This window comes from Lycium ferocissimum, chromosome 5 (assembly GCF_029784015.1).
Source record: "Lycium ferocissimum isolate CSIRO_LF1 chromosome 5, AGI_CSIRO_Lferr_CH_V1, whole genome shotgun sequence".
NCBI lineage: Eukaryota > Viridiplantae > Streptophyta > Magnoliopsida > Solanales > Solanaceae > Lycium > Lycium ferocissimum.
This window is the reverse complement of record NC_081346.1, coordinates 42,412,369-42,484,457: the sequence shown is the minus strand read 5'-3', so window position 1 is coordinate 42,484,457 and position 72,089 is coordinate 42,412,369. Positions and strand designations below refer to the sequence as shown.

Below are 72,089 nucleotides of genomic sequence, written 5' to 3'. Positions count from 1 at the left end.
CGACTTCGCATCCCGGAATGGTCCTGACCCTAACTTATCATAGTTAACCCGAATCGTCCCAACGTTCCCAAATACGGGATATAACAACACTAACTGGTTATCCCGATTTCCTTATAGTTATAATATCCATACTGATCATTCCTTCGTTCCTCAACGACATAGCTATACGTTCTTCGGTCTTTTCGGCTTTCTGTTTATTTATTAGCGGACTATGAACTCTGCAATATTTCTTCTTGTGATCCATCAAGGTCATGATACATTTTTATTACCTCTGAATAGATCATCTACCTTTGCTACATTTGATATAGGATCGACCTTGATATCTTAGGAATCCACCTTACTGAGATACTCTTTCCTGACTACCCTTTCAAGCTTTGGTTTTTAGAGATATGCCATATCTAGAATACTACATCTTTACTCAAGTTTTTTGACTTATATCATATTATTTTCCCATTGCTATCCTCGACTATGCTACGCTTCACCAGTTGAAGCCCTATAATAATCTTGACAAGCTTCTCATATACTTGTATCTTCTTTAGGATACATAATTCTATACCGTTCTGTTACCTCCCAAAATGAATGTATCCATCTTGGTGCTAGATTTATCCTTATTCTTATTAGTACATACTCTCAGCGAATCCGTAACTAATCTTAGTTGTGACTATTCATCGTCTGAATTTATCTAGTCAGTTGCACATATTTGTAACGAGTCACATATTCTTGTAGACGTACTGATCCTGGATGGGCCTAAGCTTTCATCAAAAGGATCTTCATAGTTTCTTTACTATTCTTCCAAGATTACCTTTCTCCTATTATTCTCTTTCCCCATTTTATCACCGTGATCGTATCTAGCGCCAATTTTATTCTCAAAATCTGCCCTGATTGTTAATGTTCCTTCTTCTTTCTGCCACATAAACACTCGGTCTTTAGACAACCCTATTTTAAAATACAAATTCGTCTCCTTAATTAAGGGTAAATCTTACATCAACTCGCGACTTTCAACTCATTCATCTACCATCACATAACTAATTCCTTCAAAGCATCGTTCACATCCTTTATTAGCTATTCAGCCTTATATTACTAACTCAATAATCTTGTGTCAAGAGGATTTTTGAAAAATAATCTTTCTGTACCTTAGTCCTAACTTTGTCTTATATCCAGATATCCTTATACTCATACCTCCATACTTTATACGATAAAAAGCTCTTGTCGATATCTAGCTCTTCTAGTAACGTACATCGTTCTCTTACCTCTTCTACCTCTTTATACTCATAAATCATTAGCATAGTTATACTCAAGGGCCATATTTATACATATACATATCCCTTCCACTTCTTACTTCGAGAAGAAGTTACAACCCCCATCTGGTCATACTGACACCTTATTAATGAAACACTTTGAAAGGTTTAATCGACTCAAGTTTCGCCCAATCCGACCAGCAATATAAGGAGTAACATATAGCAACGTGGAACTCGGATCAATCAATATATACACATCATAAGGAAATACTGGCAATATACCTGTAACAACATCGGGGGAGGACTCAAGATCCTGTCGTCCAGCTAGTGCATAGGTACGGTTCTGAGGACTGCTCAGGCTGGATGCTCCCTCTTTTTTTGACTAGCTAGTCAAACTCATACCTCACGATCATTTAAAATTTCAATCGTAAGGCTCATATGCTCCTAATTTCCCTCGGCTATTCTGGTTTCTCATATTTTCGTACGTCTGAATCTGTAGGACCTCTTAACATACTTTCTAAGTCCTAATTATAAGACTCTGGCAATATAGACTTAACGAATGATCTCCTCTCGAACACCTACTCTTCTTTCCTTTTTATTCATAAGCCGACATCGCTCTCATTTTTCTGTTGTCAGGTGACCTTCACCACATCTGTATGGAAAAAAAATCAAGGTAAGCCTTCTTATAAGGATCACAACCATCTTTTTTACGGCTGCATGGTCTTTCGTCACACATCTTTTAAAAATCAATTTGAAATTCTAATAGAAACCCAAATAAAATTCTGTAATGCATTTCCCTTATGGTTGGAAAAGTCCTTTACTCTCCTGGTTGGATAAATGCTATCGTAACCTTTGGAACTCCCAATATCTATAAAATTATCATAACCACAAGTCAACACACGTGACTGCCTTTCATTCCTAGTCCCGAGGTTCCTAGTGGTAGCAGAAATGTCTTAGTCACAATTACCCATAGATACTTCAATTATTGATTTCCTTAAAATCCCCATTCTTCAACCATTAGAGGATATCCCATAGTAATCGCACATAACATAAAGAGTTCCAGTAAGATGATCCGCACCCGTGACCGGCTTTGTCGATCCACGGTCTTGGAGACTGTAAAGTGAAATATCCCTCTCATCAACCTCCCACCATCTACTCTTCTGACCCTCCTTATCTCCCCCATTATAGTTTAAAGGATATGAATACTCTGGCAACTCCTGATTAACTGAAGGCCAAGACTAAGGGCTATAATACTCCGTAACACTTACACTTGTGGCTGCTCTGACGTAATTCTCAATCATAGGAGAAACTGGAGGGGCCAAATCTGGTGTAGCCTCAGGAGCCTCCTGCTCCACTGGTGTCTCATACGAACCCTTAGATGGGTCTGTCTTATAGCTATCCTCTGACGGATCTTCCTCCATAGAAGTCACAGGCTCTGGGAGAATCGTCTCAATATCCGCAGAAGGATCTGTCTCAATGGAGTAACTAAGACTCCTCCTAATCTGTCCTGGTTCCCGTGATCCAGAGTCCACCCTGGGGGCCTTTCTTGCACCCGCACTATCAGAAGCTTACCTCTTTATCTACATCGATGCACTAACCTACAGGAAAAGAGGGTCAGGAACAATCTTTCCTAGACTCTGGCTTTATTGAATGATCTAAGATAGAAAGGAAAGTCAATGATTCCTAAATGCCTTGTAGCCTCCTGTTTATAAGTATGGCGCGCTTCACACCCATAAACAAGACTCTACTGGACACGATCTGTAGACAACCCTAGGAGAGAACTACTCTGATACAACTTCTCTCACGACCCAAGCCGATGAGTCGTGACGAGTGCCCGACCATTACTGACCAAGCACCCCTAATCTCGCACTTGCATCTCATCGAGTAACCTAGTGGCCCATAAATAACTCATAACTGAGCTATACCATCTCTTGTAAGATTAATACCATAGACTCTGCATCAAAAACTCACAACCATCGCATATATATAAACATAAGTGCTAACGATAACAGTGCAAGTTGACTAGGCCACTATGTATGATGCACAACAAAAATAAAAGCTGACAAGGCTACATAACATCCCAACTACATACAACTGTCTACAGACCTCTATGGAGTACAAGCTGTAGAAAGGATAGGACAAGGCCCTGTCATACCCATATATACATGTCAAAATGGCAAACCAAAAAGGGACTGCAACTCCGAGCCAAGTGTAGCGCACCGTCTATAGCTGAGCGGAAGGCCTACTGAGGTGGATCGTCTGTCTGCTACCTGAACCTGTGGGCATTAACGCAGCGCCCCCGGCAAAAGGGACGTCAGTACGAAATAATGTACTGAGTATGTAAGGCAAAGGATAACTGAAATTGAACTGAAAACAATACAATCTGGAGGCCAAAGAATGCCCTGAATATCTCACCTGACCTGTCTCATATGAAATGCAATATAATGCTATAATATGTCTCACTGACCAAGTGGCCAAGCAACTGAAAAATCTCACTGACCCTTCGGCCAGGCAATCTGTCTCGCTGACCCGTCGGCCACGCAATCTGATTAGGCTAAAGAAAAATATATATGTATATCATGCAAATGCTGAAAAACACTGATACTGTAACATGCCTCTTATGTCTCACATAGGGAGGGGATATGTCCCCTCAGAAAGAATAATATAACACTCGGAAACTATGCCACAATATGACAAGCTCTACTTTGACAAATCTCTAGTCATAAGGTTCTTTACGCTCCTACCATATATGGAATCATGCCAAGAAAAGAATACCTGAAAGTTCACTTCTCGACTTCCCAACCTACTTCCGGTCTCGCAATGTACATATAAAACCATTCATACTATTGTTAGGCTTATCGTCGTATGCTTATCTTAAGCCTTTAAATTAAACCCTTTTTAGAATCTGCCGAAATTCGGGCAGAATCTCCCCTATATCTTATAATCCCTCCAATCTTCAAAACAGCTCCCAAAGCACAATAAAACATCAACAATTCCATAATCAAAATATTACATTCAAACTTTACTCATTTTAATCCTAAAACTTCTTTTCATAATCAATCCATAACAACAACTTCATACAACCCCTTATACACTCATATACGACAATTCCTTAACATCATTATTATCCCTCGTAACAAGATTATGCTCAAAACATACTAATAATTATAACTCAAGTTAATTCACAACTCAAAATATCATCAAATGCATATTTGAACTTTTCCTCCAATTTTCTTCTCCTCAAGTCTTAACATAATTACCAAACAAACTCATAAACATGAAATTAAGATGAAATATTACCTCAAAATTCAAGAACACTTCAATTTCATGGTTACTCCACCTTAAAAATACTCACCCAAACATCTTCAAGAAGAGGAGACAAGTGTAGACCTCACTTGGAACTCGTAACCACTTTAATCTTCACTTTGATCCTTGGTTTAGGCTTGAAAATATGTTGGAATATGTTTGGAGAGATTTCTAGGACTTGGGGATATGTTAAAAATGAAATAAAAATGACCAAAATTGTCATATAGACTTGTAGAAATATGTGTGCACGTTGTGGAAGTTGGAGGAATGTTCTAGAGGATTTGGGATATGTTTAGGGGGGTTTGGATATTGGATGAATATTGTGGGAGGTTCTAGAGATGTGTGGAGATGAGAAATGGTGAAAAATTAAGTGCTTTAGGTGACTTAAGGGAGTATATATAGTAGTCCAAATTGGGTTGGGCTGATGGGCCGAAATTGGTGGGCCTTTTAAGTAGTTTCTAGAATTTCTGCATAGGTTCGCAGGCTTCTGACAGTTCGTTTTAAAATATCCATAACTCCCTACTCCGATGTCGTATTGATGAATAGTTTGTTGCATTGGAAACTACACTCGACGAACTGTATTTTAGGCTCTTGAAATACCTCAAAACTCCTGATATCCTAGGAGATATACCTCTCTGAAGTTGACCCAAAATTCTGCCAAATTTTTCCCAAGTTTTTGACAAACTTATTTTCTTTGATTTGCTCGATCCCAGAACCTTTAGACACTTGCTTAACACTTGTTAAGAGTATTCCTTAACCTTATAAGGGTTCCATGACCTCTCTGAGCTTATGTTAGCTTACTTACGATGCAAACGATGCAAAAAAATTTGAGGTGTAACATGTTCTTAATCTTCTTATGATGTTATTGATCTTATCTTGCGATTATTGATCTTGTCTCAAGATCATTGGTCTTGTCTCATGATTATTGATTTGGTCTCATGATTATTGATCTTGTTTATGATTGTTGATCTCTTCTTGTGGTCATTGATTCCTTCAACGTGAGATGTGTCGACGATGATAGTTCCATAATGGTAATCGGAGGTATAACGACCTTACGTCACTCCGATAGAGATGTAGCACTTCTTTGTACTCTCATGTATGCTTCATATATATATATATATATATATATATATATATATATATATATTTATATATATATATATATATCGAGCCGCGCTATAGTTGGCTGGGTACGGCATCTATTGTGCGCACCACTGTAGTTGGATATGGCAACACAGAGCCTATTATGGCCAGGTATGATGACACCGAGCCTTATCATGGCCGGGTACAGTATGATGATGGTGTGACTTATATAAATGTATGAAAATGTTTTTTTATTAAAGGAAAACATGCACGTCATCCACCTTTAGAGGCACTCAGATGTACAGGTTGTTTCTCTTTATCTGATGTTACCTTCATGTCTTTATTATTTTGTTCTTCATGCCTTACATACTCGGTACATTATTCGTACTGACGTCCTTTTGTTTGTGGACGCTGTGTTCATGCCCGCAAGTAGACAGGGAGACGGTTCAGACCCTTAGGCTGCCTTCTCAGCGCTTGTATTTGTCACACTCCAATCTTGGTAAGGCGTGACTGGCACTCGGCACCCTACGAAAACTGAGCGAACCAACTGTAACTCACGTTTTTTGTATCTCAAAAGGCAACATAAGACCAAGGTACTATAAGCCATAGGGGCACAAGCCCAAAAGATAACATACTTACATCTTCAAACTAATCTCGAGTGCATGTACCGGTAAGGCTATCCTTAATAATGATACAACACAGTACAAGTCGAGTTAATTATCACATATCTAATTGTACATATCTGTCTCCGAGCCTCTATAAGAGTACATGACATAAAGTGGCCGGAACAGGGCCCCGCCATAACCATGCAATGCATATGCAGCCATGCTGACTCACAGGGCAACTCCGAAGCAAATGGAGCGCCATGACTCTGCCTGCTGAGCTGGTATCCTTACTGAAAGATCCGTCAAGCTGTATCTCAAGACCTGCGGGCATGAAACGCAGCGCTCCCAGCAAAGGGACGTCAGTACGAGCAATGTACTGAGTATGCAAGGTGGAAAGTGCAACAAAATAGCCATATACTAAAGATGTGAAGAATAAGAATCAACTTAGCATTTCTGAACTACCAATGGAAATCTAGCATATGTATACATACCTCTTCATCTTCTTGTAATCTTTACTAGGTCTGTATACCCTACCATAGTCCTGGTTACCTTATCATCAAACGTTATCTAAACATGCGTTGCGGTGTGCAAACTGATCCATATATGATACCTGTCTCTATATACTCTCGCATGCTTAACCATATCTATGTACAGTACTGTGCCTTTATCTTACTAATCATCCTATACTAACTGCTCAACTGATCAGTGGTAACTGCCCGACCGATCGGTCCGGTGGTAATAATCGCCCATCCGATTATCGCCTGACGGTAGAGCGCAACTGCCCAACTGATCAGCAGTAACTGCCCGACCGGCCGTAGCACGGTGGTAATTGCCCGACTAGCTGCAGTCCAGTGGTAAATATATACATCTGCCTAACTGGTCGTAGACCAGTGGTAATTATAATCAACATCATAACTAAGCTTCTACAAGTAATCTCTATGCACTTCTCATGGTCTTCTCTTAACCCATAGTGTCTACATAATCATATAAGCCTTATAAGCACATCTCTGGCCATTAGTACTTCTTCCCACTTGACTAGGCTATAACCAAATACTAAGATACAACATAAACCTCTCTTCGAACATTTAATACCTCATTAGAGATCCTCTGCTAGCACTCTACTCATGTCCTATAAGGCATTTCTTAAGAACCTGTTCCGAAACTCATTGGATTATTATTATGGAACCGTCATCATGAACAGGTCTCACCTTGAAGGAACAAAGTTATAAGATGAGATCAACATGAATGAATAACACCAATAGCCATGAAATAAGCTCAAGGATATCACAAGAACATCGGGAACCGTAAGCTTTGGTACTTTTAGAAATGAGTTTATTGAAGATGTCATATATAGGTTCACAACAAAGGAATCATGCCTTAAGAAAGAAAGGTTTAGCCTTAACATACCTGGAATCTTACTCCTTGACCTTCCCACTTATCTCCAGACTTGTAATCTACATATAAAATTGTTCATACTATTATTAGGCTCACTATCATACACTTGTCTTAAGCCTTTAATTAAAATCCCTTTAGAATCTGCCGAAATTCGGGTAGCATCTCCCCTGTTTATATGCCTAATCCGAAATCTCAATTCAGCAACCAACAACAACAACAATACCAACATCAACAATAATATTATCAACACCAAAATATTCCATAAACATCTAACACGATTTTTTATCCAATTTCTCGACCCATAAATTCATTATACGCTCATTTACTAACTTTTCCTCCGTAGATAAGCTTAAATCAATACTAATAAGGAAAGATTCATACCTTTCACCCGCTAGAATTGCAATATCTTCGATTATCACCTTGAATCCAAGCCAAGTTTCGCCGCAATTCGATATTATAATCGCAGCTATGTGTTGTCCAAACTTAAATTCGGGGATTTCACTTAATTCACGTTAAAATCTAGTGGACGGAAGTTGGGAGAGTTTTCTAGAGAATTTGGGAAATATTTGGAGTGTTCTAGGCTGAAAAAATAGGGTTTAGGATCAGATTTGATCCTTAAATAGTGGGTCAAATTCGGGTCGGGGTCACTGTAGCAAGTCGGTACTATAGCAGTACTGTAGTAGCACTATAGCAGTCCGGTTACTGCAGCAGCGTTTCTGCTCTGTCAGCCTAACTTGTAACGTTCATAATTTTCCACTTCAATGCCATATGACTAGCGGTTTGTTGCGCTGGAAACTAGACATGACGAACTTTATTTTAGGCTTTTACTTTGCTTTAAAACACCTCATCTACTAAAAAATATTCTTTCTCCAAGTTAGGCCAAAATTACCCCTTATATTCTCTTCCAAGTTCCAACAAATTTAATTTCCTTAATTCACTTACCCTTCAATCCTTCCATAGCTTACTATATGCACTTAAACCCTTATCATCATAAGTTAAACACATATAAGCTCACATACCTCCTGAAAGGTAGCTCGAATCCCAACATACGAAACTACGGGGCGTAACAGTATTGGAGCATTTCACTTGTTCCGGAGTTACAGTTTAGCTTGGTATGATTCTTTTGTGTACATATGGGTGTGGTGGGGTTCTTTCCCTTCCTTATTATGTTATGCACTTCGGTAGAAGCTCGTAGACAGATATGCACAGTTAGCTGTTCTATGGCCATCTCGGTCTTCATTTTGTTGTATCATCAGATAGCCTTATCGGCTTGTATACTTGATCTTAGTTTGATTACGTATGTGTATATATATTGGGCCTGTGTCCCTCTCAGTTTATGATATCGATCAGCTAGCATCATGGCCCACACTCGGGTATGATTATGTAATGCATGTATGTTCTGTGGTGCTCGATAAGATGGATTCGGGTGCCCGTCATAGCCCTCCGGTTGGGTCGTGACACTTACATCAACTTCGTTTACTCCATCTCCACTTTGCTCCTCATCACTAAGTACCACAAAAGCATTTTGTGTCTCAACTTTGTCTCCTTCTTCTTGACTGGCAATGTCTCCCACCTCCCCTAATATTATTCCACTTTTATCCCTGATATACTTATTTCTCCTTGTTTGCATCCATTCCTGCTTGGCTTGATTATTTCCCCGCATTCTTGCATTATTCCCATTCCTTCTCTGATTTGCAACATTGTTTGTTTCCATGGATTTTTTTTCTTATTGTTTTTGTTGGCATAAAGCCGTGTATATAGTTGTGATGATTGACAAACCAGAGACTTGGAACAAGCAATTCAGCATAAAAGACATTAAGATAGCTGGTTGAAGCGAAGAACAGGTCCATAGACATGTTCCATTATACAACAGCAGAGATAGATGCAGGCACATGAACACAGACAGTACAAATATCTGAAATAAAGAAAACAGATCAGAGATGCTGAGAAAAAGAGATAGAATGATGAGTGCACAGGTGAATGGAACTGGTCAAAATACATCTACCAGATACAGACAAGCACAGTCCAAGAGGAGAGAAGAAGTGACCCAGCCTACAGAGATGTTCAGTGTATAATATAAATGATATTTGAATAGAGAAATTGAACAAGGCAGCAAAGAGAGAGTAGATGACTCAGTGAAAGAAGCAGTTCATTGAAAAAATAGATGAAGTATGCAAAACAAGTTCTATACCAAAGAGTCACCAGATGCAAAAGAGGAATGATCACAGGTCATTAGGTGTAGTGGATGAATGACCAAGGAGCGAAGACATTGTATGAAGAAAAGCTTAAAGTGATCAGAGGTGAAGTTGACCAGTTGCAGACACAGAGCTTACAGTTATATAAAATAGGTCAGTCAACATGTTCCAACCAAGATCTCAGTAGCAGCTCAACAACAGATGAAGAATAAAAGAGATTGGTGGAATAGGTACAAGAACATGTTCTATCTCAGACAGTGCACAGATTCAGAGGCAGAAGAACTAGATGGATGAAACAGGTTCGTGAACATGTTCCAGGGCAAGTCCTACAACAATTAGGATTTGCAGAATTATGGAAAGAACTTGGTGTTCAAGTATGAAATATTCCTTGCCATAACTGTAGGGATTAGTAAGCCTTCTACACGTATTAGAAGCAGACTCAACAAGGCAAGAATCCAAGTACTACACAAACCCTACGTGCATGTCATTGACCGACTAGGAAAGGGTTTTTCGTTAACCGACTTATGGAGCTTCAATGTTATAAATACCAAGGTCTTTCTAAGAAGAAGTTTGCGCACCCACAAAGAGAGAGTTCAGAATATTGTGCTGTCGAAAGATATATCCAAAAGATATTCAAGAATCCGGGGTTGTATCCCTATTACACAGAGAAGGATAGATGGAGTTGTTTTACTAAATAATGTTTCCCAGTTCTGAAGTCTAGATTTGTGTATTAGGTTGGTTTATCAAAGTATATCTTTATTAGCTTATTTAGAAGCATTAAAGTAGATACAAACAATTGTAACTCCAAGTATGAAGTTTACTACTTAGAGACAGCTTGCTAGGCAGAGTTTGGGTACCAAATCTATTGTAGGGATTAGGTTGCATAGTGTGTAACTTAATCTGCAATTGGCTCAATTGTAGTGAAGTTGTTGGGGAAATCCTACAGGTATGTGTGTCGTGGTTTTTATCACCTTTGAGCTAGGTGGTTTCCACGTAAAAATCCTGTGCCCTTTACCTTACTGTTTGTTTTTATTCTGCAAACACGCTTATAGAACAGGTTAGGTAACGTGTTCTGTTCATAGGCAAAAAATAAGTATAAATTGGGACAGTCACTTAGGTCGTGCAAAGCTAACAGTTTTCTCTTCTCTATACTGTTTCTTTAACTTTGGGTGCAAAGCTTTGCATTCATTCTCTCCATGCCCCTGTAGTTTTCAGTGATTGCAATATTTGAGAAGAAAATCATAGTTTATTGCTATCCACTTGGATTGAATTCTGCCTGTTTCATCATCCTCTTCTGTAATATGAATCCTCTTTGGATGTTCTGCTAACAAATCTATCTCTACTTTGACTTTGGCACACCTAGGTCTAGTCCTATTTGCAGTGGCTAAATCAATTACCAATGGCTTACCAACTGCTGATGTCAAGGAAAATATTGCATCACTTGCAAAGAAGTAAGGGGGCAACTCAGAAAAACTTATCCAGGTAACTGCTATTGAATTCTCTTCATTTGACTTAAACTAAGGATTCCATATTAATGGTTTCATGTGGCAATATCTAGAGTGCACCTTGATGTAAAATGCTGAAGTGGAGAGCATTTTAACATAATCTTCCAAAGAAATTCAGTCTTATCATGATGTGCATGTCTTCAATCAATCCAATTGTAACTGGACCTTTTATGGAACATTGATCAGGAATCCCCGTCCTTAATTCTTTAATGTCAATTATGTCATAAGAGAACTTACACAACACTGCATATTGTAAATTCTCTCGTATGATAAACTTTTTTAAATTTAGAATATTTCCATGTCATATGTGGTTCACCATCAATATCCACTACTTGCTTAGGATGCACCAATTGTATCTCCTTTTTCTTATTATGCTTCAACAAATTTGCATATTACACAGTTTGTGACATCGGAGGTGTCACGACCCAACTAGGGGCCATGACGGTTACACGGGGCTAACCACCGAGCACCGCTCATACTACTATTCATCATACTCATCCTGCGCTCATTCATTAATCTCATGCTTCTAATCATAGGGAACCATTTTCACTTTGAAATACAATTACCTTTATATACATAAACCCCTTGGGCTATCAAAAGAATATACATATACAAATGGGAAATTGTAAGACCATACTACCCACACATACGTATCTACGAGCCTCTACTAGAGTACTAGACATATGGACGGAACAGGACCCCGTCGTGCCCAAAACTTATATGCACACAAAATAGTAAATCAGTAGCACCTCCAGAATAATAGAGTGCTCTCAAAATCTGCTGATAGCTCCTACGAGTCTGGATCACCTCCCCGTCTACCCGTGGATACGAACACGCGTCCAAAGAAAAGGACGTCGACAGCATTGTACTGAGTATGTAAGGCTTAAATAAAATGAGCATAATAAAGAAATCATGAAACATAAGGTGAAAACATAACCTGCTTATCCTTTAAGAGTAAATGCATTTTAAACATATCACATACATTGGCCTATCACATATATAATCCTCATTACCCGCGTCCGGGTACCGTCATACACGGCCCACTAGTGGTGTCATGTCCGGCCCTCTAGGCACGGTGTAATCATAAGCAGCGTGCATTAGCGGTGACATGTCCGGCCATCTAGGCGCGGTGGAATCATATGCAGCCCGTCGCGGTGACTTGTCTGGCCATTTAGGCACGGTGGAATCGTATCATCGCATACATCTCATAAACTCATCATAAAATATATATTAGAGTCCCAAGATAATCTATAACCATATCGGGGTGATGTAAGGTCGAGAAACCTCGATTCTATTATGGGAAAATCATAATCATCGTACCTCACCTTGAAGGAACTAGTATCATAAGGTGGGTCTAGAAATAATAATTAATGTCATACCATAGGTTTTAGAATCTCCAGACTTAGGCTCCTCATTACCATTATAGAAGTTTCAAAGGGAGACTTCTCTTTCTCATGAAATGTATCTTTATAATGGCTCAACTGAGGATCCTCGTATTGACGTTCTCTCACCTCTATGTCTAAGAATGAAATAGTTGAGTTGTGAACACCAATTCCCGCATTGCCTGAATCAATTAGGCGAACTCCAAGGCTGGCTAGTTGGTGAAGCTCACGCGTTAATTCTTTCTTCTTCGGAGGAATCTCACATAGACTCCCCATTGATTTACGGCTAAGTGCACATTCGCCTTTCCGGGGTGGTATAAAATACTTACATCATAATCTTTTAGAAGTTCTAACCATCGTCTCTGCCGTAGATTTAACTCCTTCTGCTTGAAAATATATTGGAGACTCTTGTGATCTGTATAGATATCGACATGTACACCATACAAGTAATGCCTCCACATTTTTAATGCATGAATAACCGCGACCAATTCGAGATCATGAGTTGGGTAGTTCTTTTCATGCTTCCGCAACTGTCTTGAAGCATAAGCAATGACTTTTCCGTGCTGCTTTAATACACATCCTATCCCCACCCCAGAGGCATCACAATATACAACATAACCATCTGGCCCTTCTGGAAGTGTCAAGACTGGAGCTGAAGTTAGCCTATCTTTCAATTCTTGAAAACTGCGTTCACAAGCATCATTCCATTAAAATTTTGCTGATTTCTGAGTTAGCTTTGTCAATGGTGCTGAAATAGAGGAAAACCCCTCCACAAACCTCTCTCGTAGTAACCTGCGCAATCCTAGAAAACTACGGACTTCTGTAGGCGTTGTAGGCCTTGTCCAAGTCTTCACGCCTCAATTTTCTCGAGTATCCACTCGTATGCCATCATCCGAAATAACATGACCCAAAACTCGTCCCGCAATTGTTTCAAAACTCGCACTTTGAAAATTTTGCATACAGTTCTCCAGTTCGAAGAGTTCTAAGAACAATACGTAAATGGTCTGCATGCTCTGACTCTGTGCGAGAGTACACTAGAATATCATCAATGAACACTATTACGAATAGATCCAAGAGAGGCCTAAATACATTATTCATCAAATTCATAAATACTGTACGGAGCATTAGTTAACCCAAAATGACATCACCCGGAATTCATAATGGCCATATCTCGTTCGAAAGCTGTTTTGGGATGTCTTCTTCTTTAACTCTCACTTGATGATAACCTCCGACCTTAGATCTATCTTGAAAACCACTTGGCACCCCGTAATTGAACGAACAAATCATCAATTCTTGGAAGAGGATACCTATTCTTTATCATCACCCTATTCAACCGCTCGTAATCGATGCACATCCGTAGGATCCATCTTTCTTTTTCGCACAAATAGGACTGGCGCTCCCCACGGTGATGAACTAGGCCTAATGAATCCTTTTTCAAGTAAATCCTTCAATTGTGCCTTTAGCTCTTTCAACTCTGCAGGAGCCATTCGGTAAGGAGGAATAGAAATAGGCTTGGTGTCCGGCAACACATCAATAGCGAAATCAACCTCTCTTTCCGGAGGAAGGCCTCAAAGTTCATCTGGAAATACATCTGGAAACTCATTCACCACCGGAACGGATTGGAGAGTTGGCGACTTTGCTTCGGTGTCATGAACTCGTACTAGATGATAAATATAGCCTTTAGCTATCATCTTTCTTGCCTTGAGGTAGGAAATAAACCTACCCCTTGGGAATGCTGTATTACCCTTCCATTCAAGCACGGGCTCTCCCGAAAATTGAAATCGAACCACTTTCATTCGGCAATCAACATTAGCATAACATGAGGCCAACCAATCCATACCCATAATCACATCGAAGTCTAATATTTCTAGCTCAACTAAATCAACTTTAGTCTGGCAATCACATATCACAATCACACAATTTTTGTAGACTTGTCTAGCTATCACGGGATCACCAACCCGAGTAGATACCTCGAAAGGTTTAATTGGCTCAGGTTTCACCCCAATACGACTGGCAATATACGGAGTGATATAGGACAACGTAGAACCCGGATCAATCAACGCATAAACATCATGAGAGAAAATAGTCAATATACCTGTAACCACATCTGGAGAAGACTCGAGATCCTGACGTCCGGCTAAAGCATAGATACGGGGCTGGGTACCACCTGAACTGGACGCTCCCCCTCTGCCTCTACCTCGACCTGCTAGAATTTGGGGAGTCTGCCCTATCGGGCGCACAGAAGAAGAACCAGCAGCTGATGCTGTGGGCTGAACTCGACCTCTACCGTACCTCGTAGGACAATCACGCATGACGTGCCCCGTCTGTCCGTCGTACATAACAAGCATCCGTACCTGGAGACATGGCCCCGAATGTAACTTTCGCACCGACTACATCGTGGAACTAGTGGTCTCCTCTCGGCTATAATCACCCCCAAACTAGGAACTCGAAGCTCGAGCTCCGACCCTCGCCCGACGAACGAGCGGTCAAATCTCCTACCTGCAAATCGTGGAGGTGCACTAGTCGCCGACTGGCCTGAATATCCAAAATATGACTGCCTCGATCCCCCTCTATAGTCGCTACCGACACCCATAGATCTGGCCCTTTTACTCTGCCCTCGATCAATACCACGTTCACCCCTTTGCAGATGTTGTTGTTCTTCTAAATTCTAGGCATGGGCCCGAATGCGGAAATATCCATCCCATCTTGCAAAGGAAGCCGCTCAAGGCCCTGAACAAACGTGGCCCTAAGCCACTCATAACCGTGCACTCTATCCCCCATGTCGGCCACCATGGTCGAAGCATACCTAGCCAATGAATTAAACTGAAGGCTATACTCCCGGGCACTCATATTTTCTTGCTTCAAATTTAAGAATCTATCCGCTCTAGCTTGACGAACTTCGGGTGGTAAATAGTGACAGATGAAGGCATCTATAAATTCTTGCCAAACCGGAGGTGGTGCATTCTCTTTTCTTGAAGATATCCAATTATTATACCATAAGACCGCCACATCCCGGAGTATATAAGATGCTAACTCCACAGATTCGCCGAGGCGTGAATAATCTTCAATGTTCTCAACATTTCATCAATAAAACCTTGCGAGTCTTCATCCGGCTTTGACCCGAAAAACTCCGGAGGATTCAAACTCATAAAATCACGGGCTCTAGTACTAACTGCCCTATCACTCGAGCCCGAACTCTGCCATTATGCCTGGGCGGCAACTAACTGTGTCAATAGATGGATAGCTTCGGTCCTTTGTTGACCCGAAGTAGGCGGTAGAGGAACTGGAGGCATGGGGGCTGGAGCTGAAGCCTCCTCTTGTTCTTCTGTAATAGGCGGAATATGAGAGGTATTAGATGAAGCCTCACTATGTGATCCACCTTCTTCTACATTAGTTGGCGGCTCCCTTTCTATTCGCCTTTCTGTCGTAGCCCTACCCGTCTGGGCGGCGGTAACTTTTCACTTTACCGGCATAGCTGAAATCATAACACACTATTAGGGAGGAGAAAATCTTATAGCATGGCTCTGTCGCACGATTTCATAAGAAGAAGAATGGTTATTTTTCCTAAATGCCCTGTAGCCTTCTATTTATAAGTGTGACGCACAACACACCATAAACAAAACTCTACTAGACACAGCACGTAGACATTTCCTAGGACTGAACTTCTCTGATACCACTTTTGTCACGACCTGACTAGGGGCCATGACGGGTACACTGGGCTAACCACCGAGCACCGCTCGTACTACTATTCATCATACTTATCCTGCGCTCATTCATTAATCTCATGCTTCTAATCATAGGGAAACCATTTTCACTTTGAAACATAATTACCTTTATATACATAAACCCCTTGGGCTATCAAAAGAATATACATATACAAATGGGAAATCGTGAGACCATACTACCCACACATACGTATCTACGAGCCTCTACTAGAGTAATAGACATATGGACGGGACAGGACCCTGTCGTGCCCAAAACATATATACACACAAAATAGTAAATCAGTAGCACCTCCGGAATAATGGAGTGCTCTCAAAATCTGCTGATAGCTCCTACGAGTCTGGATCACCTCCCTGTCTACCTGTGGGCATGAACACAGCGTCCAAAGAAAAGGACGTCAGTACGAGCATTGTACTGAGTATGTAAGGCTTAAATAAAATGAGCATAATAAAGAAATCATGAAACATAAGGTGAAAACATAACCTGCTTAGCCTTTAAGAGTAAATGCATTTTAAGCATATCACATACATTGGCCTATCACATATATAATCCTCATTACTCGCGTCCGGGTACCATCATACGCCGCCCACTAGTGGTGTCATGTCCGGCCCTCTAGGTACGGTGTAATCATAAGCAGCCCGCAATAGCGGTGACATGTCCAGCCATCTAGGAGCGGTGGAATCATATGCAGCCCGCCTTCGCGGTGACATGTCCGGCCATTTAGGCACGGTGAAATCGTATCATCGCATACATCTCATAAACTCATCATAAAACATACATTAGAGTCCCAAGATAATCTATAACCATATCGGGGTGACGTAAGGTCGAGAACCCTCGATTCTATTATGGGAAAAATCATAATCATCGTACCTCACCTTGAAGGAACTAGTATCATAAGGTGCGTCTAGCAATAATAATTAACGTCATACCATAGGTTTTAGAATCTCTAGAATTAGGCTCCTCATTACCATTATCGAATTCAAAACGCATCTCTTATTCTTTGTCTCAGAAGGAACTCTATATAATGTTGACTCATATTTTCCGGAATGTAAGAAAGTCATGGAAAGAAAAGGGAATTCATTTCATGAGGATTATGCCTTAGAAGGAAGGGACTAGCCTTACATACCTTTTCGTTTGGCTACTCTATCACTTGAACGTTCTCTTCCAATGCTCACGTATCTACCTTTAAGAGAGTCCATATTAACATTAGCTAATCGATCATATGAACATGCTTAACTAAGGCTAGAGAAAATTGGGCAAAGATTTCCTTTGTTTATACAACTTTATCCATATCATATATCAACTCCCAAACGTCTATGATAACATTCACAATATCCTAAGCAATAATCTCCATTCACTTACATTATCCACATTTCTCAATTTCATTTCAAGTCATCCATAATCATGGTCATAGTGCACTACTACATTTACTCACATATAATGTTTATCCCATGTTCTCAATGTCATTTGTAATGAGATTCTATTCATAATACATCAAGAGTCATGATTCATGTCAACTATTATTCAAGAATACCATTGATTCTACATTTAAGCTCCATATTCTATGTTCTTCCATAATCCAAGTCTTTCAACCCCTCAATACCCTCAATAATAAGAAATAAACATAAAACTCACCTTAATCACTTGGGAACAAGCCTTGAGTCACTCTACTCCATTAGAATGGAACCCTTCACTTGCATGCCAAAGAAATTCTCACTCTCCACAAACCCTAATAGGTTTCTTAGTATATGAATCTCTTAGATCTTGGCTTTTGCTCTTGATTTCTTGGTATAGATTGTTGCAAAAATAGAGAGAGATTTTTAGAGGGTTCTAGAGAGATATAGGGTCTTTTCTTGGGAGAAATAATGAAATAAAACATGGGAGCTTATATTTATAATCAGGGCTGGAAGCTTCCAGATCTGCGGGTCGACGAGCAGGGTCGACGGCTCGTCGATGTGTTGACGGCTCATCGACGTGTGCCGTCGATTCTCCGCCCGAGAGGTCTGATCGCAGAACCTCGTCAACGGTGCCAGGCGACGGCTCGTCAACGTGTCGACAGTTCATCCCTTGGGCCGTCGACGCTGACTGGTGTCAGCAGTTTTCCTGAACTGCTTCGCTTTGCTCCGATTCGATTTATTTCACTTCTAATTTCCTCGAAATGTCAAGAATACATACTTATAAACCTGTACACATACCAAGCAGAATATCTCATGAACAAAACTCTGGTGCGGACTACCGTACCGAAGGTATACACCACCAATAAGCCGAATTCTCTTCGAAATAAAATGGGAGGTGTAACAGGAGGACTTTTGGATATTGACGGATATCGCTAGGCAAAACTGTAGGCTCGGAGGTATTGATGATTTTTTTTATTAGTATTTGGTATGGTGGTAGATGGTATGATGGTGGGACATGCGCTTGTGAGAGATTAGAGTTTGAGAGGGCCAAAATAGCCACGATGGTGGTTGTCCACCGGTTGGATTGGCCATATAGGCCGCAGTAGGTGGTGTTTAACGGTGGCTAGGTTTTTTCTTTCTAGAGAGCTTTTTCTATCACATTTGAGGATACATACATGATGTCCCGACTCTTTGTGGTAGGTTACGCTAAAACACATAAAATCGATGAAATGGATGTTGTTATAATTGGGAAAATGCATAAAAGTAGTCTGATTTTTCCTGTTACGACCTTCAAACATGTGAAGGTCCTGTTACCTCTAAACTAATTTAAAATGATAATTTTTTTAATTCTTCATACACAATATGTACCCACATATGTGATATATAACGAGATCTTATTTGTGCAGTGCCGGGACATGTAATCTCTTCAGAATAATTTCAATTATTTTTTTAATTGTATTCTTTCATCCAAGAAGTTTGGCCCCCCTCTAGTTTTTTTCACCTCCTTTTCAACTCACTTGACAATTGTTGTGTCTACACACTCCATACGACGAGTGGGATAGGGAAAAGTTACCAAAAAAAATGTTTTATAGCATTTTTTACCATATGCATAATATATTTTATTTAATTACTAATTTTTAAATTTTTTTTATTTTCTTCCTTTTATTTATTTAATTTGATTTTTGCTTTCTCCACCAGGATCGCCTTCATCTTCACATTAAATAGATTTGATGATAGAGGCGTAACTTTTTTTTTTTAACCCCTCCCCACCAGGAGCTCCTTCCTTTGCTCCCTTGGTCACTCAAACTCGCAACCTTCGGGTTGAAAGTGGAGGACACTTACCATATGAGCAACCCCCTCTTGTCTATGTGAGGATATAATTTAAATAGGTGAAGGGTTAAATACTGCAACTAAAATTTTAAGTTGAAACTGAAAGAGACGTGACTTTTGGTAATTTTATTTATTTAGAGTACTTAGATAATAGAAAATGGCTAAACTCCAAGAAAATATATAAACAGAATTGGTGGCTTATGAAATATGTCAAAAGTCACTTCTTCTAAGCCTAAATTTATTTATATAGATATATAGATATTGCTTCAATATGGTCCCGATTTCTCTAATGTATTCATCTAAATGATAACTTGTGTATTTTTCTTGTTACTTCCTATAGAGTAATTAAAATGAACAAGTACAAGTTATGACCACAAAAAGAGAACCAAAAGCAGAACTATTCCCAATAGAAAATAGTTGAATCTCCTTGAGATCTTGACTAGTAAGAACGTCAAACTAGAATTAAGTGATAACTACTAATGTCTTGTATTCTACAAGCACAACGATTATTCTATATTGGTTCTCTCCGTTCTCTTCTTTTTACCAGCTGTCCTCTCGAAACGAGAAAAGAAAAAGCAATAACTTCAAAGAAACTACCATACAAATGGGGGTCCATAATTCATCTTAAACAACAAATTATTTCTCCAAATTATTGAAAGCATTGATGTGTTTTACCTGATTTGTTCGTATCACTTAAGAGATGTAATATCAATTTCCATATTTATACTCGGGGCGTGGACCAACATGGATTGAGGGGACGGCGGCTAAAGCCCGGGCTTTTGTCTCGCTCGTGGAACGTCATCTCTTTGATTGTGGTAGGCAGCGCCTTGAATCCAATTCTTTTTCCTTATCCCACAACATTTATATATATATTTCCCTTTGAACTCTTTTCAGAGAGTATTGGAATATTGGGTTTTGCATTTGTTGTCCAAATGCAGCCACAAGGCCTAGACAAAAAAGGGGCAATTTGCACGATTGCCTTATTCGGGGGTGGTATTTAATTTTTGCCCCTCAAATTGCTAGCCTTTAATTTGTGTCTTTCGCCTAAAAATTTATGGGTTCCGGGCACGAAACCCCGCTCAGTTAAAAAAAATTTAAAAAAAAATCGCAAGGCAGAATTTGCCTGTAAAACTCTATCTTAAGGCAGGCAAAACTCTACCTTAAGGCAAAATTTGTTAGCTTATAACGCAGAGTTTGCCTTCAGGCAGGTAGAGTTTGAATTCAAAACTCTGCCTTGTAATTTTCTTTTTATTATTTTTGACTGAGTAGGAGTTTGAACCCCGGAACTCATAAGCTTTTAGGCGAAAGCCAAAAATTAAAGACCAATACATTTGAAGGGAAATCCTCGCAAAAAAGGGATAACTGATGGCCCATTAAAATTAAATGTTATATAAGTATATATTCACAAAATTGGAAGAGTTATTGCATTTATGAAGACCATGTGAAGAAATTGGTAACACCAAAGAGCTGTGTAGTCAGTAAAGTGACACAATAGCGGAAGCTTCAACATCGTATGACGTATCATGTATCCCATTAGCCGCACGTATTACATCGCTATAATCGAAACCACTGTTACCGGCACGAATTCATTAATATGAAACATTTTCATTAATTATAATGTCCTAGTCTAGGAAAGGATAGAAAAGTGATTTCATCGTAAGGTGTATTTGTATTTAAACACATATATTTGTTTTCCCAGTTACATGAGCGGAAGTCCCTTTTTGAAATGTCGTTGCTCTCATATGATGACAGAAGGTCCGAAACAAAAATGATCTAATTTGACCAGTGTACATTAGTCATATATATGTTTCAATTTATATAAACTTATTTCCTTATTAGTCCATGCCAAAAAGAATGACTCTTTTCTATATTTGAAAATAATTTACCTTTATGCAATGATTTATAGCCACACAAAATATATGTGACTCATTTAACATCGCAAGTTTAAAAGTCTTTTCTTCTTTCTTAAACTCCGTGCCCAGTCAAATGGGTTCACATAAATTGAAACAGAGGGAGTATATGTCTAAGACCTTATCGAAACCCTAATGCTCAAAGAATAAAAAGAAAGACAGGATGCCATGCACTTGTTCCATTGCAAACTAGATAAAACTGATCAATTACGGGAAAAGAATTCCCTACAGATTCTTGTCCCCCATTACGATTTCCATTTCTCGTCCACAGAATTTTCTTTTCCGGAAATTGAAAGCCACTTTAATTTCCTTTTATGTAAGAATTTATTACCATATGCTAGTAGGCTACTGTCTTCCAAAGCTGAATCTTTCGAATTGGTGCAGCACTAAGGGAATAATTTTAATTTCCACATGCTCTTTTCCATTATAAAACACACCCATTTCTTTTCATGCCAAGCATCAAAATTGTCAATTGTTCACTTCATTTACTTACTATTAAAAGGAATGGCTCAAATTCACAGAATTGAGCTGCAAGCTGAAATCAAATCTTCTCCGGAAAAACTCTTTAATGTTTACAAGAACAAAACCTTCCTCCTTCCCAAAATAAGCCCACACAAATTACAAAGCATTAAAGTGCTTGAGGGAGATGGAAAGAGTGTTGGCTCTATTAGGCTATGGACATACAATATGGGTAAGTTTGAATACGAAGGAAAAGGAAAAGCGGGGATATAATTCATGCATCTTTTCAACAAAGAGAAATATGATCGACTATGGGTTATAAATTGCTAAATTAGGTTGAAACTAATCCTCTAATTATAAGCATAGTTTACTTCTATGAAACACAAAGTTGTATCATAGCAAATTAATATAGTTAGGTGTTGACATAAAATATGGATAAGATTTTGCCGTACATGAAATGATTATTGCCGTAGTGGATATTCAATCTTTAACGACTTTAATCCATGCTTTCAGGTGCTCCGGTAATCGCAAAGGACAGGATTGACGCTATTGACGAGAAAAACAATTCAATGACATTTGAACTTATTGGAGGTGAAGTCACCAAATACTTCATGAATTTTAAGGCTACTATTAAAGTGACTAATGAAGGTAATAGGAACTCGGTGAATTGGAGTCTGGAATATGAGAAGGCAAATGAAGATGTCCCAACTCCGTACTCCCATCTCGATTATCTAGTTGGCGTATCTAGAGAGGTTGATGCTTATTTGCTTCTTTAAATACTAAAACTCAAATATGGGAATTATGTAATGAATTGCCTAATTCTCTTCCTATTCTTATAAGTACAACTTTCTTGGATTTGAGCTTCTTCGTGTATCTTGGTTATATCTTAGAAAGAAATGTTCTTGCATCTTGAAGCTTTCCTGCTTCTCTCTCTCTCTCTCTCTCTCTCTCTCTCTCTCTCTCTCTCTCTCTCTATATATATATATATATATATATATATTCTGAATAAATAATATCCCAATGGAACAATGGATATCACTTCTTATGGAAGCTCTATATTTTCTTTGGAGAATATGGTAAGATTGGTCTAAGAGGGTAGAGCTTATTAGGACGTACTGTTTGCTATTGCGTGCTGTCGAATGGTGGTAACAGTTTGTTACTTCTAGAAATTACTCTAAATAAGATTATAAATTCTCGTGTCTCAAACATTTATTTTATCACTCTCATATTATATTTTGCACCTTAATATTTGTTGTGATTTGTAATTGTTTAAATGGAAGGACTAACAGTTTTGTGTAGGCTATCACTGTATTAGTCGACTAAGTCCAAAGAGTAGTCAACTGAATTTTAGCAGTTTTACAATTCAACCCCCGCCCTTCTTGTACTTTCAGTTTTTACACTGCACCTTTGAAACTCATCTTTAATTTGTATGATCACTATGTATGTATATTACCTTAATAGAATAAGTTGTTACTTAGATGAGCATTTTTAAGCCTAAAAATAACGTTAAGGGAAATTATGATCCAATGGGTGGAAGAGGAGTATTATAAAACCATTTCTTATATGTTAAGGGTTTTTTTAACGCTTTTCCGTTCTTTATAATATTATAAATTTATTCCTCAAATTGCTGATGTGTGGTATTATATAATGACGGAAAACAATACAATCTATCCAAATATTGTATTCATCAAAACAATACAATATAATATAATACAATACAATACAATACAGTAGCATGTCAATGTCATTGTACAGAGAGGCAAAAAAGTAATCGGGAGCACTAGTATTAGGATCACCGAATAGTTAGTTTAGGCACGGGAAAGAATTTGAAGGAATATCTGGCCAACTTTGACCAAAGAGCTTGTTTTTTTCTTAAATTAACAGAACTTGTTAGTCCTATCACGGAGTTACATGAGTTCAGTGAAAAAGAGGATCTAATTTGATGAAACATCACCAGAAATCTCCACAAGAACAGCAGCCCTGCTTAAAATGATGAAATCTGTAATTATCTCGCATTATGATATCTCGATTTGTGATCTTTGAGATGTGCTTCATTGTCATATGGCAGTCAAAGCAGATCCTAATGTTCTTGAATACACGTATAGTGGTTCCCTCAGGTAAGTTCAATAGGCCAAAGCAAACTGCTAACCGTTCACTGTGAAATAAGCATTTCTCTTTTGTTACCTTACCTGGTTCTGGATAAAGTACTGATGTTTTGGCTAAATTGTTAGAATCAGTCCGAATCTTTTGCATCAGGTTTTCCAATCTGCAATATACTTTTGGCATATCTATATGGCTTGTATCACCAGAAAAGAATCTATGAATCTTTGCATTCACCTCCACCCAGCTACAACCGGGTTCCTTCTGGACCGACTTAGACTTCATCAGCTCTCTTTGTTTGAGTGCATCACTTGCCTTGCCTGCTTCAACATACATGTTTGAGAGGGTGACATAAACTGATGCATCACCGGGGTCATGCTCTAATATTTTACTGGCCGCCATCTCTGCCAGTTCAAGGATACCGTAAAATTTGCAACCTGCAAGAAAAGGTCTCCAGATTGGAGCACTGGGTTCAATTGGCAACTTCTTTATGAATTTGAAAGCATTCTCTAACTGCCCTGATCTACTCAGTAGGTCAACCATGCAGCTATAGTGATTCTCTTCAGGTGGAATTCTGTAATCTCTTGTCATAGACTCAAAAAACTCTTTCCCTTGTTGAACTAAACCACAATGGCTACAAGCAGAAATAACAGCAAGGAAAGTAAAACTCGTTGGTGATACCCCTTTCTCCACCATCTTTTCAAACAAGAATATAGCCTTCATTGGATTCCCATACTGTGAATAAGCTTTAATCATTGCGTTAAATGTCACATCATCTGGTGTAGATGTTAGACAGAAAACCTTCTCAGCATCCTCTAAATTGCCACATTGTGCATATGTTTCTATTAATGAGCTTGCCACATGCAGGTTCGTCTCAAACATCCCCTTAACTACCCGAGAATGCACCTGCTTGCAGATTGCCAAGGATGGCAGCGACGAACAGGCCTTCAGACTAACTGAACATGTATATTCATCACAAGCTATATCATTATTTAGCATCTTATGGAAGACCTCCAATCCGGAAGCAACCTCCCCATTGTGAACAAGTCCAGCGATCACTGCATTCCATGATGCACTAGATGCTTTATGTCCCATCTCCTCGAGCTGTCTTCTAGCATCACCCAGTTCTGCACATTTTGAGTACATATCTATGATAGCAGTCCCAACGAATAACGCTGAGTTCATTCCATGTTTAATTACCTGAGCATGAAGTGCGCAACCATAATCACGATATTCTGCAGAAGCTGCACATGCAAGGGCCACAGAGAAGGTGTATTCATTAGGTTCAATATTGTTCTTTCTCATCAAACAGAATTGTGTCAATGCCTTATAGAAGGCCTTTTGATGGTACAGTCCAGATATAAATGCAGTCCAAGATATAAGGTTCCTACTAGCAAGTCCTAGGAACAAATTCTCAGTCTCCTCAATCATTCTGAACTTGATGTACATCGTCAAAGCTGAATTCGCCACCACCATAAGTGATATAAATTTCAGTTTTACAATTTGAGCATGCAACTGTTTTCCTACTTGAACAGCTATAGAAGGCCCTCCACAAGCAGATAACAATATCGAGTAGGTGTAGTGGTTTGGCGCGATATCTAGATTGCCCATATTGACAAAGAAAGCAAAGGCATCAGATAACATTCCATTGCTTACATACCCGCCAATCATGCTATTGCACGAAGCAACATCAATGCAAGACATCCTATCAAATATCATCTCAGTACTTTCTATTTTACCACACTTGGCATACATAGTAAGCAGGGCTGTAGCTACCAACTTGTTGAACCAAATAGCCGTCTTAATTGTTAAAGCATGGTATAATTCGCCAAGCTCAAGAATTCCTTCACTGCTACAGTACCTCAACTGATCAATTATATATTGCTCATCCATCTTATTGCTAGCACAACTAAAAGAATCCATCACAGACTCTCCTAATAGCTCATCAGTTGCATCGGAATTTCTGAAATTGCCACTGCTTTCCATACCTATTTCAGCTTCATTTGCACATTCAGTGACATACAAATCTGCAACTCTTGTTCTTTTAACCATTTCATCAAACAGTTTGCGTGCAGCCAATTTATTTGAAGAATATGTCACCTTTCTCCATTGAACCGGCTTTAAGTAGCCATTTACAGTGAAAGACAAGGAACAAAAGATTGAGCTACTCATTTGGAGCTTCGAATTTACCGCAACAAAGTGAATTGATCCTTGTTCCTCTCGGTAAATAATTAACCAAGTGCTAAGCCTTTTGTAATATTAGATCAATTTTAAAAATTAGGTACATAAAATATCTAGTTTTGCGGAAAGATCATGGCCTTACATCCCCAAAATTAACACATAAATTCGCCCCTTACATACATGATAACAAACACTGAATGAGATAGAAATAAATTGGAGCATAGTGTAAGATGGGTCTTTTGGTAAAATAACACAAGTTATGATAGGGGTCAATTATCAGCCGTCCATTTATTATATCCAGGTGAAAGATAACACAACCAGATTCTTGAAATCAAGAACGTGCATGGATTTTGCATCTGTTCTATCTCAAAAGTCAGCAAACAATTTCAATTTTTTTCCTCTTCAAAATACCCTAAGAGAGTTAACTTCAAGACCCGTTAGTAGAATTGGGTATGGAATTGACTACAAACTCATGGCATTCTCACCTAGCTACAAGAAGAGGAAAAAATACAAAGATGCATTGGTAAAAGCAAGTAGAAAAGAGTCTCCTTATGATGTTTTAGGGGTGTCTTCATCTGCTACTGCTGATGAAATCAAGAGGGCATATCGCAAACTTGCCCTAAAGTATCATCCTGATGTTAACAAAGAGGTAAGCCAGCCCTTTGAATTACTCCCTCTGTCGTATCTTAGTTTTACTGGACAGACACAAAGTTTAAGGAATAAAAGAAGACTTTTGAATATTGTGGTTCTAAATTAAAGATGTGTAATGTAGGATACTGTGGTTTTAAATTTAATGTTTGAATTATCAACTTATTAAATATAGAAAGAGACACTTTTTATGAGACATATCAAAAAGAAAAGTAAGACACTTAAATTGGGATGGGGGGAGTAGTTTTTCATGAATTACTCTTTTCGGTGACATGTCTTTAACCCCATTTCGTGCAGAAGAGATGTTTGACTTGATAATTTTACCTGTAGGATGACCTTGATAGGAGCTTTTTTCAATCAAGATTAATATGCCTATGCCAAGTGCTTAAGTTAATAGGACTACCACAGTTTGATATGAATTCTGGAATCTGAAAATATTAAGTGGGCGGAATAAAAATTGTGAACTTTGGAAAAAAGTAGTGTTTGTTTTCAAGTTGAAAATAGTACTTGGAAATTGGAGTTGTGTTTGGACATGGATACAAATTGGAGTTGTTTTTGAATTTTTGTGAGTGATTTGGAGTGAATTGTGAAAATAACTTTTTGGAGTTTTTCGAATTCCAGAAAATAGTAACAATTCTATGTCCAAATAGTTTCCCGGAATAAAATTCCGGAAAAAGTGAAAACTATCCATGGCCAAGTGAAACAGAAGTTTGGGGAAAATAGAACAAAGAGTTTTATGATTTGTTATTCTTATCATTTTGCTCTAGTCTCTAGGAAATGCTTCTGAACTGAATTTAGCCATTTCATAGCCTTGGGTAGGGAAGCACTCTCTCTGTTTCTGTTTGTGTTGTGTATAGTTTGTAACTCATTCTTTTGTGATGCCTTTCGTGGTCTAAGAATAGTCTGCCTTTGCATCTGTGTTGATCTTGTTTGAAATTAATCTAGATTGAAACATTTGAGGCACTCCATTTCTGATGCTAAAAATCACCCTTTCCTGATGTCTGAAGTTGTGCTCGCAACTTTGTCATTTCAGATTGTTGTCAAACAAACTTAATTAGCAGAGTAAACTGCTGTCAGTATTCTGTATCTGTAGAACATGATTACATAAACTAAAAAACAAAACAAAGATAGCTCCAGTGTGCAGCACTTGAGGCATAGATCATCTGGATTTAGTAAAATTCTGCAATTATCAGAACTCGTGGATTGAGCTTGAAGGTCCAACTTTGGTAACTCTCTATACTGCTTTGCAAGTGATGTTTTTATGTTCGCAAAGAGGACGAAAAAGGGAGAAAGTTGTACATAGACTGGTACATAATCGTGATCGCTCAGCTTGTTGATTGTTTGTCACTGAAATATTCTCTGATTGATAGAATCTGTATTTTGCATAGCATAAAGCAATACTTCCATGGGATCAAATTCCCTTCCCTCTGCTCTAGTGTATATATGTAGGCACACACACATACATATTTGCAGAAGTGGCGATGGCTAAAGTGTCTGAAGTTGTTTAGATGTGTTGGTATGTGACTTGACACTGTTTACTGTTTGAAACAAGAAGAAGAAAGAAAGGTAGTGATGATTAGGGATCGGGGTCTTGAATGTGGGTTCTTCTCAACTTCCATACTAGTGCTTGTCTTTGTGCATGTCCTTTTAGTCCTTTTTCAAGTTTTTGGCAGTTAAGGGTTGAAGAAGTGTAGTTACTTATTCGCTGCTTTATTTCATTTCTACAAGTTAACTTTTATTCCTGTTGGGAGAGGCTGAGTTTCGTGCTGAGTACTTCCTATTGGTAGTGCTATCTCAGCTCTTAGCCTTGGGACGATTCATAGAATGAAGAATGTTAAGAGTATTCAACCTTGAAATAACTAAAATGTTGTAAGAAAGACGACATTTGGCATTGTTGCCTACAGCTGTAGTGGTTCATCAGTTCCAGCCTTCCCATACTTGCTTTGTATTTTACTTGTCCACCCAGGGCCAGGATTAGCACTAGAAATAACAGAAAATGGTATCTAGCAACAGAAATTCCACATATACTGCAACACGATTTATTTTGCGTTAGGAAACCAACGGATCATATGTTAAATTACCTTCACTTTGTTTAAGTACTTCAGACTTGTTTGATGTCTTTCTGTACAGCACAATGCTCAAGAAAAGTTTATGAGGATTAAGCATGCATACAACACACTATTGAACTCCAAAACCAGGAAGAGATATGATTCTAGAAGTGACACATCAAGTTATTCATATTATAGTGGAGCAGAACAAGGTAGAAGTACTGCAGATGAAGAAGACTTCTATAGCTTTGGTAAAACATCTTTGCCATTGTGATATATGCTGCTAACTAGTACTCATGTTTTGTTAATAAGGGTGTATGTTTATGTTCGGACATATAAAATATTAGTTTTCTACAAATAGTCCTCGGCGAAGCCTTGTAGTGAAGCAAAAGCCATTTTACATTGCTATCTCGAAGTCAGGAGATAGTTCAAAACCTCTATCATTTCTGTCCTCAAAGAGAACTAGATGACGTTTATAAGATTTATAACATGAAAATGGTTAAAGTATCTATCATCCATTAATAAATCAACTAGAGTGTGTATACTGAAATGCCTCCAGTTTCTTGATTGTATGTAAAGTTTACGAAAGAAAGCATTTAGATCGAACTTCTGAAGGATACATTTGCTGACCTTATAGGCACCAGCTCACAAAGTAGAACGAAAATCTTACTTTATGAGGATTGAGGTCTAACCTTTACCACGACATTTAGCTCTTCAGGCTTCCCCCACTCCCCAGGCTTTTATAGACAAACAGCAGGGGGAAGCTCCATCGAAATAACTAATTCAATCGTGGATGACCATTCTCACCAGAGAACCTGATTACTTGATTGTTTAATATAGTTGGAGCAATGGTAAAGTTGTCTTCGTGTAACCTATAGGTCACAGGTTAGAGCCATGGAAGCAGCAACTAATGCTTGCACTAGGATAGGATGTCTACATCACACACGTTGAGGTGCAGCCCTTCTACCCTGCAAACGCGGGATGCTTTGTGCACTGGGCTGCCCTTTTTGGATGTTTGAACCCGATGTTGAAAATTGTTTGTGGTAGCTCAAAATAGTTACATGAGTGATGACACCAATATCTTGAATATAGCAATACTTCCACCATACAACATCCAGCATAAGGTCATTAACTTCAGTGTTCCAGAGGTTTCACCTACGATATCCATACTAACAAACCGTATGTTTTCATTAAACAAAAAGAAAGCTCAAAAATAAAAAAATAAACAAGAAATATAAAGCAGAAATATACATTAATCTGTTCAGTAAGGCATTTTTTTTTTGCTTTACATTCTTATGATTAACCCCTTCATGCTGCAGGTAGCTTTTTCAGGGATGCTCAGATAACAATAGGTAGATTTGCACATGGCTGCTAAATATACAGTATCCGTATCGTCAATGTGCTAGGACATTTTTGTATGTATAGCTTATCTTGCAATTAAAGAGTTACGTGGTTCTCAAGTCTAAGTTCTTTCTGCAGCGGACTTCTTTAAGGATCTCCAAGAAGAATTTCGGAATTGGGAGGCAAATGTTGATTCTGGGGGGAAACCAAAGAGTCTGTGGGAAGAATTGGCGGTAAGAATTTTATAAATTCAACTTATGAAAAAGAAAAGCACAATTGAGAAATGTAGAAATGGTAAATTGCTATTTCTTCTTTTCTCCTTTTAATCATTTGCCTCTCACCACCCTGTAGGTCTTAACCTTTATTTTCTCTGGGTCCAGGGGGTTGAGAAGGTTTCCTTGGATGTGAAAATCGTTTAACTATTAGAGTTGGAAGAAATTGTGGTACTTTTACTTTGCACGCGATAAGAAAGAATCAGCGTTTGCAATTTGATTGTTGACAGGAAATCGGAGAAGAATTTGTTGAGTTTTTAGAGAAGGAGCTTAATATAACCGATGCAGAGGTTGAAGACGAAAGCAACAATGAGAGACGCTGGAAGGGCAATGCACAATCTGGAACAAACGCAACTGGTAATGCAAAACAAAACAGGACAGATAATGATAGCAGTATTGAAGAAAATATTGATGATATTGAAGCCGCCCTTGCCCAATTGAAAAAGGAATTAGGTCTCTGATGGGATTGAATTGATACTCCTTGCAAAGAAGAGCAATGATATATTGAGCAACATCTTTTCGGTTGTGTCTGGCTGCAACTAAAATGGTTTGAACATGTACCAACTGAAAATCACAAAGGTTTTGCTTTCTTGTCCTTGCACACCTGTTGCTATTGACAAAGTTTTTGTAGTAGCCATGGAGAACTGGCTGCTGCATCTTTCGATGTCTTGGAAGTATCTAGCACTAATATATTTTTTTTAATGATGTATACATTTGTTATGCACTTGATGCTTGGACGAGCACAATGATTTTGTTATTGCACGAGTTTAATAGCAAACACGGATATACTGCACACTAATTCCCATACGGTGGGTTAATTTTTGACGGTATACTCCTCAACCTACTGCCATATGATTGTTCATAGCAGCAGCAACAACAACGGACCCAGCGTAATCCCACAAAGTGGGGTCTATGATTGTTCATAGTGTGAGCCGATATTCAGCAAAATGAAAGATCAGGTTTCTGGGTAGTTCTGTTTTGTGTTGTGTTGTGTATTGGTTAAAACCCATAGAGCCAGGTAGACTAGTTAGTTGGTAAGACGTGGCGGTGGGCGATAGATCATCCGTGAGTCAGCAAGTACAAAATACCGGACAGGTGTCTGTGGCCGGTCGGGGCTTTAACTAAGCTCACCGTTTCCGGAGGAAAAGACTACAAAGAATCCGGGGACACATGTCAGCCCACTGGTCAAGCGCATGCAGTCAGCCGTTAGGGAAGATCCCAGGTCTTCCTCCAACATTTGTCACTCTTTATTACTCTTTATTGTCAACGTTCATATTAGAAATTAATAGGGCATGATTCGTGGATCATGTATACCCTAGCTTATCTATAAATAGAGAGCTTCATTTTCATTGTAAGACATTGTGAATTCGATAAGCAAAAAAAAATACTTACCATTTCTTTGTGATCTCCAATCTAGGGATGGCAGTGGGGCAGGGTGGTGTGGGTTCAACCTCAAACCGTGAAGATCTCAACCCGCTCCGCCCCGCCCCGCCTCGCATAACAAAGTTCCATGTTTTCAACCTGCCCTACCTCAACCCACATAAACTCGCCCCGCACCGCACCACATAGTTTAAAAAAAAAAAAAGTTACTTTTAAGAGTATTAACTCGACGGTAAATCTTCTTCCGATTTGAGAGGTCATTAATTCAATGTCCACTACTTTCATTATTTTCAGCTTGAGATAATTTCTTTCTAAATTCAGCCTTTGACAGTAATTACTAATTAATATATTCACTTTTTTGTCTTCTTTAATATTCCTTATTTGCTTTGACTCAATAGCTGAAACTCCCTGTACAAATGAATATAGATACATATTAGGGGAGACACATTTATATGCACTGTTGCTATATTTTTGTTTCACTGGGATGATTTTAATTTGGCCTCCGAAATTTATGATCCTATATTTAATTAGCGAAAATTGCAGGCTTCAGACTCTGAAATTTCTGAAGCCTGCAATTTATGATCCTATACTCAATTTATATGCACTGTTGCTTGAAGATAAGTTTGCTGGTTCAATTGCAAAGCTCCTCAACTTAGCTACTTATTTTGATTAAAAATATATTCTTAAAACATAGGATATTAGAATTGCGAAGTGTTTGAGTGGATAAGTGATTAAGGCGATACATTCAAGTTGAGCTATTCTTGAGTTGTCTTTTAGGGCTCGTTTGGTATGATGGATAAGCAAAAATAGTCCTGGGATAAAAATTTAGTGCCGCCTTATCCCACGTTTGGTTGGAATAAAAACTCGGAATAACTAATCCCGGGATTAGTTATCCCGGGACAACTTGTTTTCTAACCAAACGAGCCCTTAGTGTATAGAATACAGTTTATGACACATGATTCGCTAAACCCGCAATGTAACCACTTTAATTTGTTTTTTTAAATTGAACCCGCCCCGCAACCATATAAGCTTAAAATCACCCGAACCGCTTAAACCCCCCGTCCCCACCCGCCCAGCCCTGTTGCCATCCCTACTCCAATATATATATCTTCAAGTTTTCAAGTTCAGTCTAGGTTCTAGCTCGGAGACATATATCAAAGCTCATGGCTTCATTGGAACCCAGGCTACATTGCTTTGAATATTATTACTTTTCTTAGAATTAATTTGTTCTTCTTGTTAATCTGTCATTTTGGTCATAATTCGCGTGTCCATAACCACATATACAAATCCAAATGTACAATTTTATGGGTAAACAATTTGGCGCGCACCCTGAGGCCTGGACAATTGTGGTATCATTGTGACCCGCTCACTTTTAGTAATTCGTCTAAATTTCTTTTAGGACACCCATTTCAGGTATGGCAAACACTGGTAACAATCAAATCAATGTCAACATCGGAAACAATGGTAACAACGACCAGGTGGGTGTGGACTGACTCCAACTGAGGATAATGGTGTCTCTGCCTGAGTCTCCTCTGAAGGTGAAAATAAATGTCGATACCGGAATTTCATGTTCTCTTCGGCTTCCCAAGTCATTTCCTCTCTATTATTATTCTTCCATAAAACCTTAACCGAAGCTACCTCTTTAGTCCTAAGCTTTCGTACTCCCGGGCCCATACACAATCTATAATCGAGCTATACTCCCGAACAATCAACATAAAGACACCGTGCACCGAAACTCACGGCCAACACATACATATAAACATAAACACTGAGAGTAACAGCGCAAGCCGATTTGGCCGCTACACATATATACTGTACAACAAAATAAACGCCGACGAGGCTGCATAACATCACGACTACATATCACTGTCTACAGACCTCTATGGAGTACAAACTGTAGAAATGACAGGACAAGGCCCTGCCGTACCCATATATGTACATAACCGAATAGCATACCAAAAGGGTTGTAGCTCCGGATCAATGGAGCGTACTGACTGCTGCTGAGGGGAGGTCCTACTGCGATGGATCGTCCGACTGGCTACCTGATCCTGCGGGCATGAACGCAGCGTCCACAAGAAGGGACGTCAGTACGAGTAATGTACCGAGTATGTAAGGCATGAATAATAACATAGTAAGGGATGTAAAGTATGAATAATAACAGAATGGAAATATAGAGCATATCGTAAGATAAAAGAGTAACCTGTACATATGAGTGCCTCTTAGGGCGGATGCCATGCATGCTTAACTTTCTTTGAAAAACATTTCTTGTTCATATATACATAAAATAGAACATATCATGTTGCCGAGGCGTCGGCTCCGATCCATTTAACCACATATGTCCCGCGTCCGGCATCCCGCGTCCGATGATATCATGTCATATTATACCAACCGATCGGTGGCCATGCGTCTATAACGCCTCGCCCTTTTTCCCATATTCCCCATATATATATATATATATATATATATATATATATATATATATATATATATATATATATATATATATATATATATATATGAGAGCCCAAGAAAAGCTATAACTCTATCGGAGTGACGTAAGGTCGGTAACCTCCGATTATATTATGGAATAATCATCGTCGCTTTGTCTCACCTTGAAGGAACAATTATTATAAGGTGAGACTATCAATGAAGAATAACATCAAGAGAAAACATAGAATAAGGTCATAAATCTCATAAGGCGTCAATTCATATACTTTGAAGTCTTTAGAAAATAGTCATTATCAAGGAATAAAATTGAGGATCAAGAAATAGCTCAATATTCTCATATTCATATTGAAATCCATAACTTGAACCTTTAAACATGAAATCGTTCTCATCATAATCATCATAGACATATTCTCATCTTTGACATCATCATTGTCATTACAAAAACATGTCCGTCGTTGTAGTCATAAAAGCTTACAAAATCATAAACCTTTGTTTTGGAAAAATACGGACATTTTGGAAAACATTTACGGGTTATCGGGAAAGGAATCATGCCTTGGAATCATAGACTTTTAACTTTTGAAAACAAGGAAGATATGGAAACATTTATGAAGTCATAACATAGGAATCATGCCTTTGAAAGAAAGGGACGAGCCTTAACATACCTTTTTGGTCGCCTTAACTTTAACTATTCAACGCTTGTCCTCCCGAGCTCGTAAATCTACATATTCAAGAAAATTCATACTATTGTTAGACTCATCTTATACGCTTGTCTTAAGCCTTCAAACTTAACTCTTTTATAATCTTACCGAAATTTCGGCAAAGATCTCCCCCGTTTATATGCCTAGCCCGAAATCACAATAACAACCAACAACAACAACAACAATACCAACATCAATAACATCATTTCCAATACCAATATGTACCATAAAACATCCCACACGATGTTTTCCAATTTCCACAACCAACCAACTTATACAATTATTTAACGACTTTATCTCCGTAAATAAACCAAAATTAACATTAATAATAGGAGATTCATACCTTTTTCCTTGTTAAAACAGCATATCTTCAATATCCACCTTGAATCCACCGCAAAACCATACTAGAATCACATCCATGCGTTTATCCGAGCTTCGATTAATACTCCGTCGCTTGAAAATTGCTTACTTTGTGATTCCCTCTCTCTCTCTCTCTCTCTCTCTTTTCTGGAAATTTCTGGGCAAATCTGGTGAAAAAAAAGGGTTTTTACCCTTTATATAGGGTCAAATTCGGGTCGGGTCACTGTAGCATTTTACTGTAGCAGTACTGTAGCACGCGTTTCTGCTCTGTCAGCTGAACTTGTAACGTCCATAATTCTCTACTCCGATGTCCTATCGATGAGCGGTTTATTGCGTTGAAACTAGACTCGACGAACTTCATTTTAGGCTTTTGTTTCACTTTAAAACACTTCATATGCTAAGAGATATTCGTCCCCCAAGTTGGACCAAAATTTTCACACAAAACATTACCCATCCTTTCTCCAAAGTCGTACTACTTCATTTCTTCCACTCATTTCCTTATAAAACCTTCCGGTATACCTTATATACATCCTTCACTCATTAAATATACTTAATAATGCTTGCTCCTTATATTCCAAAGTGGTTTTACTTAACCCTAACTCAACGTACTTATGTTTCAAATTTGATAAGTGCTCTTCGAAGATACGGGGTGTAACATCCTTCCCCCCTTAAAAACATTCGTCCTCGAATGTTGCAGTATTGCCAACCCACGACACCATCTTTGATTCGTTAGAACAATTATTTTTCCTTTAGGGTCCGATTACCATTTGCTTAAACTATAACTTGGATCGATCTCTTCTCATTCTTTCTTAACTCTTTTATTGCCTTCGGTCATCTTCTTTCACTTCTTTGTCCTCATGTACATGATCGGAAATTAACTAGCATCTCGCTCTTGTTCTTTCTCCATTATGGTAGTCTTGACTTGCCGTGCCATAACTATTCATCGTCCTATAAGTACTCTTTTTTTTTTCGCTCCTTGTTTCCTTGTTAGTGGGCAGCTACCTTTCTCTCTCTACGGCGCCCTCTTTGCGTTTACTCCTTCGGTGCCATCTCGGGCTATCCTTTTTGTACCCGTTGATCTTAGATATACACTGTACCGATTTTTTTTTGTAGTCCATTAGTCAGGCTCTCTAATCCTTACATCCTTGTCGCCATCTCTTTTACCCTTACATTCCAAATGTTTACCCAGCATAACTGTCGCTAGTGAACCTAATGGTTATGTTCCTTTCTAAGGCCAGTTATATCATTATCCGAAATACGTATATACGTAATGTTTCTTCGCCATTTATTATCCTTCGCAGTCCAGTTACACTTATGGCAAACTTATAATCCGAGTTCAACTAATTTCATAGCTCGCAACATCTTTGAGCTCCTGCTACAACTTTTTCTTTACTTCCTTCCCTCACATCTATCAATACAATCCCAGAAGCATAGGACTACGGCAATTCTTCTATTATGACTCTCTTGCAACGCAAGTATACTTATCTTCGATTTCCTTGTATCGGCGATCGTTTCGTCAGTCGTTATTCCTTGTTGGTTTTCCGGTGTGACCCTCTCGCAATTTGTAGTTAGGCATAGCTTCACGTTGACAGTTCATATAATTTCATAGTAGATGCTCTCATGTTCAGTATAATTAGTGATCCATGAAATGTTTTCTAATATCCAGTGAACTCTTTTATTTCCATTCATAGGAGCAGCGTTCTTTTCTTTCCTTCAAAAATTTCCAAACTACCAATCGTTGTTCCTTTTATTAAAAATGTCATTGTCATCTCAAGTGTCTTTTGGGTTCGTCATCCTCTCTAACACCCTTTGTAAATTTAGCTTAGAGACCTTTCTTGCTCTTTTCATTACCCTTTAGGGCATGTCACTGCATACTTAGGTACGGCGCAATTTTTGCCCGATACGAGGGATTCAAATCATGGTCTAAAAATATCGTAGTTCATCTTGGCGTAAAGTGCTCTCTTGAGTTATCTTCCATACTTTCTCCCTATGTCTGCCTCATGGTACACTTATTGTCAATTCGTTTCTACTTCTTTCCGTTACCTTCCCGATATGCCAATACGCCTCGAACTCTGGCCCCGAGCTAATAAATCTCCTTTTCTAGAGCTTGAAACGTCATAGTTCCTTTCAAGTCTAGTATGTTCTTCCCCCTTATTAAGGAGGTCCTTATACGCCCATAGCCTTCGAGTAACCGTCGTCTTCGATAATTATCTGCCGCCCTTCACGATCTTCTTAGGGCCGGGGTTCCGTCATCGTATGGTCTGACTTGTCTATCTTCTTGCTAGTTACAGTCTTGTATCCAATCGGAATACTTATAAGGGTTAGATCCAATTCCGATGCCTTCTTTTCCATCTTTTCACACCTCTATCTTTTATGACTAATGATTTTCGGACCCGCAAGTTAATGGGGACATCGAGATTCACCACGTCCTTTATGAAGTCTTCGATTATACCTTACTCCTCGTTTTTCTTCCCGACTTTGCTTATAACATATCTAAAACTTCTTTCCCTGAGTTCTTCTTCCATTTATGTCTATATCATCATTTTTTTTTTTTTCAACATTTCCATACCCTTCCATCCACTACTAGTCCTTTCGCCCGCTTAGCTCACTTACTCATAATCCTTCTTAACTACGCGTTTGTGTTGCAGCTGTGCATACAAGTTTTTCGAGTGTCCTGCTACTTTTGCTCTTAGCACATAATTCTTACAGTTTACACTCTCTCTATCCTCGTTCATCGAACCTTTATCTATCTTTCTAATGCTACGGCCGGGTGGTCTTCCATGCACGTTCCTTACATTTCATTCCATTTCCTCTATGATCGAATCTCTCGGTCTTCACATGAATTCTTATTCCATGTCATTAATTTTCTAATCAATTGTGTCGACTCATCATCCTCGTTCTTTCCTCGATGAGTAATCGGTTTCCTACCGCCAACTCGTTAAAGTATCCTTCTTACTCCCATGGTTAAAGATTTCCAGCTTTTTACTCCTAAATGCTCTCCTCTTCCTTCGACCAACCCATTAGTATACCTTTCCTACTTTCATCCTTAACCTTCCTTGGGTTTCTTCCTCCTCGAGCACCTTTCTTCTCTTGTTATTTGTAGTATCGGCTCGAAGTTCGTGAAATATTCCTTTAAACGCGCAAATCCGTTCTATTCTTAAGTCATCTTTTTGGAAAGCTTCTCCATGTCCGAGGCAACCGTGTTAATTTGACCACACACTTATCCCTTTATATACCTTTCAAGGGCTGGAAATCTCTTAACATCGTCGCAAGGCCTAACCATTCTTTCTCTTACTTCACATTCCTCGTCGTGGTCACTATCCTTTTAGCCCCACTTATCGAAGCCTATTCTCTGACCCCACACATTCCTCTTTTGTTCCATACTGCCACACTTTATCCAATTCACATGCCTACCTTCAAATTTTTTTTTTTTACCCAAATAGTCCCGTGCTTGCCCGTCGTCCCTCTTGGAGGCTTCACTCACTCATGTTTCTTACTTTTCACTTTTTTCGACATTTTGATCTCCTTACCTTCCATCTACTCACTTTCTTTCCTTTCCGGATGTCATTACATTAAAACTCTCCAAGCCTAACCTCGTAGTGAAAATAGCATCAGCTTACCTTGTAACATTTGTACCATTATTTTTTTTTGTCACTTGAACTTCGTTACCCTGTTCGATTAATGCCTTCCATATACCGCAACGTTGGTTGCCGGGATACACATACCCGCTGATATAGCCACGTATGGGATATCATATGCATACGTATATATATAATTACTACCATCTCGCTTACAAAATATTTCCAAACGCTATTCAAACTCACCCTAATTCTAGAGCTGTGATGCACCTTCTTTCTCTTCACCGGTCTAGTCCGCCTCGTCCTACGCGACCTCTTAAGGTGTCCAACCACTCCGCATACTCCAATCTCCCTTAGGCTGCTCTAGCTTCTCATTTGCCTCTTATATCTAAATTTATAGGACTTTTTGTACACTTCCTAGGGGTCACCCATCCTAGTATTTCTCTCACCCCAAAGACGCTTAACCTCGAAACTCGATGAAATCCGGTGCGTTAATGCTTGGTATAATCGTATCCACCTCACCGCATGACCTTCACCACATAATCTAAAGCAAGTTGAAGTCTTGACAGATTCCAAAACGTTCTCGTAACGCATCTCCCTCCGAATTAGAAAGGGTCTCTTACTCTTCCGACTACACAATTACTATTTTGGCCTTTTTAATTCTCAATATTCACCTTTCATCTATATGTATGACTACTTTCCGTCCTAGATTTCCAGATTCCCAATGGTAGCGAACACACCTTGGTCGCCGTTACTTATAAATACTCGGTTATCGGCCTCTTTGGGTTTTCGCTCGCCACTATTAAATAATAATCTACAAAAAATGCACATACATAGAAAATTCCAATAAGGACTCATATACCTGTAGCCGATCGGTCTCTAGTCTGATCTGGTGGACTATAAGGTGAAGTGTACTCGTCATCGTCTACCCACCATCCGCTCGTCCGGCCTTCATCATCTCTCTCATCCGAGTCCGAGGGATATAAATAACCGGGGCAACTCCCGTTTACCGACGGCCGGGATAAAGGGCTAGAGTAATCCGTAACACTCACCGGGGAGGCTGGTCTGACGTAGTGCTCTGCCATAGAAGCAGCTGGTACGGCCTTGGGAATCTCCTCCTCCGGTGTCCCAGACGAATACTCAGACGGATCTGTGTCATAACTGTCCTCTGGGGGGTCCTCCTCCCTGGGAGTCAAAAACTCTGGAGGAATCGTCGCTGGGTCCTCCGAAGGATCAGTCTCAATAGAATAACTGAGGCTCCTCCTGCTCGGTCCTGGAGCCTGGGGTCCTGGATCTACTCTCGGGGCCTTCTTAGCACCCCCACTATCCGAGGCTGATCTCTTCATCTTTCGTCAGTCTGCACTTACCTACAGGAAAAAGGATCAGAAGCGATCTTTCCTAGACTCTGGCTCTATCGCACGATCTAAGATAGAAAGAAAGGTCAATGATTCCTAAATGCCCCGCAGCCTCCCGTTTATAAGTGTGGCCGGCTTCACACCCATAAACAGGACTCTACCGGACACGGTCTGTAGACAATCCCTAGGACGAACTTCTCTGATACCACTTTTGTCACGACCCAAACCGATGGGCCGTAACAAGTGCCCGACCACTACTGGCCAAGCACTCCTATGCTTGCATTTACTTCTCACTGACTATCCTGGGCCCATACACAATCTGTAACTGAGCTATACTGTCTCCCGAACAATCAACATAAAAGACACCGTACCGGAACTCACGGCCAACACATACATATAAACATAAACACTGAGAGTAACAGCGCGAGCCGATTTGGCCGCCACATATATACTGTACAACAAAATAAACGCCGACGAGGCTGCATAACATCACGACTACATATCACTGTCTACAGACCTCTATGGAGTACAAACTGTAGAAATGACAGGACAAGGCCCTGCCGTACCCATATATGTACGTAACCGAATAGCATACCAAAAGGGCTGTAGCTCCGGATCAATGGAGCGTACTGACTGCTGCTGAGGGGAGGTCCTACTGCGATGGATCGTCCGACTGGCTACCTGATCCTGCGGGCATGAACGCAGCGTCCACAAGAAGGGACGTCAGTACGAGTAATGTACCGAGTATGTAAGGTATGAATAGTAACATAGTAAGGGATGTAAAGTATGAATAATAACAGAATGGAAATATAGAGCATATCGTAAGATAAAAGAGTAACCTGTACATATGAGTGCCTCTTAGGGCGGATGCCATGCATGCTTAGCTTTCTTTGAAAAACATTTTTGTTCATATATATAGAAAATAGAACATATCATATTGCCGAGGCGTCGGCTCCGATCCATTTAACCACATATGTCCCGCGTCCGGCATCCCGATGATATCATGTCATATTATACCAACCGATCGGTGGCCGTGCGTATATATAGCGCCTCGCCCTTTTTCCCATATTCCCCATATATATATATATATATATATATATATATATATATATCATATAAGCAGCATGCAGGAGAGCCCAAGGAAAGTTATGTCTCTATCGGAGTGACGTAAGGTCGGTAACCTCCGATTATATTATGGAATAATCATCGTCGCTTTGTCTCACCTTGAAGGAACAATTATTATAAGGTGAGACTATCAATGAAGAATAACATCAAGAGAAAACATAGAATAAGGTCATAAATCTCATAAGGCGTCAATTCATATACTTTGAAGTCTTTAGAAAATAGAGTCATTATCAAGGAATAAAATTGAGGATCAAGAAATAGCTCAATATTCTCATATTCATATTGAATCCACAACTTGAGACTTTCAAACATGAAACCATTCTCATCATAATCATCATAGACATATTCTCATCTTTGACATCATCGTTGTCATTACAAAAACATGTCCGTCGTTGTAGTCATAAAAGCTTACAAAATCATAAACCTTTGTTTTGGAAAAATACGGACATTTTGGAAAACATTTACGGGTTATCGGGAAAGGAATCATGCCTTGGAATCATAGACTTTTAACTTTTGATAACAAGGAAGATATGGAAACATTTATGAAATCATAACATAGGAATCATGCCTTTGAAAGAAAGGGACGAGCCTTAACATACCTTTTTGGTCGCCTTAACTTTAACTATTCAACGCTTTATCCTCCCAAGCTCGTAAATCTATATTAAAGAAAATTTATACTATTGTTAGACTCATCTTCATACGCTTGTCTTAAGCCTTCAAATAAATCTTTCTAGAATCTCGAAATTTCGGCAAAGATCTCCCCTGTTTATATGCCTAGCCCGAAATCACAATCCAACAACCAACAACAACAACAACAACAATACCAACATCAATAACATCATTCCCAACACCAATATGTACCATAAAACATCCCACACGATGTTTTCCAATTTCCACAACCAACCAACTCGCTATACAATTATTTAACGACTTTATCTCCGTAAATAAACCAAAATTAACATTAATAATAGAAAGATTCATACCTTATTCTTGTTAAAACAGCATATCTTCAATATCCACCTTGAATCCACCGCAAAACCATACTAGAATCACATCCATGCGTTTATCCGAGCTTCGATTAATACTCCGTCGCTTGAAAATTGCTTACTTTGTGATTCTCTCTCTCTCTCTCTCTCTTCAATTTTCTGGAATTTTTGGAAGAAAATCTGGTGAAAAAAAGGGGTTTTTACCCTTTATATAGGGTCAAATTCGGGGGTCACCACCGTAGCAATGTCGTAGCAAGTAGCTGTAGCAGCACGCGTTTCTGCTCTGTCAGCTGAACTTGTAACGTCCATAATTCTCTACTCCGATGTCCTATCGATGAGAGGTTTGTTGCGTTGGAAACTAGACTCGACGAACTTCATTTTAGGCTTTTGTTTCACTTCAAAACACTTCATATGCTAAGAGATATTCGTCCCCCAAGTTGGACCAAAATTTTCACACAAAACATTACCCATCCTTTCTCCAAAGTCGTACTACTTCATTTCTTCCACTCATTTCCTTATAAAACCTTCCGGTATACCTTATATACATCCTTCACTCATTAAATATACTTAATAATGCTTGCTCCTTATATTCCAAAGTGGTTTTACTTAACCCTAACTCACAAAACCGTCATGACACAAAACTATTGTTGTAAGCAAATTCAATGAGCGGTAATTGATCATCCCAGTAAAACTTAAGTTAAAAAACCGTAAATGTATCCTCGAGAATTCCGAATGGTACGTTCAGCTTGTCCATCAGTCTGTAGGTGAAAAGCTGTGCTAAGACTCACCTAAGACCCTAAACCTTCTTGGAAAGATTTCCAAAAATTACATGTATGAGTTCATAATAGATACCGGAACATCATGTGAAGTCGCACTATCTCTTTAACATAAAGCTTACATAATCTTCTACCACATATGTAGTTTCAATAAGAAATGAGGATTCGCGAGTATCCACAATTATAGAATCATACTTACGTCGAGAACAAGCATCGTAGGTGAATGAAGTCCATGTTAATTACTTCCCACTTCCAAGTTGGAATTTTTATCATTCGCCAAAGGCTAAGTGGTTGGTGCTCGATTTTCACTTGTTGTGGTATGGGTACATTGAGCTACAAATTCGATATATCCTTCTTCATCCCATTCCAACAATATATAGATTTAAGATCATGATACATTTTCGTTGCCCCGGGTGAGACTTGATATTTCGGAACAATGAGCTTCTTAACTTTTTGGTGGCGTAATCCCGTTTCATCGGAACACATTAACCCAACGCTTTGACATCGAGAACTCCATCTCCCGTAAGATTCTCGAATGATAAGTTTTAAGTGGGGAAGCCAAAGAGGCATTTCTTGATGAATTAGCATGGGATCTTCGTATTGTCGCTCTTTCACTTCCACTACTAGCGACGAGACCGCTGAATTCTGAATGGTAGCTCCCATGTTGCCTGAGTCCACTACCCGAACTCCTAGGCTAGCTAATCGCTGGAGCTCACGGGCTAGCTCCCTCTTCTCTGGCTGAACATCACATAAACTTCCCATAGATCTACGGCTAAGAGCATCAGCCACAACATTTGCCCTTCCAGGATGATACAGGATGTCAACATCATAGTCTTTCAACAATTCCAACCATCGCCGTTGCCGTAAATTCAATTCTTTCTCGTCAAGATATCTATGGATTTATGATCTACGTATAAATATCAACGTGGACACCATATAAATAATGTCTCCACATCTTCAATGCATGAATCAACGCCAATTCAAGATCATGGGTTGGATAATTCTTCTCATGTTTCCGTAACTGTCTTGAAGCACACGCAATCACCTTACCATGTTGCATCAACACACAGCCTAGCCCAACGCTTGAAGCGTAGCAATAAACAACATAACCTTCCAATCTCTCTAGAAGTGTCAGGACTGGGTAGAAGTTAATCTATCCTTTAGCTCTTGGAAACTACGTTCACAAGCATCTGTCCATTGAAACTTTGCTGATTTCTAGGTCGACTTTGTGAGTGGTGCGAAATAGAAGAAAACCTTTGGTAAAAATCTCCTATAATAACAACGCCCGTAAACCTACGAACCTCCGTAGGAGTTGTGGAGGCTTTTGGCCAAGTCTTCACGGTCTCAATCTTTTTGCTATCTACTCGAATACCATCGAGGTGAAACAATATGCCCAAAAATGTCACCGAGTTCAACCAAAACTCACACTTAGAAAATTTGGCAAATAACTCTCGCGTTTGAAGAACTCTAAGGACGACGCAAATGATCCGCATGTTAGAGTTCGGACCTAGAATACACCAAGATATCGTCGATGAATACAATCACAAATAAATCTAGGAAGGGCAAGAACACATTGTTCATCAAATCCATAAATGTTGGTGCATTAGTTAGCCCAAATGACATTATCCCGAACTCAAAATGGCCATATCTTGTTCTCAAGGCCTATCTTGAGGGATATCTTTCTCCCTAACTCTCACTTGATGATACCCGCATCTCAAATCTATCTTTGAAAACCATTTGGCGCCTTGTAATTGATCAAATAAGTCATCAATCCTCGGAAGAGGATATTTGTTCTTGATCATCACTATATTCAGTTGCCGATAGTCAATGCACCTTTGCAAGGAGCCATCTTTATTTCGCACAAACAACACAGGTGCTCCCTAGGGGGATGAACTAGGGCTAATAAAGCCTTTCTCAAGAAAGTCCTTTAATTGCTCCTTCAACTCTCTCTTTCTCGCTCGGGAGCCATTCTATAAGGAGGGATAGATATGGGCTTTGTATCCGTTTAGCACATCTATAGCAAAATCAATCTCCCGCTCATGGAGGAGGCCTTTCCCTAAGCTCTTCCGTTAGCACATCCGGAAACTCATTCACCATGGGGAAAGACTGAAGAGTTGGCAGTTCAGCTTCTATATCTTGAACCCGAACTAGATAGTAAATACAACCTTCCGTGATCATTTTCCTTGCCTTTAGATAGGAAATAAACCTACCTTTTGGGGATGCGGTATTTCCTTTCCATTCTAACACTGATTCTCCCGGAAACTGGAAGCGAACCATTTTCATTCTACAGTCAACATTGGCATAGCAATAAGCCAGCCAATCCATGCCCATGATAACATCAAAATCCATCATTTTTAACTCATGTAAGTCAACCATAGTATGATGGTCACAAATCACAACTACACAATTTCTATATACTCGGCTAGCTATTACCGATTCACTAACGGGTGTAGATACCTCAAAAGGTGTGATCGAATCCGGTTTGACCCCAAATCGACCCGCAATATATGGAGTAACATACGATAATATGGAGCCCAGATCTATCAAAGCATAGACACCATGAAAAAATACTGATAATATACCTGTGACAACATCCGGAGAAGACTAAAGATCTTGGCGTCTAGCCAAAGCATAACTACGGTGTGGAGGACCGCTAGAACTGGGAACTCTCCCTCTGCCTCTACCATGGCTGACTGGCACATGTGAACCTGGCCCCATAGGGTGTATAGATGATGAAGACCCGGCTACCGATCCTGAAGGCTGGGTCCTACCCCTACCACCAACTGAGGGGCAATCGTGCATAATATGGCCTGGCCGACCACATGCATAGCAAACCTCTGAACCTAATCGACACTGGCCCCAATGTAACTTCCCACACTGGGAACATCGTGGCACGGGTAGCCTTGCCTGACCCGAATCACCCCTGAACTGAGAACCTGAATCCCTGAAACTCTGACTCGGCCCGGAATAAGTAGATCTATCAAATCACTAGCCTGTAAACCGTGAAGGCGCACTAGTCATAGCATGTCCTGAATGCCTAGAAAACTGCTATCTCGGCCCGCCCCTAAACTCACTCGTCGGACCCGCAGATCTAGCCCTCTTGTTATACCCTCTATCATGCTCACGGTCACTTCTTTGTTGTTGTTGGCTTTCCTTTAAATTTTGGGCATAGGCTTGAATGCGTGAAATATCCATGTTGTCCTGAAAGGACGCAGTCAAGCACCTATCCATCAAATGTGGCCCTAGGCCTCTCACAAATCAGTGCACTCGGTCACCCATATCCACTACTATGGCCGCAGCATACCTAGCCAAAGAATTGAAGTGGAGACTATACTCTAAAGAACTCATACTCCCTTGCCTAAGATTCAAGAATTTATCGGCTCTAGCCCGCCAAACATCTAGAGGCAAGTAATTTCGGAGGAAGGCATCCACAAATTCTTGCCATACCGGGGGAGGTGCATTGACTCCCCGTGAAGCCACCCAAACAATATACCAATGAACTGCGATATCCCTCAATCTATAGGATGCTAGCTCCACCGATTCAACGTCTGAAGCATGCATTAACTGAAGTGTCCTCAACATCCCATCAATGAAATTCTGAGGGTCCTATTCCGGTTTTGACCCGAAGAATTCCGGAGGGTTCAAGCTAATAAAGTCACGGGCCCTTGCACTAACAGCCCTATCACCTTGCCCTGTACCTTGCCGCTGAGTCTGGGCGGTAACCAACTGAGTAAGTAAATGAATGGCCTCTTTTACATCCTGGCCTGAAACATCCGGTGGAGAGCTGGAGGTGCTGAAGCTGGCGCTGAGGCTCCCTCATGCTCCTCAGGAATAGGCACTGAATGAGAGGACTGAGATTGAGCCACATTCTGGGACTTACTTTCCTCTACAACCATTGGCGGTGCTCTTTCAGCCCGCTTTCCTGCCACTATGTTGCCTTTTTGGGCTGCCGTAGCTTTTCTCTTTACAGGCATCTTTGAAATACACAATACACAGTTAAGGAAAGAGAAATCCTTATATCATGGCTCTATCGCACGATCTTATAAAGAAAAAAGGTCATTCATTCCTAAAATGCCCGCAGCCTCCTGTTTATAAGTGTGGCGCGCAACACACCCATAAATAAGACTTTACTGGACATGGCTCGTAGACACACCCTAGGACAGAACTACTCTGATACCACTTTTGTCATGACCCAACCGGAGGGCCATGATGGGTACCCGGTGCTAACCCCCCCGGGCACCTCTTATCGTACTTTCACATTTACATCTAGGTGAGCCACATGGCTTAATCATACTTGCTATTCATCATTCATGCTAATCTCATTGGGAAACAATGCATTTATATCATCATCAACACAATGCCCATATCTATGTACACTAGCCGACGAGGCTATCAAGATAATATACAAAATATAAGCCGACAAGGCTAAAGACATCTAATCATACACAACTGTCTACGAGCCTCTAAGGAGAGTAGGTGACATCATATATGCGGGAAAGTACCCCGCCGTGCCCATGTATGTACACAAAAGAATAATACCAAAAGCTGTAGCTCCAGGTGAAATGGAGCTCCTCTATGTAGTCCCTGAGTAAGAAAGCTATGGATCAAGCATGTCTCCCTGGTCACCTGCGGGCATGACGCGGCGTCCACAAATAAAAGGACGTCAGTACGAATAATGTACTAAGTATGTAAAGCATAATCAACATCATAGTAAGAGCATAAGAAACAACATAAGGATTAGCATAAGAAATAGCATAAGATGGGAGAATCGGGAGATAGTAGGGCCATCATCATAATCACTTACTTGTCTTTCATAGGGACCTTCCTTTTCTATAGCGTGCTCATATACATACATCTATACATGTACCTATATCCATATCCTAATCCGTATTCGTATCCGTATTCATATTCATATTCATATTCATATTCATAGCATACCAGACCATGAAGGTTTGGTGTTTCACATACCCGGCCATGACAAGGCTCGGTGATTATACATACCTGGCCCTACCAAGGCTCAGTGTTATCCATACCCAACTGCAGTGGTGTGCGGGCAATAGATATCATACCCGGCCACATAAGCTCGGTGTTACATAGTAGTCATACATACTTGGACACGTTTACCTAATAGCCCATAAGCATCGTCAACATCATTACTATCATCGTTTCGTTACATCTATCCTTAGAGGATCAATCATCATATAAGGAAAGTAATAGGATCGTAAAAGTATCGAGAATCATGAGCTTTAATAGCTTTAGAGATAGAATCATTTGAAGGACATTATAGAGCTCATGAAAGGATATATATACAGCCAAGGAACCATGCCTTATTGAAAGAAGGGTTAGCCTAACATACCTCTTCGACTTCTTGATTATCTAGCATTCACCGTCGAAGCTCGAATAATCTACATTTAGAAGAATTCATACCATGGTTAAACCTTAATGATATTATTAAACTCAAACTCTAATGGAAAATTGGGCAGCATTTCCCCTATTTCGTCAACTTCCACCATTTTACAAAACAACTCCCAACAACCACAATAACATCCATAATACGCTCATAATATCATAATCAAGTAATCACACTACATTAGCCTTCAACAATTTATCCTTATGTTTAACTCAGGCCAACAACTTCACACCCATTTAGCATATTTTTCATATAATACTTCTTCATCACCATTATTACTATGAATTTTGGTTGTTTTCAAGTAAGTCTGGTTCTTGTTAACATGTTTTTGTTGTGTTTTAGGAAGACGATGGCCCAAAAGCAAAAACAAAGAACAAAAGAAAAATTGGCCTTTAGAGAGTGTAGAAGAAATGTGGGAAATGAATAATCGACGTCCGTCGAATTTTGGTTGTTTTCAAGTAAGACGGACCTTCCTTTGAAGCGTTAATAAGCTCGATTTTTCAGTGTTGGCCTTAGTTGAAGACAACAAAGGACGGAGCTATCGACGAAGCGTTGAACTGATCGACACTTCGTCATTTGTATGGTCGACCAAGATTTTTCAACAAGAAGAGAGAAAGACGAAACACTCGATGGAGCGTCGAACTGGTCGACGACACCATCGAATGGATCACATCGCCGAAGAAATAAAGGACGGAGGAATCGACGGATCATCGAACGATCGACGGTCCGTCGATCTTGCTATCAGGGGCAATTTTGTCAGTCGTTGCTGTGCGTTTTTGGAGCCTATTTAAAGAACATTTTAGGTTATTTTTGGCAGCCATTTTTTATTGCACACGTGAACAAAGTTCCATTGGTGGGTGAGCATTGATTACTCCACTTTTGGAGCTTAGTGAAGACAATAAGATTCCATTTTCCATCATCTTTATCACACTTTGTAAGCTTTATGTCTCATTTATTGCTTACTACTTTTGAGACCATTATGTGTGAGTAGTTTCTTTAATCAAAGTTGTGGACCCAAATGATGGGTGTTATGTAATGGGTGTCTAACATTGTATATATATATATATATATATATATATATATATATATATATATATATATATATATATATATATATATATATATATATATATATATATAGTGGTTGCAAACACTTGCTTATGCACAAACCCTAGTTTGTTTGGAAAGATGAACTAGGGTGTGAGTTGAAATAATATAACAAGGACTCGGGGCGCTAACCCTCGTTTAATGAACTCACTTAGGGATAAGATGAGTTCTACTTGGCATATTTAATCGATCTTACTTGCAACTTTTCTACATTTGGGAAAATCATGAAAAGAAATACTTTCTAACTATTGAAAAATATTAGGAAGTGCATTAGAGATTAAGTGCATACAAAACCCCGACCCATTAGAAATATATCATATTGATACCCATAGCATAACATCTAATCACAGCGGGGACACAACTTTGGTTCTTTCAATCCAAACAAATTCCAAATACTTCAAAATAGCAAATACAAACCAAATCTCTCCTTCACACTATTCGGAATAAAATTAAAGTTTTGTTACATAAATAATTAGTACCTTTTTCTCTCCATATTCCCTGTGGGATTCGACCCCAACCTTGTTTGGGTTACTATATTTGACAACGTCCGCTTTACGCCACTAATAGGTGTAATTTGAGCGTATCAAATTTTGGCGCCGTTGCCGGGGAATACGATTTTGAAATTACTGATTGTTGTGTACTTTTCTTTAAAACTTTTTCTATTCCATCACACCTTGTTTGCTATTTTGGTGAACCAGGTGAACATGGCAGGAAGACATAATCGAAATCAAGGAAACCAAGGTGGGCTCCAAGTGAACCCACCTGCACCAGAAGAGGATGAAGATGAGAATATATTTGCGGAATTCATCAATGAATCTGATTATGCTTATGTTGTGGTCCCTCCTAGGACTGGAAATGCTACTTTCAAAATTGATAGTTCTATCTATCATCTGCTGAAACTTGAAGGTTATTTTCGAAATTCTTCGGAGGACTGTCCACTCCGACATTTGAAGAACTTCCTGCACGTGTGTGCTCAACAATCCCAAGGTGTTGTTTCTGCTGATGCACTTCGGTTACGGGTCTTTAAATATTCCTTGGCTGGCCAAGCAAGGGAATGGTATGAAAAGCTTCCCAGCAATTCTATTCACACCTGGAGCGAGTTAGCCAATACATTTTTGAAGAAGTGGTTTCCACCGAGCAAAAAGGCTGAACTTCGAGATAAGATCTTTGAGTTCAAACAGCTTCCGGGGGAACAATTATATTCGGCATGGGAGCGTTTCAAGTACTATCTAGCTCAATCTCCAACTCATGGGTTTCCGGATGCTATTCTCACCGAGAAGTTCTACAAGGGGTTAGATACAATGAATCAGATTGCTGTCAATACTGCCGCTGGGGGATGCTTCATGGACAAGTCATTTGTTAACATCACCCGGTTGCTCGATAAGCTCACCACCCACAATCAAGCTTGGCACTCAAATGATAGTGAAATCTTGTCATATGGCAGTCCCTCTGTTGCCGCGGTGGCCAAAGAAAATCATGAGCGAGATCATGCTTTTGCTCAATTGCAAACCACCGTGGATTTGCTGTCAAAAAGGCTTGCGGAGAAAGAAGCTAAGAGTGTGAATGTTGTTGAAGAAATGCCATCTCATGCTCCCGGAATGTATCAAGTCTCGGAGGAAACTTATCTAGAGGGGCAGCCACAACGTGAGGATGCTAATTATATCGATAACTCTCAAGGGGGTTATCAAAAGCAATGGAGACCCCAACAACAAAGCAATCAATATGGCCGAAATGAATATGGTGGTTCGGACATGAGGGATTACAACAACAACAATTATGGTAATCGGAATTTCAATGCCTATGTTCCACCAAAGGGCCATTCTTCTAACTCTCAAAATTGGCGAGAGGGTCCTTCCAATGATCAAGGGACCTCTCGAATGGAATCTATGCTTGAAAAGATCTTGGACAACCAAAATAAGAGTGACAAGAAGATGGAAAATTTGACCGAAGTGGTAGGCTCTCACACCGCTTCGATTCAAAAACTTGAGTCACAAATGCGAGATCTTTCTCGTGAGCAACATCCACCACAAAGAGGGGGCCTTCCTAGCGACACAATTCCGAACCCAAGGGGTAGTGGAGGTGATCACATTGCCTCATGCAAAGCTATTTCTACTAGAAGTGGGAAGATCCTTAATGCGGTGAATGAGAGGGTGGTTGAACCTATCATTGTCGAGCCGATTGTTGATGAGGTTATTGAGGAAGAAATTGAAGAAGAACTGGAGGCACCAATTGAAGTGCCTATTATTGTTGAGAAAGAGAAGGAGGCACACCCTATTGTTCTCGAGGGTGATGAGGTGCCAAGTGTTGAAAAAGCTACCGGGGGTAGCACTCAAAAGAGCAAGGTCACGGGGGCAATTAAACCCTTGACTCAAACATATAAATCTCCTCCCCCGTTCCCACAAAGATTGATGAAAAGAACGGAGGATGCCAAGTGCCAACGCTTCTACGACCAATTGAAAGGGTTGTCAATGAATATCCCATTTCTTGATGCATTCCAAGAAATGTCGGGATTTGCTAAATACTTGAAGGACTTGTTGACGAAGAAAAGACCAATCAAGCATGATACGGTGGGAGTCACCCACCGTGTGAGCGCTATTATTTCGTCATCAAAGGTTGAGAAGAAGGGAGATCCCGGGGCTTTCACTATCCCTTGCACCATCGGTCACCATGATTTTGCTCGTGCTTTATGTGATAATGGGGCTAGTATTAATTTGATGCCACTAGCCATCTATAAACAATCCGGTTTGGGAACACCTAGACCAACGAGCATGCGTCTCCAAATGGCCGATAGAACCATCAAAAGACCGGTAGGGGTTGTTGATGACGTCCTTGTTAGAGTGGGGGGATTCTTATTGGTTTGGTTTGGTTTGGTTTTAAATTTGAAAAACCGGGTTTGGTTATGGTTATAGTAAAAAATAACCGAATAAATAACGAATTTTTGTCATCCTTGATTGTGCGGTTGACAAAGAAGTCCCAATTATCTTGGGAAGGCCATTTCTTGCCACCGGGAGAGCTCTAATGGACTCGAAAAAGAATGAAATAAAATTTCGGGTCAATGATGAAGAGGTAACTTTCCAAGCTAGCAAGGGGTTAAAATTGCCTAGTGCTTATGAGAGCATTTCGGTCATTGATTCTTTCGATGTGGTAGACGAAGCGGTGGAGCATAAGTTAGAGGAGGAGCACTTTGACGAAACACTTTCGGCTATTTTGGTGAATTTCGAGGCGGATGACATGGAGGGGTATATTGAAACGGTTAATTCTCTTATTGGCCGGGGTTCGTATTCTTATGAGCCAAAGAAATTATCTCTTGATCTTGATAAAAGAACCACTCCTCCGGCTAAGCCTTCGATTATTGAGCCTCCAAAACTTGAGCTCAAGCTACTTCCCTCTCATTTGAAGTATGCTTTTCTTGGCCCAGATAATACTTTACCGGTTATTCTCTCATCTTTGTTAAATGAGAAACAAACTCAAAAGGTGCTTGAAGTGTTGCGGGCTTATCGAAGATCTATTGGGTGGACTATTGCGGATATTAGGGGGATTCCCTCCGGTATTTGTGAACATAGAATCGAACTTGAGGAGGATAGTTCACCAAGTGTAGAGCATCAAAGAAGGCTAAACCCTCCTATGCAAGAAGTGGTCAAGAAGGAGATAATCAAATGGTTGGATGCGGGTGTTGTATACCCAATTGCAAATAGTCCATGGGTTAGTCCGGTGCAATGTGTGCCAAAGAAGGGGGGCATCACTGTTGTCCCTAATTCCAAGAATGAGTTGATTCCTACAAGGACAGTTACCGGATGGCGAGTGTGTATGGACTATCGAAAGCTCAACACCGCGACTTGTAAAGACCACTTCCCTATGCCTTTTATTGATCAAATGCTTGATCGGCTAGCCGGAAGATCTTATTATTGCTTTTTGGATGGCTATTCGGGGTACAACCAAATTAACATTGCATTAGAGGACCAAGAGAAAACCACTTTCACTTGTCCTTATGGCACTTTTGCTTTTAGCCGAATGCCTTTTGGCTTATGCAATGCCCCGGCTACTTTCCAACGGTGTATGATGTCTATTTTCTCGGATATGGTGGAAGATTTCTTGGAAGTCTTCATGGATGACTTTTCGGTTGTTGGTGACTCTTTTGACGAATGTCTTGCCAATCTCGGTAAGGTATTGAAGCGGTGTGAAGAAACCAACCTTGTACTTAATTGGGAGAAATGTCATTTCATGGTGAAGGAAGGGATTGTCCTTGGCCATAGGATTTCCGAGAAGGGTATTGAGGTAGACCAAGCAAAAATTGATGTTATAGCCAAGCTTCCTCCACCTATCTCTATCAAAGGAGTTCGTAGCTTCTTGGGACATGCCGGTTTCTATCGGCGATTCATCAAAGATTTCTCAAAGATCGCCAATCCGATGTGTAAGCTTCTTGAAAAAGAGGCTAAGTTTGCGTTTGATGAGAAGTGCCTTAAGGCATTTAATGAGTTGAAGGAAATGCTCACTTCTACTCCAATTATTGTCTCTCCGGATTGGTCATTGCCATTTGAGCTCATGTGTGACATGAGCGGATTTGCTATTGGTGCAGTGCTTGGGCAAAGGCACAACAAAATCATGCACCCAATTTATTATGCTAGCAAGACCCTCAATGGAGCTCAAATGAATTATACCGTCACCGAACAAGAACTTCTAGCCATTGTTTATGCGTTTGAGAAGTTCCGGGCCTATCTACTTGGATCCAAAGTGGTTGTTCACACGGATCATGCGGCCTTGAGATATTTGATGACAAAGAAAGATGCAAAGCCGCGGTTGATTCGTTGGGTATTATTGTTGCAAGAGTTTGACTTTGAGGTCAAAGATCGAAAAGGTTGTGAAAACCAAGTTGCGGATCATCTATCTAGACTTGAGGAAGCTGGGAGACCGAGTGGAGATCTTGAATTAAATGATGTTTTCCCCGATGAGAGACTTTTGGCTGTATCTTGTGAGGTTGCTCCTTGGTATGCGGATATCGCCAACTTCTTGGTGACGGGTCTTATTCCCGACGACATCAAGGCTTATCAAAAGAAGAAATTTTTGAGAGATAGTCATCAATACTATTGGGATGAGCCCTATTTGTTCCGCACTTGTGCCGACAACATCATTCGGCGATGTGTGGCCGAATCCGAGGCCATGGAAATCTTGAAAGCTTGCCATGACTCTCCCGTGGGGGGTCATCACAGTGGGAACCGCACAGCGGCAAAAGTGCTTGAATGTGGCTATTATTGGCCCACCCTTTATCATGATGCAAATTTGATGGTGAAATCTTGTGACCAATGTCAACGCCAAGGGTCAATTGGGAGGAAGCACGAAATGCCAATGAATTTTGTCATGGAGGTTGAGCTATTTGATGTGTGGGGCATCGACTTTATGGGCCCATTTGTGAGTTCTCGTAGTATGCGATACATCCTTGTTGCGGTTGACTATGTGTCCAAGTGGGTCGAAGCTGTAGCATTGCCCAACAATGACGGCAAGAGTGTCACAAATTTTCTCAAAAGGAACATATTCACAAGGTTTGGCACTCCTAGGGCAATCATTAGTGATGGTGGCACTCACTTTTGCAACAAGCAATTCGCTAATCTCATGGAGAAATATGGAGTGAAGCATAGGGTGGCAACTCCTTACCATCCCCAAACTAGTGGGCAAGTCGAAGTCTCCAATCGGGAGATAAAGAGCATCTTAGCCAAGACGGTTAATGCAAATAGAACTGATTGGTCATCTAAGCTTGATGATGCTCTTTGGGCTTATAGAACGACATTCAAGACGCCCATTGGTACTTCTCCTTATCGGTTGGTGTTTGGCAAAGCTTGCCATCTACCGGTTGAACTTGAACACAAAGCATTGTGGGCATTAAAAAAATTGAACATGGATTGGGAAGAAGCAGCCAAGTTGCGGTTGTTTCAAATGAATGAAATGGATGAGTTTCGGTATCATGCCTATGAGAGTGCGACTTTGTATAAAGAAAAGATGAAGCACTATCATGATGTCAAACTTCTGAAGAGAGATTTTCAACCGGGTGATTCGGTGAACTATTAAATTCAAGGTTGAAGCTCTTTCCTGGCAAGTTGAAATCCAAGTGGTCCGGTCCTTTTACTTTGGTGAGTGTGTCACCCAATGGTTCGATGGAATTGAAGTCCGACGATGGGACTCGTACTTTCAGGGTGAATGGCCATCGGGTAAAGCACTACCATTGGATGGTTGATGGGGACAAGATTGTTGATGCTCACCGGTTGAAACATGGCACCGGACCTTAACACCAAAAGTGGTATTACGTCGTGCCGCGACGTTAAATTGTGCGCTTCTTGGGAGGCAACCCATGTTCATTTTCGCAGTATGTTTTTCATTTCATGATTTTTGTTGTTGTGTTGTTTTGATATGTCGAGGAACCTAAGTGTTGAATCTAGAAATTGCTAGGAAAGCAGATGAACAGCGCGCATTCGACGGACCGTCGATCTGTTTGACGAGACGTCGAATGCACCGTCAAAGTGGACCACCGAAAGATTCATCACTGGAAATAATGGCAGTTCGACGACAGGTTTGACGTTCCGTCGAATTGATCGTCGTTCAGTTCGACGGAGCGTTCTTCTCTCTTTTTCATGTAGTATAGTATATAAAAAAAATGACGTTTTCATTCGACGGAACGTTGAACCAATCGACGCTCCATCCTTTTGACGTGTCGGTTCAGGTTAATAATAATATAACCCGGCGTCGTCTCTCTCTCTCCCCTCATTCAGTTTTTTTTCTAATTTTTTCTCTCTCTCTCTCTCCTCTCTCCTCTCTCCCTCTATCCACTCCCTCTACCACCCCACAACCACCATCATCCTCGCCTTCACCATTTTCTCTCCCTAATTTCTCTCTCTCCTCTGTGTGTGTGTAACCCTAGTAGTGGCATATTGTGTGTTCATCATTCCTTAGGGCCTACAATCAAGTCTCCTTTCAATTTTATGGTATGATAGATCATGTATTGCTTGTTCACTTGTTCATACTAGTTGTTTGCTTGCCTTCCATGTTTTTCTATTATTTTGCTTGCCTTCCAATTGCTCCATGTTTTTCTATTATTTCGCCTGGGATGCTCATTTTTTTTGTTGGGGGTGGTTTGTTTTTGGATGTTGATTCATTGGTCTTTTGCCGAGTCGGAGGGTATTACGACAAACACACCTCATTCATGAGATTGTTGTTGTTTTGCCCGCCACCTGTTTGATGAAATGCCAAAGTGTGGTGTTGTTTGTAACGTTGGCTTGGAGGGCATTACGACCACAGAGTTGTTTTGCCCGCCAATTGTTTCCCCTATTCTAACCCAAGCCAACGTGGGGTGAAGTCTGAGTAACCCCAAACTACGTGAGGATTTGCACCACGGCCCAAGGATTGTATTGAATTTGTTAGCAGCAGCCTGCAAAATCATTCGACGCTCAGTTCGACGGTCCGTCGATTCATTCGACGGACCGTCCTTCTCAACGTCGAATGAGTCCTCTCAGAAGTCGGAACCAAAACAAACTCGACGGTGGACTCGACGGCCCGTCGAGTCAATCGACGGGGCGTCCTTCCCACCGTCTTTAAGTTGCAATTTCCAGTGGCTAACAAGAGATCGACGATGAGATCGACGATCGGTTCGATGAACACTTCGACGCTCCATCGATTTGTTCGACGACACTTTTAGCAAATCGACAGACTGCTGGCAAGTTTAAAATTATCACATGTTTTGCACTTTTTTTTTTGTTTTGTTATATTTCTATGGTTGTCTCAACAACGAAGGGTGTTCTTTTTGCAGATATGCCTCCAAAGAATCCAGTCAAGCGGGGTGGTGGTCCTAGAAAAGGCCGAGGTCGGGGACAAACAACCCTTACTCTTAGGGATGAACCCTCCGATTCTGAACGTCAAGCGGTGGTCCCAACGACTAGAATGAGGGCACAGGCCACCACTCCCCGCACAGCATCACCTGCCCCACACTCCTCCCAGTCTGAAGAGGGGGCTTCATCCTCCACATCCGCTAGTGCTAGCGAGGCAGCAACAGAGCAACCAGCCGCTCCTGAGCGAAATTCAGATGAGGAACAAGAGCGGCTGCGGCTGCAAAAGATGGAGGTAGCTGCAATCCGATTCCCTTATGAGGGGTGCCGAAAGTACTACATAAAGGGGGCGACTACAGTCAGCGGGGGTAATCCGAGGAGGAATATTCAAGAAGAAGAACAAATCAGTATGAGCGGATTAGAGAGTTACCCTCGGATTACTGATCTCATCCAGCACTATCATCTTGAGGCATTCACACAGCCTCCAGGGGATTATTGCCCGACCATGGTTCGGGAATTCTATGCTACCTACAGAGTGATGCTAGAGCAGCGGCACAAGAACAAGAGAGCTTTGAAAGCCGCCCCTCCATTAGACACAGTGTATGTTCGGGGTGTACATGTTGATATCTCAGCCCGCACAATCAACAAGTTTTATTTTGGGGATGACTTCGTGGCACCGACCAAGTGGAATATGATGATAGGTTTGAAAGAAGAGCTGAGCAATCTGTGAGGGAATGGTTTGCGACGGTGATGGCTAGAGGGCCGGCGGACAAGGCCCCATGGGTGAGCAACTTGGCTGCCAAAATACATAAGGTGGATATCAGCTTGGAAGCTAAATTTTGGTGGAATTTCGTCATATATCGGGTTTTGCCCACGGGAGCAGATAACATAGTCACACCTGACAGAGCAGTGGCTATGGCTACCATACTATCCAGGTACCCAATGAACTTGGGTGAATTGATCAGTAGAGCCATTCGGGCACGCGTACCACAGGAGGTGACAGCCTTGATATTCCCATGCCTTATCACACAGTTGTGTAGGTTGGCCCAGGTGAGGCACATTGATATATTCGCAGCCACTCTCCCCGCAACAAAGGTGTGTGACATCACACGGAGTAAGGATGAGACCCTCCGTACATTTCAGGTCAACAGTACTTCACTGCAAGATCTCATGGATGAGCAGACTGAGCATGTTATGGATTCAGTGCCACAGGGCACAGTTGATCTGGGCACGGAGGGACTGTCCACGACGGCGAAGGCCTCCACACCATCGTAGGCGATGTTACCCCTCCTTCAGAGGCACCACCTCGGCCTGCTGTCCCATCTTCATCTCCCATTCCTCCTTCAGCCGCAGCATCGGCCTCCGAGGATCTCTTTGTCCTCAACAGAGCCAACTTCAAAGAGTTTGCCATCAAGGCAGAGCGTGCTGATCAGCAGGTGACCCGGATATTACAGCAGTTGGATAGGTTTGCTCGCAAAGAGATTGCACCAGAGTTGGAGCCTCTTCAGGAGGCTATGGAGAGGCATCACGCTAGGGTGAATGCGCGACTTGACAGTTTAGAGATGCGGATACTCACTATTGAGAAGAAGAGTGAGAGTGGCACTTCGGGAGATTTGAAGACCGAGCTTGACCAGCTCAGAGCTGAGATTAAGGCCCTTCGTGCAAGAGAGCAGGTTATTGTGGATGACCCGACACCACTTGCGCCAGTCGCCAGCATTTCAGATTTGATCAGAGTAGTTGACTTAGTGACTGAGAATGAGCCTGGGGAAAGTCGCAAGAGAAAGAGACCTGACACATTGGCTGATGATGATGATGAGGGAGAGGATAACGAGGATGAGGACACCGAGCTTCAGGAGGGTATTCGGCGATCGCGCTTGGACATGAGGTTCACCGGAGCATCTTCCAGCACCAGTGCTATCCCAGCACCAGTCAGGCCAATTATGATTGCTCCTCAGGACCTGCAGCCACAGGGCCAGTCAGCTCCACCTCTTAAGTCCACTAAGCCAGCAGTAGAGAGGGTTTTCATTCACACTGATGCAGAGGAGACACCTCAGCAGCAACAGCAGGATTAGAGCATCTCAGGTCGGCCCCTCCCCCATGGGGTGATGGTATGATTTTTGATGCATTGGGGACAATGCATCCGCTTTTTGCTGGGGGTAGGGTAACCTGATGTATCTTGTAGTATATATATGCGTTAAATCTTGTTTAAAGTAATTGTGACTTTCATGGTTGTTGCATTTTGAACTTATGGCATGAATTTTGAATGAAAAGGATATTTGTGAACTTGAAAATGGATTGATTTGAAATTGACCCCTCCGAAAGTTTTTTGCGTATCGTAAGTTATAATGAATTGACATGTATGGTTCTTTTTGTGACATCATAAATATTAGAGTGTGTATGAGTTGAGTGTTCAAATCCTTATGCCATTGTGCGTGTGAGAACTTCTTGTGTTCATTGTTAGCATATGTGGATCTAGAACTTGCCTGGTAGGTTGTGCTATATTGCTTAGGATAATTGGTTGTGAAGTGATCATAGGCATTCCTTGTAAATAATCACGTTAACCTTAAAAAGCCCAAAACCCGTTCTATATGAATATCATTAGTTCCCATTTTGAGCCTTTGACTTATTTTCTTGATTAGCCGTAACAAACCTTTTCCCCGCTTCATGAATTCATTCCATCTTTGCACCCGTTCCTCCTTGACACTACTAGAGAAAAGAGGCAAATCGCCTAAGGCCGGGGGTGGTATATGTGTGAAGTAGAGTAAAGAGCCTAAAGTGTGGGTGTGTGAGTTACATAGTCGAAACCGGATGTGATAGCGAATCAAATTTGAGAAAAGTGTTTTATAAAAAAAAAAAATAATAATAATAAATAAAAAAAAAAAAATATATATATATATATAAATATGTGTCTCATAAAAAGATTGTAAATCTAGTAAGAATAAAATCACATTTTAGTCATGAGTTGAAGAATGAATAGAATGGGCGTGAAAAGAAAAATGGAGAATTTAGTGTCAAATCATAATATATAAGGAGTAGGGGAGAAAAGGGAGGTCTACAAGTGTGAGTGATACATAGTCGACATGTGCTCTTGCACAGCAACATGGAAATATTTACGTACGGGATGTGATAGCAATGAATCAAATTTGAGAAAAAGTGTTTTATAAAAAAAAAAATTCCCAAAATGCAATAACTATAATTTGCCTTTTGTGTGAATATTTGATTCATGCGCATAAATATATATATATATATATATATATATATATATATATATATATATATATATATATATATATATATATATATATATATATATAAAATATTTTCGTGTAATTATGCCCTTGATCATGGAAGATTCTATTCACTCCTTTGCGAGGTGGATTCAAAGGGAAGAAAGGTTCTCAATAGTGACAAACTTCGAATAAAATCACATTTTGTGGTCATGAGTCATGACTCAAGTCCTCCGGGGAAGTAAGATGGAATTTTCTTGCTAATCAATAGGTGAAAAGCATCAAGAAGATCAGTAAAGCTTTTGGGGCAAAAGTTTGCCGTTTGCCGTTTCCGGCAGTCAGAAAGAGCAAAGATTGCTGTTTCCAGCAGTTAGAAAAAGCAATGCAATGCATGAAATTTAATCTACATGCTTTGATCAACATTGCATCACATGTGAGGAAATGAGGTGGTTTAATGTTGAGCAAAATAAAGGCATGTAATTGCGGTGAAATTCTAGAATGTGTATTTGATTGTTCAAGGAAAAAGCAAAGTTTTCATTGTTGTTTGTCGCCTCGGATGATAAAAAGCAAAGTTTTCTTTGTTTCCGGCGGTTAGAAAAAGCAATGCAATGTTTAATCCAAAAAAATAATAATTGCGGAGAATCGAGAACCGGGTACAATGTCAAGGAGTTACTATATCTTTGTCAAATCTTCATGCGGAGCACTTGTGCTCGGCTGCGGGGAATGACGATTATTGGGGCTTGTTTACACGCAAAACGGATAGGGGCTTTAGAGAAACAAGGCAAAGGGTGCATCGGCATACTAATGGGATCGGCGACTCATTTCTTCAAGTTTTAGTCATATTATATTATATATGTATTATCATATAAGACTATTGGTCATATATATTTTTATATTTGGCTATATATTTATATTAGCCCTAGGCTCACAAGCCTAGTGGACTTTATTAAAAAAAAAAAAAAAAAAAAATAGTGTCTCATAAAAGATTGTAAAGTCTAGTAAGAATAAGGTCATTGAAGAATGAATAGAATGGGCGTGAGGTGAGAATGTGTGTGTCATGGAGGATGAGTCACGAATTCCCAAATGAGAATCCTACCCGTCCCCGGCACATTACAACCCGAGAACAAGTCCTATAGTATCACATTTTGAACCATCCGAAAGTGTTAGGCATTGAAATTAAGGGCATGAACTTCATTTGTGAGCGCGAGTGCTTTCTATTCTCATCCATCCTTGTCTCGGTTCTTATCTTAAAATTGTGTGTGGGACATTCTCTGATCTAAGTAAGGGCATAATGGTGAATACTCGCACGAATAAATGCTTCTGATAATGTGATATTGATTGAAGCATCATGGTCAATTCTAATAAGTTATTATGAAAGAACCTTGTTTGGGTGTTGATGTGCCGCAAATTTGTGGCACATTCGGCGCCTTTTTACTATGAATTTTGGTTGTTTTCAAGTAAGTATGGTTCATGTTAATATGTTTTTGTTGTGTTTTAGGAAGACGATGGCCCAAAAGCAAAAACAAAGAACAAAGGAAAAATTGGCCAGAAATGAAGAATCGACGGACCGTCCTTTGAAGCGTCGATAAGCTCGATTTTCCAATAATGGCCTTAGTTGAAGACAACAAAGGACGGAGCTATCGACAAAGTGTCGAACTAATCGACGCTTCGTCATTTGTGTCATCGTCCAAGATTTGTCAACAAGAAGAGAGAAAGACGGAAAACTCGACGGAGCGTCGAACTGGTCGACGATACCGTCGAATGGATCACATTGCTGAAGAAATAAACGACGGAGGAATCGACGGATCGTCGAACGATCGACGGTCCGTCGATCTTGCTATCAGGGGAAATTTTGTTAGTCGTTGCTGTGCGTTTTTAGAGCCTATTTAAAGAACATTTTAGGTTATTTTTGGCAGCCAGTTTTTATTGCACATGTGAACAAAGTTCCATTGGTGGGTGAGCATTGATTACTCCACTTTTGGAGTTTAGTGAAGACAATAAGATTCCATTTTCCATCATCTTTATCACACTTTGTAAGCTTTATGTCTCATTTATTGCCTACTACTTTTGTGACCATTATGTGTGAGTAGTTTCTTTAATCAAAGTTGTGGACCCAAATGATGGGTGTTATGTAATGGGTGTCTAACATTATATGTGTGTGTGCATATACATATATATATATATATGGCTTGTGAATGTGTTTTATTATTTCTCATATTCATTGTTAGTTCATAGTTGCAAACACTTGCTTATGCACAAACCCTAGTTTGTTTGGAAAGATGAACTAGGGTGTGAGTTGAAATAATATAACAAGGACTCGGGGCGCTAACCCTCGTTTAATGAACTCACTTAGGGATAAGATGAGTTCTACTTGGCATAGTTAATCGGTCTTACTTGCAACTTTTCTACATTTGGGAAAATCATGAAAAGAAATACTTTCTAACTATTGAAAAATATTAGGAAGTGCATTAGAGATTAAGTGCATACAAAACCCCGACCCATTAGAAATATATCATATTGATACCCATAGCATAACATCTAATCACAGCGGGGACACAACTTTGGTTCTTTTAATCCAAACAAATTTCAAATACTTCAAAATAGCGAATACAAATCAAACCTCTCCTTTACACTATTCGGAATAAAATTAAAGTTTCTAGAGATTAGTTACATAAATAATTAGTACCTTTTTCTCTCCATATTCCCTGTGGGATTCGACCCCAACCTCATTTGGGTTACTATATTTGACAACGTCCGCTTTACGCCACTAATAGGTGTAATTTGAGCGTATCATCCATCCTTTATAAAATAAAATGTGACCCGACCCAGTTTATACGGGCCGTATAATTTATACGGTCCGTATATCAGACTGTATATTTCCACCAGGCTGCACCCTTTTTTGGACCAAACCTACGGACCATTATACGAGCCGTATAATTTATACGGTCCGTACATATGGCCGTATAATTAGAAAAATTTTGGTTTTCTTTCTCGTCGACTCGTTTGACTTCTAATCCTCGTGGAACCTTCTTGATACTTATATAACACTTCGTTAACCATACAATAGGCCTTATAGCAGCCCTTCAAGATATTACTAAATAAACGTTAACTCAATTGTAGCGGAAACCTTTCCGAACACGACTCACATTTCACTTCCTTCAACATACTAAACTTCACCTATTCGTATAACTTCGAAATCTTATGGTATGAACCTTAAGCTATCTAATACTTCCCATAATCTCATAAGGATTTCATAATCACCTTAAGCTCACATTAGCCTATCCACAAGGCAACACATACGAAATTTTCGAGGTATAACATTATGGTAGGGATTCAGTAGGCTTTGTCGATGATTACTAACAATCCCAACTCTGGGATTAGGTGACCCATAGGAGCACCCTGGTCCCGATGACAGGAAACACAACTCCGAGAGAGGCCCGATCTGAGAAAGGTTGAACCAGAGGATCTGGAGATGGCTCTGGAAATGAGAACTCCCCGATAGACCCATTCAGGGTCGAACTCTTGCGCATACATGAAAGACATCGACGCTTGGATGGATAAGAACTCTAAGGAGATGGAGAAGAACATGAAAGAGTTCCATGCTCATATGGATCAAATCCCGAGGGCACCACCTGTCCTTAAGGGTCCGGATGCCAAAAAGTATATTCAGTTGGCATATAAGCCTAAAGTGGCCCCGGAGTTGATCCTAAAGGGGTTTAAGATGAAAAATATACCCAAGTACAATGGGATGATGGATCCACAGGAGCACATAACGACCTACACCATAGTTGTCAAGGGAAATGATTTGAGGCCGAATGAGATTGAATAAATTTTGATAAAGAAATTCTGCCAAATTTTGGCTAAGGGGCCCTTAACTTGTTACTCTCTTTTTCCCAGACATTCTATTGATTCTTTTGCTATGCTTACAGATTCGTTTATCAAAGCGTATGACGGAGCCCGGAAGGTGCAAATACGAAAACCAAACATTTTTCGCGTATCGCAAGAAGACACCGAGTTACTATGGGAATTCGTTATCAGGTTCCAAAAGGAAAGAATGTTGCTGCCCTCAGTTCCGGATGAGTGGGAGGCTGAAGCCTTCACTAAGGGCCTTATTCCTTTGAGCTTAGATTCTTTGCGAAAACTAAAAGAGAGCTTTTTAGAGTTCCAGGCAACAACGTGCGCGCATAACCGATATGAGTCTAAGATCCGGGTGGAAGACGATCAGGCAGGCCCTTTAACTGGCCGAGCCTGACATCAAGAGAAGTCAAACAGGGCCATCGATTAAGATCAGAGGCCTTCAAGGAGTCATTTTCATCCCTACTCTCCGTCCGAGAGGTTAAATTTCTAGATGAAGTAGGGGCGCAATAGTCAGGGTTATAGGTCCTTAGAAAGGACGGGTTCAGACAGAAGAGTTGATCGTGGCTGAAATAATAGGGGTTTGCAGAATAGAGAAAGGGAGGAATCATCCGAATCTGCCTCTAAGGGTATGGAGTTTCCAAAGTTATTCGAGTACAATTTCAACATCAATGACGTATAACTAGTGGCCGCTATGAGAAATATCAAATAGGCACAATTCCCAAAGCTTCTCCGATCAGATCTGAACTCAAAAGACACTAGAATATGGGGTGATTTCTTTCCATAGTACACACGTACATAAGATGTCGAATTGGAGGCATTTCTGGGAGGAAGTACCCATGTTGCTAAAAAACGAACATCTGATGTAGTTCTTGAGTGACAGAGCAAAGAATAATTACAGGAAAAACTGGGATAGAGTGCAACCATCAAAGTTGACATCTCCAGTACACATGGTAAACATGATATTCGGGGGACCAGAGGTCAATGGAGTAACGTTCTCGGCGTCTAGGAAGACAAATGTGTCTGTAACTCATGGAAAGCTCCCCCATAATAGTGCTCTGGTAATTTCTTTAAATGTTTTGGATTTTAAAATTAAATGTGTATTTGTTGAACCAAGGAGCTCAGCTAACATCATACAGATGAGAGTCCTCGACCAAATGAGGCTCACCGATGAAATAGTTCCGGGGGGAGATTACATTACTCACGTACGCTGAAGGGGTAAACAAGCATACCCTGTTTGTGGTCATGGATGGAGACATGGGATACAGCATAAACCTCGGGAGGCTTGGATTTACGATATGAAGGCAGTACCTTCGGCTTTCCATCAATTGCTTAAGTTTCTGACACCATAAGGTGTGCGGCGGATTCGAGGGAACCAACATTCTCGTCGGAGAAATGTTCGCTATATCTTTGTCCGGGAAGGAAGAAGAAAAAGTGAAAGAAGTAGAAGTGGCAAAAAAAGTAGGGAAATAGCAATCACAGGAACCGAAGTTTACCCCCGGTCCGAGCCCGAAAGTTCAACAAATAATGGAAGAAATTGAAGACAAATTTCTTGATAGGTATCAGGTTCCCAGGTATTTTTAGGTGCTCGATGATTCAGATGCAACTAAGTCAATGACATAGGAGCTTGAGCAGGTCTTCTTGTACATCGACTACCCAAAAAGGATGGTATACCAGGCACGGGGTTGAGCCTTAAGCTTAAAAATTAGATTATTGAATTTCTTAAGGCGAACATTAATTGTTTTGCTTGATTGCATCAAGACATGACAGAAATACCACCTAAGGTCACGACTCACAAGTTCAACCTGGATCTTAGCTTCCCTCCGATGAAACAAAATAAGTAGGCTATTTACTAAGTTCGAAACAGGTTTTTTAAGGAGGAGGTAACAAGATTGCTTTACATAGGGTCCATCTGGGAGGTTAAGTACCTTGATCGGTTAGTAAACATAGTCATAGTACCCAAAAATATGAATAGATTTTGAATGTGAATTGATTTTAAAGATCTAAATATGGCGTGTCTTCAGACTCATTCCTGCGGCCAAACATTGATTAGATGATTGATGCAACAGCCAAGCATGAGTTTCTGAGTTTTCTCGATGCATACTACAGGTATAACTAGATAAGGTTGCACCCGGAGGATCAAGAGAAAACATCATTAATCACCAACTTTGGCACTTACCGCTACAACGTGATTCCATTCGAATTTAAAAATGCCACGGCTACCTATAAGAGGTTGGTGAACAAAATGTTTGAAGAATAAATTGGTAAAACTATGAAAGTTTACATTGATGATATGTTGGCCAAGCGTTTGCAATGAGGAGAGCACTTAGGTCATTTGCAGGAGACTTTCACTATTTTGAGGACGTACAATATGAAGCTCAACCTAGAGAAATACGCGTTGGGTGTTGGATCAGGAAATTTCTTGTGTTTCCTTATGTCTCTGAAAGAGTAATCGAGGTGAACACTAATAAAATAAAAAATGATCGAGGACATTCTAGACAACTTGGATGATGTGAAGGTAGTGCACCGATCGACCGGTAGACTGGCGGCACTTAGATTCGTATCCAGGTCATCCAAAAAATGCCATAGGTTCTTCTCGCTATTAAAAGAAGAATGACCTCAATTGGACAATGAGCTCAATTGGACATCGGAGTGTTAACAGGCTTTGCGAGATCTAAAAAACTACTTAGCTAGTCCTCCGTTGATGTTAAAACCTAAAGACAACGAGCAATTTATGGTGTACCTTACTGTCTCTGAGGTCGCGGTAAGTGCGGTTCTAATTCGGGAAGAGAAAGGTACGCAATTTCTCGTTTATTATGTTAGCAAGATTTTGATCGGGGCCGGAACTCGGTACCCACAATTAGAAAAGTTGGCCTTGGCTCTGATAGTAGCTTCTCACAAGCTTAGGCCATATTTCCAGTGCCACCCTATTGCCGTTGTAATGACCTTTCCACTGCGGAACGTCTTACACAAGTTAAAACTCTTGGTGCGCTTGGCTAAGTGGGCGATGGAAGTAAGCGAATTTGACATTGAATAAAGACCTGAGACTTAGATAAAGTCATAGGTTTTGGTCAACTTAGTAGAAGACTTCAGTCTTGGAATGGTGCCTCGGGCAGAAAGGGAAGCCCTGTTGATATCAGGGACTGTCCCCAGTGTCTGGATCTTATACACATACGGAGCATCAAATATTAAAAGAAACTGAACTAGGCTAGTCCTTTATACTCCATCTGGAGAAGTACTAAGGCAGGCCATACATTGTGTTCCACTAACTAACATTGAAGTTGAGTATGAGGCTATGATTGCAGGTCTTGAGTTAGCTCGGGGACTAGGATCTGAAGTGTAGAGATAAAATGTGACTCTTTGCTGATACTCCATCTGGAAAGGTTCTTGAAGCTTCTTTCTCGGTACCACGTGTGGATGATGGTGCAAGTGCCCAGGGGAGAAAACATAGAAGTGGACGCCTTGACCAACTTGGGTTCGTCTACAAAAGAAGACGGCCCGCATTCTGAATCATTAGTGAAGCACTGCATTCAGCATTGGATGCTATTGGATATGACGAAGTTAACTCATCAAGCCTGGTTTGGAATTGGCAGAATGAGTTCCTGGACTATCACAAGCATGAAAAGTTGTCCGAAGATTCCAAGGCTCTCTGGGCACTCAAACGAAAGTCGCTCATTATAGCATTGTGGATGACATGTTCACCGAAGGTGTTTTTATGGCCCTCTAGCATGATGTCTGGGGCTTGAAGACGCTGATTGTGATGAGAGAAGTTCATGAGAGGGTATGTGGAAATCATTCTAGGGCTGGTGTGTTGGTTAAAGTTGCTAAGGGCCAGATATTATTGGCCTTGGATGGACGAGGATGCCAAGTCATTTGTTAAGAAATGCGAGAAGTGTCAGCGTCATCCCCAAATTGTTCATCAGCCGAGGGAAAAAAATTTAGTTGGTCTTAATTATTGATGGACTGTGGAACAAGGGTGGTACTCTCAAAGAACAATCTACCATTGAGCAAGGTTTTAGGATCTGGAGACATATATCGTCTCAAGGACAAGAGAGGTGATAGGTTCGAATAGGCCTACGAGAAGCATACACAGTTGTAAGTATAGGAAAGCAAAGTGAATGTATAGACACAGTTTTCACCCTCCTCTTGTCAAGGGTAAGGATCACTTAATTTTTGAGGACGAACATTTTTTTAAGTGGGGGAGAATGTTACATCTCGTGAAATTTTTTATTTTAAAAAGAATTTAATAGTTGAGCAGCTTCATTCAATTACTACAAGTTGTGTGAAATGGACTTTTGAGGTATTTCTTAAGCGTGCTTATTTTCATTTTTTATTGATGGACGAGTATAACTGTTAATAAGGAGCTAGGTGGTCGATTTGTATGACAACTTTAAGTGATAAGGATCCATTTTTGCTACAGATGGCTTGGGTCTTACATAAGCATTTGTTTAGGAGAATTTAAATGGATTAAACTAATCATTTCGCGGAAAAGGAATTTTCTTGGTGGGCCAACATATAAGTACCTCTATATTATACAGATGTGAGTGGATATTAGAGTAAATTACCATAATGGGTTAGACCCGAATGGAATTTAGACGTGTCCAGCAAATGAAGAGGGTAAAACATATTACAGTGAGAATAAGCTAATTTGTATGACTTATATTATAACTAGATGATATGTCCCGTGCGGCGCACGGGCCCAATTATTTCCCTTTATATTTTTTTTTTAATTTTGCTTGATTTATTAAGAAAACGAAGAAAAAAAAAAGCTTTGTGTGACGTATAGAATTACGATTTCATGAAATTTATAAATTTTAAATTTTAAATTCGCTAAGGTAAAAATCGCACAATACAAATTGCAAATCTGTGCGGCAATTGAAATCGCATTTCATGAGAACTTGTATAAAATGATGTCAATAGGTAATAATGTAACCAAACAGCTAAATTTAAAACTATATAAATTTTACGAAGTGTTGTTTTTTCTTTAATATTTAAGAGATAGTACAATTGTTACATTTAAATATGTGGAATGAACATTTGAATTATAGGATTATCAAAGAGATTTTTTTTATAATTAAAATTATTTAAAATTCTATATTGAAAAGCTAGTACTTGATTTTAATAGTGAAGGGTGGTAAGTGTGTAAACGAATTGCACACTCCAGTTAAAGAAAGAGTAAAGCTTGAGTACTAAGTGGGCTTCACAATGAAGATTTAGCAGCTTAGGACACGTCATTGGAAAGAGAAAGGAAGTTGTCAGCAAAATTGAGGTATGGGGCCACAGGAAAAGCATGAATTGATCGAATTGCCCTTGGCCGGAAGCAGGCATGTCAACGAAGACCAGTCTGCTTCAGCTGTACCACTCCCACTTCTTATATAGGAGTATAAATAATTGATATACTAGCTCATGGGCTGGCCCATGTGAGGCGGTGCAAAAAGAGTCCCAAGCGTCCAACTATTATTATAAAAACAAGAGATAAGAATCAAAAACACACCTCAACTATCACTTCTTTTTTAGTTTCATACCTAAACTATCAGAAGGTTGAGAAAACTACCTAAACTTGGGAAAACTACCTAAATTATCACTATCTAGTTTGTAAAACACACCTGAACTAAATGTATGAACTCACTCTCCAAAAAGCAAGTAAAATTGAAATTTTCTCAAAAAATTGTCCACATGGCATAATAATGATATGGTGGAATCTACATGGAAATTAAAAAATAATATTTTTTTATAAAGAAAATGTATATTTTTTTTTAAAAAAATCAGCATTTTAAAAAAAAATCTGGATTTAAAAAAAAATTGTAAAAAATATCAAAAAATTTAGAAAATCAGAAAAAAATGATTTAAAAAATGGAAAATTTGATTTTAAAAAAAATGTGAAAACTAAATAATCAGTTTTTTTTTTTTTTTTAAAATAACTTTTCCATTTTTTAAACTATTTCTTTTTATTTTCTATAATTTTTGATATTTTTTTACAAAAATTATTATTTTTCAGTTTGGTTTTTAAATTTTTTTTTTTTATTTCCATGTAGGTGCCATTGTGCCATTATTTATCCACGTGGACAACACTTGGCAACATTTTTATACAAAATGGAGAGTATAGATCACATGCCATTAAACAATAATTTGTGGTGTGTTTTGCAAACTAGATAGTGATAGTTTAGGTAGTTTTCTCAACCTTCTGATAGTTTAGGTATGAAACTAAAAAAAAAAAAGTGATAGTTGGGATGTGTTTTTGACCCTTATTCCTAAAAACAAAAGGATATCAACATCTACTTAGTGAGAAAGAATTAAAACAACTTCGCTGCTTCTCTGATATGCCGCGACGAGGGACTTTGGGCGGTCTGTAAAGGGCATACTTGGAAGAAGTAAGGAATCTGATTATTTTATATTGGTGATGAAAGCTTTAAACCTTTTATCAACCACATAGCAGCAACGCCAATTACTCCGAGGACAGGATTCACAATTACTACCAGTAACTTTCATAGGTAAATCTCAACTCCTTTTAATATCATTCAAGAGTGAGTATTGTTATGGTTCGCATTTTTTGCGGGCGGGGTTAGCGCTCGGAAAAGCTACTTCGAACTCGTTGGTGCTCTTTCGGACTTTGTTTTAAAAGAGTCGCCACCTAATTTTTAGGAAATTAGGAAACCAGTTTTGAAGGGTTTATTCATACACCGTGAAAAAATCCTTCTTAATCCAAAGTTCTAGGTAAGGGTTCTGGTGATCCTCTAGAGAAGGTGTTAGGCACCCGAGTATTAAGGATCCGTACTATACGATTGACCTTCGAATTCCAATGTGTGGGTATTTGCATGAACTGTTTATTTAGTGTAAAATTTTCGTAAAAATCTGTCTTTTATTGCATATCAAGTTTCTTTGAAAAAATTGAGTGTAGTTCCCTTATATATGGGCTTATTCTTAGGTTGGACTTATCATATACCAATGAATATATTTCCTCTTATTATGAGGATAAATAGTTTTTGTAAGGAAGGAAATTATGTTATGATAAAATATACATGTATTTCCAGTTCATGCTTTAATCCACACTTGGTTCGGGTTAATCGCATATGTACGCCAAGAACTTTTTACCTATTATCATTTTTATTAAAATAATTTTTTTAGCACTTCGTTTAAAAATTCAGCTTGGTTCGGCATTGGACCGTAAAAGATGGATTTAATTTACAATGAATATAGGCGATAATACATTTAAAAGCAAAGGATTATGTAAAATCATGCCCGTTTAAAGGAAGAAAGAGTTTGTGATTTTTTGGGTAAGAAAAATGTAATGGGCTCTAGCCCAGAAAAATGTATTTTTTGTTTGTTTCATTTATGAAAAGAACGTCCAAGACTGGGCT

At 39.9% G+C, this 72,089-nt stretch overlaps 3 protein-coding genes and 1 non-coding gene across 6 annotated transcripts; 2 read left to right on the top strand and 2 right to left on the bottom strand.

Annotated features, from left to right (window-relative positions):
• The first annotated feature begins 21,873 nt into the window (after positions 1–21,873).
• On the top strand, positions 21,874–23,986 carry LOC132056819 (MLP-like protein 423). 2 transcript variants are annotated; one of them, XM_059449182.1, is made up of 3 exons: positions 21,874–22,260; positions 22,542–22,619; positions 23,913–23,986. In XM_059449182.1, exons 1-3 carry the CDS (start codon positions 21,981–21,983, stop codon positions 23,969–23,971), a joined length of 417 nt encoding a protein of 138 aa, XP_059305165.1. In that variant the 5' UTR covers positions 21,874–21,980; the 3' UTR covers positions 23,972–23,986. The 2 variants fall into 2 exon arrangements, with proteins under 2 accessions (XP_059305165.1, XP_059305164.1); XM_059449181.1 differs by lacking the exon at positions 23,913–23,986 and having other exon boundaries at positions 21,940–22,260; positions 22,542–22,942.
• LOC132056817 (pentatricopeptide repeat-containing protein At3g24000, mitochondrial-like) lies at positions 23,682–26,305 on the bottom strand. Its single transcript, XM_059449177.1, has one exon. It carries the CDS (start codon positions 26,298–26,300, stop codon positions 23,979–23,981), a length of 2,322 nt encoding a protein of 773 aa, XP_059305160.1. The 5' UTR covers positions 26,301–26,305; the 3' UTR covers positions 23,682–23,978.
• A 111-nt stretch (positions 26,306–26,416) lies between these two features.
• On the top strand, positions 26,417–31,396 carry LOC132056818 (uncharacterized). 2 transcript variants are annotated; one of them, XM_059449179.1, is made up of 5 exons: positions 26,417–26,958; positions 29,088–29,256; positions 30,325–30,357; positions 30,485–30,579; positions 30,849–31,396. In XM_059449179.1, the coding sequence occupies exons 1-5, from the start codon at positions 26,569–26,571 to the stop codon at positions 31,077–31,079; spliced, it is 918 nt and encodes a 305-aa protein (XP_059305162.1). In that variant the 5' UTR covers positions 26,417–26,568; the 3' UTR covers positions 31,080–31,396. The 2 variants fall into 2 exon arrangements, with proteins under 2 accessions (XP_059305162.1, XP_059305163.1); XM_059449180.1 differs by lacking the exon at positions 30,325–30,357.
• Positions 31,397–50,989: 19,593 nt separating this feature from the next.
• On the bottom strand, positions 50,990–51,096 carry LOC132058653 (small nucleolar RNA R71). The gene has a single exon (XR_009415374.1). It is a non-coding gene; the product is annotated as a small nucleolar RNA R71 (small nucleolar RNA).
• Between the last annotated feature and the right edge of the window lie 20,993 nt (positions 51,097–72,089).

Bases quoted from the DNA above. Each gene is read 5' to 3' on its own strand.
- LOC132056819 (XM_059449181.1), top strand. From the start codon at position 21,981: ATGCTCTTTTCCATTATAAAACACACCCATTTCTTTTCATGCCAAGCA. The intron at 22,261-22,541 runs GTAAGTTTGAAT...CCATGCTTTCAG, and splicing joins GCTATGGACATACAATATGG to GTGCTCCGGTAATCGCAAAG.
- LOC132056817 (XM_059449177.1), bottom strand. From the start codon at position 26,300: ATGAGTAGCTCAATCTTTTGTTCCTTGTCTTTCACTGTAAATGGCTAC.
- LOC132056818 (XM_059449179.1), top strand. From the start codon at position 26,569: ATGATAGGGGTCAATTATCAGCCGTCCATTTATTATATCCAGGTGAAA. The intron at 26,959-29,087 runs GTAAGCCAGCCC...CTTTCTGTACAG, and splicing joins ATCCTGATGTTAACAAAGAG to CACAATGCTCAAGAAAAGTT. The intron at 29,257-30,324 runs GTAAAACATCTT...TTCATGCTGCAG, and splicing joins AGAAGACTTCTATAGCTTTG to GTAGCTTTTTCAGGGATGCT.